This window comes from Lonchura striata, chromosome 3 (genome assembly GCF_046129695.1).
Source record: "Lonchura striata isolate bLonStr1 chromosome 3, bLonStr1.mat, whole genome shotgun sequence".
NCBI classification, from domain to species: domain Eukaryota; kingdom Metazoa; phylum Chordata; class Aves; order Passeriformes; family Estrildidae; genus Lonchura; species Lonchura striata.
This window is the reverse complement of record NC_134605.1, coordinates 34,665,323-34,737,411: the sequence shown is the minus strand read 5'-3', so window position 1 is coordinate 34,737,411 and position 72,089 is coordinate 34,665,323. Positions and strand designations below refer to the sequence as shown.

General features: G+C 38.8%; 1 long non-coding RNA gene across 1 annotated transcript; it reads right to left on the bottom strand.

Annotated features, from left to right (window-relative positions):
* Nucleotides 1–39,987: 39,987 nt before the first annotated feature.
* LOC110469412 (uncharacterized) lies at nucleotides 39,988–49,741 on the bottom strand. Its single transcript, XR_002465242.2, has 4 exons — nucleotides 49,589–49,741; nucleotides 44,358–44,468; nucleotides 42,953–43,046; nucleotides 39,988–40,216 (listed from the first exon to the last, which is right to left on the bottom strand). It is a non-coding gene; the product is annotated as an uncharacterized LOC110469412 (long non-coding RNA).
* Between the last annotated feature and the right edge of the window lie 22,348 nt (nucleotides 49,742–72,089).

Here is a 72,089-nt window from a genome sequence, read left to right as displayed (position 1 = left end):
TCTGCCAGGCCTCCCCATAGCTGTACTTGGACCACCGCCCACTATACCATAGGGGCTTCACCCTCTTGGCCTGTTTTATGGTAGCACACATCTCACAGTCATGGATAACCTGAGAAATACAGTCCATGGTTAAATCCACCCCTTGGTCTCGTGCCCACTTAAAAGTGGCATCTCTACCCTGATGGCCTGAGGCATCATGGGCCCATTGTGCTAAGAACAATTCCCCTTGTGTTGCCAATCCAAGTCTATCTTTGATACCCCTATCTTTGCAGCCTGATCTACCTGCTGGTTGTTTTGGTGCTCCTTATTGGCTCTGCTCTTGGGAACATGGGCATCTACATTGTGAACTTTCACAGGTAGCTTCTCTACCCTGGTAGCAATGTCTTTCCACTCATCAGCAGCCCAAATTGGTTTTCCTCTATGCTGCCAATTAGCTTTTTTCCACCTCTCCAGCCACCCCCACAGAGCATGAATCAGTGTAGAGGTAGAGCTTCGGCCACTTCTCCCTTTCAGCAATGTCCAGGGCCAGTTGAACAGCTTTGAGTTCAGCGAGTTGACTTGATCCACCCTCCCCTTCAGTAGCTTCTTCAACCCATCATGTGGGACTCCATACGGCTGCTTTCCATTTCCATTTCATTCCCACAATGCGGCAAGATCCATCGAAAAGAGCGTAATATGTTTCTTCTGCTGGCAGTTGGTTATATGGTGGCGCTTCTTCAGCATGTGTCACTTCTTCTTCCTCTTCATCAGTGAGACCAAAGTTTTCACCTTCAGGCCAGTTTGTAATTATCTCCAAAATCCCAGGGTGATTCAGGTTTTCCAATCTGGGCATGCTGCATGATAAGGGCAATCCATTTGCTGCATGTGGCATCGGTGGCATGGTGGGTAGAGGGAACCTTTGCTTTGAACATCCACCCCAGCACCGGTTGTCGGGGTGCCAGGAGGAGTTGTGCTTCTCTACCGATCACCTCTGAGGCGGCTTGGACTCCTTCATAGGCTGCTAAAATTTCCTTCTCTGTTGGAGTATAGTTGGCTTCAGACCCTCTATAGCTCCGACTCCAAAATCCCAGTGGTCGGTCTTGAGTCTCATCAGGCACCTTCTGCCAAAGGCTCCAGGACAAACCGTGGCTCGCGGCTGCAGAGTAGAGCACATTCTTGACCTCTGGTCCTGTCCTGACTGGGCCAAGGGCTACTGTATGGGCGATCTCCTGCTTGATCTGGGTGAAGGGCCCCAGTGGAAGGTGTTCTTCTTGCGGGTGACCAAGTAGAGAGGGCTCACGATCTGGCTATACTCGGGAATTGCCGTGGCCCCGCCCCAGACCACTGTCCTCAGCCCCGGCTAGCTCTCCTGCGGGGCGAGTAGGGCGAGTGGAAGCACCCTCCGCTGTACCCGGCTGGGCTTTGGAGAGTGCTTTGTGGGTCCTGAGGTCGCTGCTGATTCCAACGGCGAGGAAATGAGGAGAGGCACTTGTTGGGGGCAAAAATCTGATGTTTATTGAGGTCCTGAGGATCCAACAGCATCAGAGGGGGCCAGCCAACAAGAGCAACTGAGGGGTGCTGGCAACATGTTACACGGTGAGAGGGAGGGCGACCGATCAGCCAATGGGGAAACATACAGAAGTGACTCTTGTGGGGATTGACATGTGTGGGATCCAGTGAGGGGTAGACAGGGTAGGGGTCCCAGGCCCTCAGCCAATCACTTGGTGCCCTGGATGGAAGTTTGTAGAGGTAGGTGAAGGGGCACCAAGTGACAGACAAGGCACTTGGGAGGGGACAGGGGACTGACTTGGCACTTTCTAGGGAGACTGACACATAAGGGAAGGCGGGAAAACTCGGGGAGAAACCAATACAGTATGGGGGTACACTGGAACAAACCATGACTAAATAAATATTTAATAAAACATATAAAAACGCAACTTCACAGGGAATTTGCAGTCTCCAAAAACCTATGGCACCTAGGAAAGCTTTTGTTTCCTTCTTGCTGGTTGGTGGAGACATCACTATGATCTTGTTGATGATATCTGTAGGAATCTGATGCCGTCCATCTTGCCACATCACTCCCAGGAACTGGATCTCTCGAGCAGGTCCCTTGACTTTGCTCTTCTGGATGGCAAAACCAGCTTTCAGGAGAATCTGGATGATTTTCTCTCCTTTCTCAAACACCTCCGCTGCTGTCGTCCCCCACACAATGATATCATCAATATACTGTAGATGTTCTGGAGCTTCACCCTCTTCTAGTGCAGTCTGGATTAGTCCATGGCAGATAGTGGGGCTGTGTTTCCACCCCTGGAGCAGTCAGTTCCAGGTGTACTGCACGCCCCTCCAGGTGAAAGCAAACTGAGGCCTGCATTCTGCTGCCAGAGGAATGGAGAAAAATGCATTAGCAATGTCAATAGTGGTGTACCACTTCGCTGGCTTGGACTCCAGCTTGTACTGGAGTTCCAGCATATCCGGTCCAGCAGCGCTCAGCGGTGGAGTCACTTCATTCAGTGCACGGTAGTCCACTGTCAATCTCCATTCTTCTTCAGATTTATGCACAGGCCAGATGGGGCTGTTGAAAGGTGAGTGGGTTTTGCTGACCACCCCTTGGCTTTCCATCTCATGGATCATTTTGTGGATGGGGATCACGGCATCTCGATTCGTTCGGTACTGCTGGCGGTGCACTGTTGAGGTGGCAATTGGTACTCGTTGCTCTTCTACCTTCAAGAGTCCTACTGCAGATGGGTTTTCTGATAGTCCAGGTAAACTGTTCAATTGCTTGATGCCCTCTGTCTCTACAGCTGCTATCCCAAATGCCCACCTGAGTCCCTTTGGGTCTTTCAAATACCCACTTCGGAGGAAGTCTATGCCTAAAATACATGGGGCTTCTGGGCCAGTCACAATGGACTGTTTCTTCCATTCATTTCCAGTCAGGCTGATCTCAGCTTCCACTGAAGTAAAGTCCTGTGATCCCCCTGTCACATCAGCAATAGAAACATGTTCTGCTCCCACATATTTTGATGGGATTAATGTGCACTGTGCACCAGTGTCGACAAAAGCTTAATATACTTGTGGTTCTGATGTGCCAGGCCACACAGTCCAAAAAATATGGTTTTCCCTAGCCTCTACCTGGCTAGAGGCAGGGCCCCTATAAGCCTGGTTATCCTTCTTTCCTGGGGCATATGTCTTGGAGGTTCCTTCAAGGGGATCAAAAATATCATCATCATCATCATCATCATCATCATCATCATCATATATGGCAGTTTGATTATGGGTCACTGGAGCTGCTTCCCTTTTGGTGAAACTTCCTTTCGGAGTCTTGCCTCCCTTCAATTCACGCACTCATTGTGCCAGAGCACCAGTAGGTTTCCCATCCCATTTCCTCATATTTTCTCCAAAATCGCGCAGGAAGAACCACAGCTCAGCTAGTGAGATGTTAATTCTTTCCCCATCTGGGGAACGTCTGTGCTGGGTACCAGGACCTCTGATCTGTATTGCTGAGACTTGGAGAAAACCATCTTTCATCTCCTCCCTGAGTTTCTTATGAGTGTCCCCTATCTTTTTTTCTAGTTTCTCTCCTAGTTTCTGCAGACATGTTTCCACTGCTGCAATTCTGGCATGGGTTGGGCCATGTACAGCATCTGCATATGCTCAGAGCTTCTTTGCCATATCGAGCACAGTCTCCTCACGGTCATCTTGCTTCATTACTGCTACAACAGAAGCGTATTCATGTGGCCCAAGTCTTAAAAGTTTTCGCCACATCACAGATGTACACAGTATCAAGTCTGGATTTACAGTATCTACATCATCCGAGAAGACAATCTCTGCCACTGCCATTTCCCTCAAGCGTTGAATTCCTTGGTCTGTAGTCTTCCACTGGGTTTGCTGCATATAAAGATCATCTGCACGCAGGTATCTTTGTGCTACACTTTCCAGAACCCGTGCCCAGAGGCTGCGAGGGTTAGCCCCCCTCATCATTCCTTGATAAATGACAGGATCATGTGACAGGGATCCCAAATGTCTCGCTTCACTACCATCCAGAATTGTAGCCTCCCCTGCAGCATCCCAAAGACGGACCAACCAACTAGTTATAGACTCATCAGGTCGTCGAGTGTAATCCTTCCTTAGGCCACGAAGGTCCTTCAGGGAATAGGACTCAGTAGTGGCTTCTGATCCTTCCTCAGTTGCCCTAACTCCGGCTTTTGTGTCAGTAATTAGCTTTGAGGGTCCTTCTGGATCATCATCGTCAGTCCCTGGACAGTCAGTTTTGCTTTTCTTCTTTCCCTCAGCGACTGCCAGTGGTTTAGGTTCACTGTCTGGTTTAGCTACAGCCTGGGTAAGTGGGGGGTGTTGTCTGCAGCCTGAGTGACTGGGATAGCTGCTGGTTTTTCTCCCTGCCCCCCTGCCTCTGTCTGCCGGCCTACAGTATCTAGTAGTGTGTGATAAGCATAAGCCAAGGCCCAGCTTATTTCAATGATCCTTTTCTCATTAGAGTCATCATGGCACTTCTCTTTCAGGTATTTCCCCACTTCAGCTGGGTTCTGAATTTGTTCACGTGGAAAATCCCACTCTACAGGGTCAGAAAATTCCTTCAGGGTCTGGCTCATATTTTCCCATTCTCCACACCACTCAGAATTTTCCACACCTGGGTGAGGGGTTTCATCAGCTCCTCTGGAACTCTCAACCTCCACTCTAGAGAAACTGCAGGCTGTATAAAGGAATTTTACCAGGAAGTTTACCAGAATAAATACTAGAAAGATGGTCTCTTTAACATCCAGGGGAAACTGAACATTCTCAAAAAGTGACACAAGATTCAAAAGAGAAGAAGGAAAGGAGAGGCTGTAAAACCTCATGCCCTGCTCCTCCTCTAACAAACCAGGTGCAATTACTAATAAACCCCCAGAACATACTACTGGAACTAGGATGCAGGGTAGGATGAAAAAACCATAAACTATACATATCTTGAACAGACTCCAGTATCTTTACAAGCGCCTTATAAATTACTATCATCAAGCCCAGCCCAATAGCTATTTTAATCCGTGCTCTTCTACTGTAAAAACTATCTAAGGGACAAGAATCCTAGTGACCAGAAAAGTACTAGAACCTCAAAAAAGCCTAGAGACCAGAACCACATGAAGGCTTCCACCCCAAGAAACATTATGAATGTAAGCAACATGGCTACTGTTATGTGTAATAAATATAATTCGCACCATTCCTTGTATGAAATATGTAATATTGGATACTTGTTAAATAATGCCTGTCATATTAGTTCCCCCCCACACCCCTTACAGGCGAGACTGGATGTATATTGGAAACTGATTTACAAGTAAAAGGATGTGGCTCGGCCAGGAGATGGGCCATGTCTGGGCTCCAGGTGTTGATCATCGGTGCTGATCGTCCAAGATGGATATCATGGAAATCCTCAGACAGATCCATGTGAATACAGCCTTCCCGTAAACTCTCATCAAGAATTCAACTACTCCGGACATTAAAAAAAAGAAAATCTTATTAACCTATAGACTCTGAATAGAAGAAAAGACTAAGTGCTAAAATCTTGGCCTCAGGCAGAATTTTCCCTATAAAAACTGCTTGTGCCAGGATGGAGGTGTGTGGGCATAGGAGAAAACCTCTGCTAAGGCTGACTCCTTGTTGCACACCCAGGGTTGATCCCGGGCTCAGCTCTGTCCTTTCCGTGTGGCTGGCTAGATAGAATTTGACCGCAAATAAAATGATTTTTATTTTCAATCTGGCTGAATAAATTCTCATTTATAACAGCTACTGAGTGCTTTAACCCACTACAAAATAAACACAACCAACATCCAATCAGTCAAGGAATAAAGGTTTTTTCCACTTTTTTTTTCTTTTTCGCACCCCGGTAGTTGGGCGCCAATAAATGTAATTGTCCTGGTTCAGGGCAAATCTGGGGAAAGAAAGGGCTCCTTCAGGAAAGCAGATTCAATTGGCCCCTTCCCCCAACCAGTTTGGGAAAGATACCTCTTTGGAGAAAAAATGGAAAAAACCTGTTTATTAAACAAGCAAACTTAAACAATATTAAACAATAAAATTTCTTGCCACTCCAAGAGAGAGACAAACTCAGAAAAATCCCCCGGGTTGCAGCTGGGCTCACTCAGTCTCTGATCAGTCCCTCCGGCGCTGGAAATGCCACGGCCCAGGCCTGGCCCACTGGGCCACCGGTGTGAGCTGCTGCTGCTCTCCTGGTGTTCAGTCCAGAGCAGGTCCAGAGAAAGGGATAAAACCACAGTCCAGGGAACTTCTTTGCCTCAGCTAGCTAAAACTAACTAGACTAGGAAAAAAAAAAAAAACCACGGAGGGAGAGCTCTGTCTCGTTGTCTGTCCGTCTGCAGACAACTCAGTCCAGGAGCAGGAATGTGGAGGAGGGAGTGCAGTTCTTGAAAACAAACTCCGCACTTCTCCCCCCGCCCCCCCTGCCCCTTCTCTCCTGGAACAAGTCTTAAAGGTGTAGAACTTGTTATTCAACATAAACAGGGCAGACAATTGGGGATAAAGGCATCATACAGTCAACCTAGGATACTAATGCTTCTACAATGTATGCAGGGCAGGGCATTAGAAAAGCTGTAAGTGTATGCCTAGGGTCTCAAATTCCTTGCAGTATTTGCTTCACTCAGGTGTGAAATTCTCATTAAAACGAGTTCCTAGAATTGCTGTTTGCATGCAAGAGCTTGGAAGTGTGATCAAAACATTCTTGAAGGGACAGCACATGCCAGCTGAAACAGGTTCCTTAGGCACCCAGAGATGCCCTAGAGAAGAAGCAGGGGGTCCCTCTAGGCCATCTCAGCCAAGCCACCCAGCTCAGCCAGCTCACCCAGCTGTGGATGGGCCAGAGGTGGTAAAAATGGGGGTGTCATACACTGGGGCACACCAGCCAGCTGGAACCCCTCCCTGTGCTCTCTCCAGGCTGCACACCAGCCCCACTGCTGATCCCTGATGGCAAGGTGAACGAGTGAAGTTTGTGATCCTTCAAATGCATGTGGTTCCTAAAAACCCCAAATCTCAAAGTATTATTTGTGCACTGATGTCCTTTTCTTTCTCTATTGTTCCGAAGATAATCTGCCAAGGTCCATGATAGTTCTCTATCATCTTGAAATACAGACACTTTATAGATATGTGTGTATGGTGTTTTAGAATCATAATGAATTTGTTCCAAATGTCACAGTGTGTTAAATAACCACTGGGCTTTTTTTTTTTTTTTTAACACATATAGTGGAAATAATCATATTTTATTTCCCTACTTTTCTCCAGGGGAAAGGAGACACCAGGGATTTAATTATCTAGCTCTCCCTGAAATTTCTGAGCCATCTTCCCTAGGATGAAGTCTCTGGTAGTGCTGTTTGAGAAAGAGCAGCCCCTGTGTCCCAATACCCTGGATACTGCAGAGGCAGACCTAGTGCCAGGCATCTCAGACATGTCCTTGGGCTCCTCAGGCAGAGGCAGGAGTCTGGTTCACTAAGGCCAGAGGTCCTTATGGCTTGGGAGTCTAGAGGCAATTCTAACCTTTCTAACTTTGTTCTTAAGTTTTACTGCAGAACAGTAATTCCAGTATTGCACAGAGGTATTCCACAAAAACAGCCTTTTTAAAACTCTGATATTTGGGTTTATTTGATTGTTTGGGATTTGGCTTTGTTGTTTGTTTTTGTTTTTTAGGTTTTTTGTTTCTGTTTTTTTTCTTGTTTTAAATTGACTCATGTTGGCCTAATGAGTGCCCTATTGAAATTCCACATCTGGTTACTTGCAGGTAGCAGAATTTTTCAAAACAACCCAGCTATTGATCATACTACTAATTTCTCCTGAGACACAAATTTTAAAAAGGCATGTGAAAAGGAGTAAGGAACAAAGGGTATAAAGTTCAAGCCCATAAAATATCAGAGTAAAGGATAAGGGCTCTCAGAGCTGCAAAAAATATGCGAAATAAACTCAACAAATGAGAAGTGTTATTTGGATTAGGCTGAATTTTTACACCTACATTAAATGCTACATTGTATACTTCTGCATTGAGCTTAATGAGCCGTGGAGTGGTAGGAAGGCTTGCTCAGAGGTCATGAGTATAACAGGGTCAGGTAGAAAAAAAAAAAATTTCAAACTGCAATAACTACTAAAGATTTCAGAAATGTGTGGCAGTTGCCATGCTAGACAGAGAATGAAGGCAGGAAATGTAAGCTAATTGTTCCTCAAAGAAAAAGTTTCAACTTAAAAAAAGTTTCAATTTAATGTTATATATCTTCATCTTGTAATAAACCTGGTATTTTATACTTCCCTGTAGATACTCTTGGATGCTTTGGTTCTGATATCTCCAAAGTGTGTTGGCTGAGTTGCAAACTATCTTTATAAATGTAATACGGACACTTTATAGATATAGACATATCTATAAAGTATCTGTATTTTGAGATAAGAGAGAACTATCATGGACCTTGGTAGATTATCTTTGTGTGAATATATTGTCTGGGACTGTTTCATCAATCTGCAAGAAAACTGTGGAGGGAATCAGGAAGGAAATGAGCCTTTTAATAAAAAAAAAAGAAACTAATGCTTTTTGATACGGTCTAGAGGCTTAGATATGCCATCTATGAATGAAATAAGTCCATTTCTTACTTCAGCCCTTTTCCAGGTACTTTTTAGAGAGGGACCAGTTTGGATGCCAAAGCCCTTAGATGTCTCACCAGCAGCTTCCTGTGCTGTAAGGTTGAATATATGTTTGAGATGCAAAACACTTCACCAAATATCTCAGAAAGCATCAGCATTTGATAATAAATCAAGATAAGATGCTTCAATGCACATGGGTCACCCCTTGGAGAGAGTATGTGGGTATAGATAGATAGCACAGTAATGATGGCAGCTATGTTGCTCATGTGCAGCTGAGAAACACTCAGATATTCCAGTGAGGGATATGACATAAGAACAAAACCAGAATAATTCTACTAAATTTAGAAACCTGCTGTCTGACTAATAATTTTTAAACTTCAAGTATATATATATAGACATGTTGAAATGTTGCCTGCACACTATCACATACTAACTTAGAATAGTAAAAGCCTATTAGAAATATTTCATTATCAATGAAGAAAGGTTTCCTCTTTTGTTGTTGTTGCTGCTGTTTTTAAGTGCAGAGATTTTATGCTAGAATGTTTCTAATTTTATTTCCATACACTTAAACCTAAAGCTGCATTATTAGAAATTTATTTACGTATTTTCCCATCTCTCTACTATGTTTTAGCAAAACTGCAGAGTGGCATACTCAGTAACAGAGAGTGTTTGTGAATTTTAATATTCCAGTTTATAATTATATCCTCAGCTGATGCAGCTGAGCAGAGCTCCACTGATTTCAGTGCTTACACTGACTGCTAAGCCTTTAAAAGAAGCTGCACTGCAGCATTTATTCCTGGGCAGCTGACACTCTGCAGGAAGGAATACAAAATTGTTGGGGTTGTTTTATTTGTTTTCTTTCAGGACTGAATTTACTTAGAATTTTATAGACTTTTTTTCCTGTAGAGTAGTGTTTGTTGTATTTGGACAACAGATGTTCTCTTAGATGCCATGCTTCATAGTCTTGGAAAAACAAGGTAAAATTGAACTTAATCTTTTTGCTGGATTGTGGTAAAGCTTATATTCACTTCAGGAGGTAGCTTTGCTGAATGTCATCTTTCAGGTGAAAGTGAAAGAAAGTGAAAGGAAAAGGCAAACAGAGGGTGCTGTTGATATTCAATTCAATAAAAATGTCTCAGATTTCTAGACATGTGAAGAGATCTGGCCTTATATGAAAACACAGGTCTATGTCAGAAGTTCATCAACAAGGACAATTCTTTCAGGAAACTAGTAACAACATAGTGCAGGATAAGGAGTGGATCTGGAAGGTTTGAGAGAACTACACATTACAGAAGAGGTCTGGTTAATGAGGTACATCCTGCTGTCTGAATTTTTTGGAGGTGTAAAAGGCTGTAGAAGAAGCATGCCATTTTATTTTATTGGCTGTGCATTATCCCCTCACTAAAGCCATTAATTCAAAGACCTTTAAGGCCTGGAATGGTTTCTAGGTTTCCTAATCTTGATCTATGAATGACCCAGGAGACACTGAAGTTCATTTCAATATTTACAGAAATATGCCAGTATTGCATCTAGATCAAATTTTCTAGGGAGCTTTTCTACCAGATTGCCTCCTTCAATAGTTTTCTGTGAGAATATGGTAATGTAAAGACAGCAATTACTACAGTAAACCAGCTTGTTCCACAGTGTCAAGGCTGCAACCACATTTGGGGTTGCTTGAAATCTCATGGAGAAACAGTGAGGATTTTACAGTGAAAAAAGTGGTCTACTTTCCCTACTGCATTCTCACATGGCAGCTGGCACTGGCTAGAGTAATGGGATTTGAAGTGAGTATCAAAGACAAAAGTGAGAACTAGTAACTTCAGATCAATTATGCAGGCCTGATGGCGTTTCCCTTGCAAAGAATATCAACATACATGTTATCCTTGCAAGAAGTAGACTTGAATATACTGGCGAAAAAAACTTTATGTTAATTTTGTGCCATTGAGGGAACTGAGTTTTCTCCATAGGCTCTCGATGATAAGAGCTGTAGAATCTGGAGTGTTAACAGAACAAACAGCTTGACAGATTTCACCTGCACTGTCAGGAAAGAGATAATCATTATTGCACTGTAAATATTTAAAAGGTAAGATTTCTAGCAGGGGCAGCTTAGGGAAATAGCCATCAGGCCTTAAGCTGAAAGATTCCTATTTTGCTTCTATCTGTAATTTTTTCCCTGCACATTTCTCATGTGGAACAGTGTGGTGTCCAGTGTTCTGCTGAATATCCTACAAAAGGCTGGAAAGACTTAGTATTTCACACTGGATTTCTCACACACACCTGGGATGAGGAGACAAGGAAAGTTAGGAAAACACTATAAAAGTGGGGTTTTAGAGGCTGAGGAATATTATGTTCTACCTAAATAGAACAATCAGAATAACTAATTCAGCAATACTGGTCATTATTTATGAGTATAAATGGACACTGCATTCAAATTAAAGTAGCAATTTGTTCTTAGGCAACCAAGAAAGTCAACAATTACCACGTTATTAAGTCTTAGATGACATTATAGTGAGCAAATGGGTCAGAAACAGTTGAAATAATGAAGGAAATGTGAAAAAGTTTCCTAGCACTGTCTCACTAGCTGAAACAAGAAAGATTTGTCTGATTAAAAAAAGAGGAGAAAAAAGGTGCTAAACTCTTAAATATGTTATTTGATCACAGTGTTAAATGTTTCTACTTGTTTTACTTTCACATTTTGATAATTTCAATCTGTGTTTATCTGAGATGTCAGGCTTGTCCTATCCTTGTACCTACCCACTTTTGTGCATTTTCAGTCTTTACTCAAATAAATAAAATTCCTTTGCTCTCTGCTTTTCATTTCTTTCCTCTTCATTTCACTGTCCACAATTACTTCCCATCTTGAAATGCAGTAGCATGCAATTTGCATAACAAAAAGCTCAATCAAAATAATAATACATTTCAGAGTCTCAGAGATTGTGCACTCTTTCTTTATATCACTTTTAAAGAGATCACATAAGAAAATGCAATTGATAGCATATAAATTGCAAACAGGAATCTTGATTTTGTGTGTGTCTGTTAAATAGACTATAAAAAAAGAGTTAAAACTTGAAAATAAGAAAATTGATCTAGCTAGAACTTAATGTCTTCCCATACTAGGCAAGAGCATTCAAGCAGGTAGGTAATCTGCTGATGTTCAGAAGTAACAGGGAATTTTAGGCAGTGGTGCCAGTAATTTTTATTTATCATCCATATATTTATTTTATATTCATATTTGGGATGCCTCGTTTTCAATACACTGGAATTTTCTTATAGATTCCACACAGTCATTTCCCATCTGTATCGGCAATTTAGGGATGTAAGAAGTTCAATATCAGAAATTAAATCAGTATTGGAAATGCATGCAGATACTTCTCAGTAAAATTCCTCAGCAGTTAATTTCCTCAGATCCCAGAGGACTGAATGGAGAATCAAATAGTCACAATTTAATTGACAAATATATTAATAAACATACTGATAAATATATCTCCAGTTAATTGATAAATATGAATTTACTGAGAATATGAAATAGCAAATTAATGGAGAGAATGATATTGCTCTAAACCCCATAATCACATCAATTTCTAGAGCTAATAATTCTTTGAAAAGATGACATATGTGTGACCATTGTTTACAGTGGTGTGATAAAAAATTACTATCTTTTTATGCCTCTATCTGTTTGGTACATCTGCCTCGTTTTTCCCATATGGTAAATCATTTGGGATAGGGAGCTTTACTTCATTGTGTTTTGACATGGGTGAAGCTTTGTAGTCTAAAATCTCAATTCTGACATTCTACAGTAACACAAACAGTAACAGCAATGTCATAGGAATCATGATTCTCCTTGATATAGGAAATAGGACAGTGTATCTCCTTGATTAGGAAATAAGAAAGAAATCTCAAAACACATTTTGAGGATATCAACTGCTTTTTAAATCCTCATTATGGTAATATGTGATTTTTTGTTGTTGTTGTTTGTTTAACTGTGGGTGTTTCTGCTCTCCATTTGTAAGGCATCATTTTTACTGGGAGTTTATAACCATGTGAACAGATGCCATGTGATGTTTCATGTGGAGCTCGTAAAGATTAGCAAGTGTGGTCCCCCTGAGTCACTGAAGCTCACATGTATTTACCTGGACAGTACATGTACCAAACCAAATTTGATATATCAGCAGTCCCAGAAACTTTAGGCTAGACTTTATGCTTTAAACTGACATGAGAACATGAGCACTTACAGCAAAATCTTCCAAAATAATTTGCAATGCTACCTCAGCTATCAAAAAAAAAAAAAAAAAAAAAAAAAAAAAAAAAAGCCTTGAATATAAATAAATAAAGAGAACAAATGCCAAAGCTATGAAAACCACACATACCATTAAAATCAATCAGGCCATAATCAATAGTTAAGATTTGAATATTCTGAGTAAGGTGTTGAAAGTTATCCTTATATATGCAACTTAGGAAAAGCTTTGTGAGCAGAAAAATCTCACAAATATTCAGTAATAGCTTATAAAAAAGAGGAAGTCTTGGTTTTGTTGAGACAATGTTGATAAAATACTCTTATCTTGATTCATGCAAAAGATCAATTAAACTAATGCTTGCAAAGTGCTTAGGAGGTGAAAGCAGCTGCTACATGATGCTATCATGCTAATGATGCTGCCGGTGAATTCTCTTGCACAGCACTTCTTCACGGCAGAAGAAAAATAGGCAAGAAGAGAAAAGGCAACTCCCTTTGTATGAAAACTGGGAAGCAAGGTGGGGATTGACAGCCACTCTGTGATTAGGGGCTCTTTTTCCCCCATGACAAGTTTCTCAGAGCTCTGACTTCGTCCCGTGGGATCTTGTATGCATTCATGGGCAGACAGAAAGAGTTACGGCTGCAGAGACACATTCCAAATTCTAGCCAGGATCATGCCATAGCTGCCATGAAAAACTGCAGCCCTGAATTCAATTTCATAGAGTGTTTAGCTCAAATCAAAATCCAGGTGGGTAACCTAACCATGTTTAAAGGGTTAAACACTTGAAACTACCTTGTGATGTGGCATGAAGGCAGCCAGCTCACCTGCAGAGGCTGAAGGACTGGGGTGAGCTACATCCAAAGGGTAAATGTAAGAAGTTCTGCTTACTTCTGCCTTTCTGCCTGCTGCACCTCTGTGGACATTGTCCTTGCTTCTCAGTGCAAGGGAAGATTCACTCCCTCAAAGCACAAGGGAAAAGCTTAGGTCTCCTGAGCAGTAAAAAGTAACTTTAGAGCATTTTCACAACAGTATATATGTTCACAGTACTATATTTTCACAGTACAGGCAAGCTTCCTATTTGGGAATTTTTCTTTTTGGTATTTTAGTGTAAAAGAGTAAGACTAAATAAATAAACAAACAAATAAATAAAAAGAGTGCAAGAGTAAATTAATCTCTTTTTTTCCCTTTTTAAAATAATGACAGGGCATTTTACTACATTTACATAAAGTTTGCTAAAATGATATATTATGAAACAAAGTACTTTTTTGTATGTGAGAGACATACTTTTAATATATCTGTTTTCTGTTCCTAAACTATCCCAGTGATGTTCTTTATTAAAATCTTGACTTCAACTGCTGAGCTAAGAAATAGCAGCCTATCTTGCACAGATACCTGATAATGTATCAGTTCCTAGGTGGCACATAGCTACTCTTCTCCACTAATTCCCAAATAAAATGAGAAACACTGGAAGGGGAATCAATGTGCCGTGCTTGACATACTACCTACAATGCACAAAAATGATTGCTGTCAGTTTTCTTTTTCTAGTAGACTACAGGTATCTAAAAAAGCTAACAAACAAATGCATGTTGAGGAGGTTTTGTACATTTTATTTCTATAAAGAAGAAAATTCTTCTAAAAAGGAGGCGATAGAACAGATTTTGGAGGATGTGTATTTGCATGCACTATGCCCTACCTCTTACTAATGAAAAAATGACTAATTATGTTTGGTATAATTAAAATTTATGTTAATATTTTTCCTCCAATTAAAACTTTGGAAAACCAGTCTGTCATGCAGTTATTTATTAGATCACTTACAGTAGTACACTTAGATAAGATAACATTTTAATGATTTGGGATAGTGGTTTTACTGTTCTGTCCTTATGACTGTCAGCAGCTACAGCATTGTTATCACTTTAAGGGACAAGTATAATTGCATCTTTGAATTGTTTTAATTAGAAGAACTGAGAAAAAATAGATTCATTGGTACCTCTCAGGGTGTCCATTGAGTCTTGAGAAGCCATCACCTCACTCATAAAATGGAACCACCTGTAAAATGAAATTGCTGTGTACAGCGTCATGAGGAATGTCCTTTATTTTTTGTGTCACAAACACTACACAATTAGAACAAGATTTTCATAATCTACAGTAAATTGTTCTGACTAACTGGATGGCTCTACTATAATAGCTCTCTTTGGACTTGTGCAGGGCATCTGACACTGTCCCACGTGACATAGAATCACATAATTTATTAGGTTGGAAAAGACCATTAAGATCATCAAGTTCAACCATCAGCCCACCACCACTATCTTGTTCATCACTAAACCATGTTCTCAAGTGTCACATCCACAAGTGTTTTTTAACACTTCTGCAGCACTTGGCAGGCCTGAGAAGAGGGCCTGTGTGAAACTCATGAAGTTCAACAAGGCCAAGCGTAAGGTTCCTGCATTTGGGTTGAAAAAATCCCGAGCACAAACACAGGCTTGGGAGGGAAGGGGCTGTGAGCAGCCTTGTCCAGAAGAACATGAGGGTCTTGGTAGGCAACAACCTCAACGTCACTAGACAATGTGTACTCCCAGCACAGAAAGACAACCATATCCTGGGCTGCAGCAAAAGCAGCGTGGCCAACAGGTCAAAGGAGGTGATTCCACCTCTTGGCTCTGCTCTTGTCCCACCAGCAGTAACATGTTTAATTTTTGGGCCACCAATGTAGGAAGGACATGGATCTGCTAAAACAAGTGCAGAGGAGGGCCATGAAAATCATCAGAGGGCTGAAGCACCTCTATGTAAAGACAAGTGGAGAGAGTTGGGGTTGCTTAGCCTGGAAGAGAGAAGGCTTTGGGGAGACCCTATGGCAGCCTTCCAGCACCTAAAAGGAGCCTGCAAGAGAGCTGCAGAGGCAATTCTTACAAGAACAGGTAGCAATAGGACAAGGGGGAATGTCTTTGAACCAGAAGAGAGTAGGCTTATATTATATATTAAGAATAAATTATTTATTATGGAGATGGTGAGATACTGAAATTGTTTGCCCAGAGAAACTCTGGATGCCTCATTCCTGGATGTATCCAACACCAGTCTGGATGAGACTTTAATGGTCTGGTGCAAGGTATTTTTTCCCATGGCAGGGGTGTTTGGAACTAGAGGGTCTTTAAGGTTCCTTCCAAACCAAACTAATCTGTGAGTCTAAAATATTGCTGCATTTAATCAGTCTGTCTAATATCATCATCATCACATCTTAAGTACATTTTCTTGAACTAGTAGTGTAGGTTCATATATGCAAATAATTACAATTTCAACAAATGGAAATAACCATATATTGTCATTATGTTGAAAGAATGACTCAACATTCTTACTCTAATGGATATTTGAAAAAGAGGTTTAATATGGTATTATTTCTGGGATAACAGCAGAAAGTGCACATAATTTTAAACCAGGATATTTTAAGACTGTTACCTGCTCCTTAGAGAAAAAAAAAATTAATGATAACTGAAGTTAAAATAGGTGTTATGTTTTCCTGTGAGTAACTATAGTGCAATAAAATGGAATGTGTAGGAGTTAATCTTTCCAAATAAAGCTGAGGTAAAAGTATGTTAAAGAAGATTTGCTTTGGTAATTTTTACTTGAATTTGTTTTCAGAAAAATTTCTATTGACAAAGTGAGATTTTCTTTTCTGAATATGTCTGTAATAGTGTATTTCAGGCACTGCATATGAATTGCATCCTTCATTTTATATCTAGAAATTGGTTAACTAACAATATAAGCACAACAGTTTTATCTACTTAAATAGATCTTTTATTAAATAAACTTTATGGCTAGATAGGACTTTATTAGGAAGTAATGATTTTATTTAATGAAAGCACAATTTCCATTAATTCCAGCATGAACATAGTTCATTGATATTTATTCAAATTTTGCCAAGGCATGTGGTGGCTAAACCTGCCCAGATGTACTTTATTATTGGTTCCAAATATAAGGTTCTCTATTAGGAAGACATGTAGGATTGTGTTGATGTATTCTGCACAGAACAGAAGGTAATTTATGAATTAAGTGAGCATGTACTTCAGTTTGGATTTGTCTGTGGTGAAGAAACCACTGCTTCTAATCAGGGGTTCTAGCTGGAAATGTGTGACATAATAAGAGTATGCTATGATCCAAGGCACATGACAGCCCAAAATCTACAATTTGTGTTATTTTTCAAAAGAAAAATAAGGTCACAGATTTCTTTTAATAAAGTTGTGAGCACACATCCTTAGGATATGAAGACACTTGTACACCTCAAACCTCTTTCTCCAGGTCTTCTGTGCTTGCCCAGCTATGACACTGCAGAAAAGGGCAACACTCTCCTTCTATGTTGTGTCAGGGCCAAGAAAGATAAATATCAAAAAACTGAAGGGAGAGCAAAAAGATGAAGGGCAGCTCTAGAAGGCACATAGAAGCCACAGCTGGAACTCTAGTATTCTACCACCTGTGACTAGGAAAATTAAGACATCATTGTCAGCTTAATGCATAAATGCATAAATGTTATGTATTAAAGCATTGATTTCAACAGAACAATTGTTAGAACACAGAACTGTGATTATAGAAAGGACCTCAGTACTGCTTTGGTTTAATTCCTTTCTAGAGCATCTCTAAACCAGGGAAAACTCTCTACTGGTAACCTTGGAATATAAATGTACTCTGTGTTTGCAACTCTGTCAGCACTATTTGTATGTAATTGTTCTTTTTGACTAGTTTCAATTCCCTTGAGACACTATAGGAAAAGGAAAACAAAATTCAAATGACATTAGCAAAATTTGGTTTTATTTTTGAAATAGATTGTATAATACCCATAAGTTTGCTCTAGCCCAAGGTGTATCAGGCACCACTTTGAAAAGAGAGCTCTCTTTGACCTCAGGTAATAAAAAATGTATTCCATGGAAGTGCTGAGTAAGCTATTTGTCTGCAGCACTCCACCCCTTGAGAACATTAATACTGTTAATAAAGTCATAATACCTCTGTGCACACCAACACACCCACCCCCACCCCTTTTCTGCACCCTGCCCCCAGGTGATTCTCTGTTTGAATTCTTTGCCCAGTATTTGGACCTTAACACAATTATTGACTGTGCTCTTCTTGTCCCCATCACTGCAATGGATCAGAGGAAGCTTTCTTTGTCCAAAAGATCTCAGCTGGACAGCCATGTAACTCTGCTGCTGCAAGAGATGAGTGCTTGGCTCTGTGAGAAACACTCCAGGGTGTCAGAATCTGAGGTATTGATGATTCTGAGATTGTAAAAAGTCTCTGTCTTTCTGCCCCATTGCCAAAGAAGAAGCCATAATTCATCTGTGCTGGTTTTCAAGGTTGTTTATTCTGTTTATCTCTAACATGTTCTGCTGCCCTGCCGCAGGTCTGTCCTGCAGGGCAGCGTGTGGGGCTCTGCCCTCAGTGGGATGTTACAAACATTAAATACCAGAAACTACGTGTGCTATATTTACAATAATGTGCCAATATCTGTCACCTACGTTGAACACTGTGTCCCCAGCCTAAACCAACAGAAAAATGCCAACACTACAGTGAAACATGGAGGGCACAAAGAAGGAGAAAAAGGACAAGACACACCCAATTTCCTCCATCTTGGCCCCTTTGGACCCCTAATCTAGAATCCTAAAATTTTACTTTTGCAGCTGTGCCACACTTAATTATTACTTATATCAAACACTCAGAGCTTGTAATTCATGCTGTAAGATTGAAAACTCTTTTCCATGGACAGAGATCAGAGACAGTGTCTCTCAGGGCTCTGTACAGGGGGGTTCCTGACCCCCTGCCAGGGTCCCAGGCCTTCCAGGGCAGACAGAGGTAAGCCCTGGATTCCCACACCAGGGGAGAGACTTGGACTGCAAAGAGAACAGGGGAAACCCCTGATGGACACAGTGCCAGAGCACACAAGGAAACCTGCTTTAGGTCAAGAACTTCAAATGGACATAGAAACCTGTCTTTTTAATTAGAAAAGATGACCAAACCAACCAACCAAACAAAAAACCCTGCAAAACAAAACAAAGATGTTTGGGAGCCTTTGAAGACAGAGTTAAAAGGAGCATGAGAGTCAGGTGGGACAAGTCTATGAACAGTGAAATGTGAGGACAAAGAAAAATGTTTGGCATATCATAAACTGATAAATCAAATCTAAGGACTATGCATCTCCCATTGAATGCCCATTTCCTAAAAGTTTTCTGGAAAATCTGATAAATCTGCAATTCCATAGGTCACGGAAAGTAGCCTTTTCACTCTTTTAAATCTCAATATACTGGCTTACCAATCCTCCCTGGAATTGTACATGTATTTTTTACATCTAAAACTTGTAGTCCTGACTACCTAGGCATATGTAGAAAATATATAGTGAATGACAAAGCTTACACCAGAAGATAAATATATCACTCACTGTGCCTTCAAATAAATAAATAAACATAAATACCTAAAACCAGGTTTTAATAGAAATTGTACCATATTTTTTTTTAAATTATTCACAGTGTGGTTTTGTGTGTAACAGAGGGAAACATGCTGTTACAGAACTGGTAATGACTACAATTGCACCATGACAAGGTAGAGGGATTCCAGTTTAGGCTGCTATAGGTACTGAGATTAACCCATCCATGCTGCACTCCTGTTGCAGATGATAGATAGATATGATTGTTCATAAATAATACAGCTAGGATGAGAACAGATCTCCCAGCTAGCCAGATGTCACTTCTGCCCTTGGATGAATCCTGGAGTGAAATGGACTGTTCCATCCCACCCCCAAAAGATTGTATGGCTCATCCCACACCTCTGTACCTTCCCTTAAAACATTAGTGTCTGTAACCCCATTGGCCCATGCCTTATCCCGGCCCACCTGGGAGCCCCGATAAGGGAGCTCCGAGGGGCCATGCGGTCTCTTGGACCTCTCCCCCTCTCTTGGAACCTCCTCCCCGCCTGGGGCTTCCCCTCTCCTAAACCCTCCTTTTGTCTCTTCCCTCCCCCACCCTCTTAAGCCTGGCCATGTGCTACACCTGCGAGCATGAGGCACAGGCCTTCCTGGAACCCCAATAAACCTCTTTCCCCAAGAGCAACCTTCAGAGATCTCTGCCTCCCTCCACCCACACCATGCTGGAGCGTGGTCATCCCGCACTCTCCCTTCTACACTAAGTGACAGTAGTTTTATCTGATCATAAAACTCTTGCTCAGCAAGCCCACTGTAACATGCCAGAGTTTTGTTTGTTCAATCATAATTGAAGAGCAGCAAAAGAGCACATGAATTGTTTTTCAATGCCTATTTTCAATCCTGTTGCCATAAACCTTTCTGCCAGAGTTATCTTTCCACTTCTCTAGTGACTATACTTGCCCTATGCAGAGTTCCTTCAACTCAGTTTTGACTGTATTACTAGGACAACCAGTCGTGTACTGCAAGCAGCAGACATTCTTAATCATCCTTTCACCATCAGACTGACAAAGCAGTAGTTTTTAAAAGCGTTTTATTTTTAAGAACTAAGTCCCTAGGGAGCGGTACCAATTTACACCAGTCAAATATTTGGATCAAAGAGCCAAAAAAAAGAAATTCCAGCAAAGAGCACAGTGAATGACTGACCCATGTACTGAGGGAATCCCCAAAGTCTGAAAATATATCTGATCTTTAATTAGCACCATGGAGTCAGAGTGCCCCACTGTTCCTGGCTGAGGAGAAGGGAATAGAGACTACATAGTTTTCTTACTTTCTGGGGAAGCAGTGGCATCTTCTCTCTCTGTCAGTAACTGCTCCTTTAAGGCATGCACAGTAGGATTTTTCATCCTGCCGGTTGAATCCACTGCAAAATGATAAATTGTGTTCTCTGTGTTCAAGAGGAGAATTCACTGTACCTCAGCATTGTCCTTTCCTTAGACATCATGGGATTGGTATTCTTGCCCTGGGAGAGAGAGCTGAATGGACTTTGTCACATTGCTGTGGGTGGATGTGATGCTGCTTAGATCAAAGAACTGCTACTCTTAAAGCAGCTGCATTAAGAATGTACAGGCTGCCTTTGCTAGGACCGCTTCTAAATTTTCAGAATTTGCCTTTGCAACTCCAAATTTTTATCCTCATAATTTTTATTTATGCATGATAGGCCCCAGTAAGACTAGCTATATATTATTTCAGTATTGCATTCCTTAAAAAATTCCCAAAAATTCCAATAAAAACACACCTCTACTTTTAGGAAGCGTGTGCTCCCCTGGGTTGGCCTTCCTCAGGGTAGTGGTGCTCAGCACTTCTGCAAGTTGCAAGGCTTGTCTGTGCCACATTCCAAGGCAGGCAAACTCAGATCCTGCCAAAATGTGTGTGGGAAGGTGCTGCTTCTCCTCCTGCTCTGCACAACCTGGAAGCTTTTTGATCTGCAGGGGCTCCCAGCTGGGAGAAGTGAGCCTCTGTCCAGGATAAGCGGTTTCTGCTAGAGAAAACTGCTTTGACCTTTCCTCCATCCCTGCCACCCCACATACTGCTTGTAGGCTCAGTATGCTTCTCCTTGCCCATGTAATCCTTAAATCCAGCAAGAGACCTGAAACACTGACCTGATTTCTTCCCCTGCACCACTCTGGCAGCAAATGCTGAGTTCGCTGCACCAGCCTCAGTCAGGGAAGCAGGGAGGATGGACCTGCCTGGTCTGGCCTAATCTCTTCACCTACTAAGCAGCCTCCTGCCTCACATCTTAGGGTATTTTCCAAGTTTTCCAAGTCTAACGTCCCTGCCAGGCAAGAGACCCAAAGTACACTTCAAAGATGATATAGAAGTTTCAAGAAAGAAAGGGTCTGTTCTTACTTGCAACTAGATGACTCAGTTGAATCAGTTTATATTTTTCTTCCCAGTAAGCAGACAGCAAGTGGGATTTGGAAGAGCAAAATTAGGAGGTTGATGGTGTAGCTGGAGTAGCCTTGCTCTGGCCCGGGTTCATGCAAGCCAAAGACCACTGAGCTTCATATTTCTCATCTGTACAAACAAGCAGCAATGTCCTGCTTCCCTCTGTTCCTGGGCTAACCCCAGGACAAAGAGCCCAAACCAAATTCTATAGTTTGTGCAAGGTACAACAAAGTGAGGGTGAGAACAGCATCATGAGACCCCTGAAAGGGAGACTTTGCCCTGTGCTTCCCATTCCTTCTGGGCTTCCCAGGGCTGACAGCTTCTCAGAGCTCTGGGCACTGTTTCTGCAGCTGTAAATGTTGTCTTAGGCACAAAGTATTAGCAAGAGATTGAAAATATTTTGAGTTTTGATTCTCAAAATCAGCTTTGAATCTTATCACATTGAAAAGAAGCTTTACATGTTGAGTGAGAAATCTTTTTAATCTTCAGTATTTTAGCTTGTCAAATTACTGAAGAGGATCCAAGCTAATTTTTTCTTTTATTTTTACTGTTAAAAAATTTTTTTCTATCTGTAAGGACTGTTTTGGTCTGATGTTTTGAAGAATTTTGAAAGCAGATACCATGTAAAAAATTAAAATACTGACAAAAACTTTATTTTTCAGAGTCCATCTATGCTCTATTTTACATTATCCATCTCTTAACAAAATGACAGCATAGAATGAAATTTTGATCTCCCTTTTCTTAGAGAATAAAAGATTCAGCCTTTTCTATTTTTTTCCATTTCCACCTTGGATGAAGTAACTTCAAAAGGATCCAATAATTCTGTTCTAAAAAATTGAAAAAAATTATTAACAATTTTTGCATATTTTCCAGTTCTGAAAATGTTACAGGATAATTTTAGTGCATTGGAAATCTCTAATCAAAGTATTTTTTTTATCACCAGGTATAATGTTGGAGTATTCTAAAACGAAACCCTCAGTGAAAGTCTAGTTGTAGATATTTTTACAGTAAGAAAAGTAATATACATATGAAAGTAATCAACATATAACATAACATACTAATCAACCTAACTTTTTAACAATTGGTAACCACAAAATAACAGTTTTAACTCAGTTAATATAACTGAGTAAATATAACTGTTTTTAAGATATGCTTTGCTTTTAAAATAATTCTGTGTATATTCAGGTATTAAAGGTTATCTGAAATAAAGAAGTTGGTGGAAAGCTTAACCAAGGAGACAAAGATATATGACCACAATATCTCTATTCTTATTTGATTCTATAGAAGACTAGTACAATATTTATTCAAAGAAAATCTTTGATACTATTATAATTTTATTAATGCCTTCAGTTTTTGATTTCTGTGAGGAGAAAATGTGTGGTTAAACCTATTTTATTAATTCTGTTTAATCTTTCTCTTTTTCTATTGTGCTCTAATCTTATATTATTAAATATGTATTTTCCCCTTTTCCTTTCCTTCTAGAAACATATTTTCTACCCTACTTTTTTGCTCTCTGCAGTCAGTGCTGATCTATTGCAAAGTAGAAATTAATTATTTTCATATGAGCAACCATGACTTCATTTATTTATACTTTTCACTGGAGTTTTATAGCTGCCATTTCCAGGTAGTTTCTTTAACTAGCTTGAAATCCCTCTCTGCTAAGAAGACTTGAAATTCACAGTGGGTTTTTGTGTTCACCTGAGACAGTCATGGCCCTCTCAGGCTGTGTCAAAAAGCACTTCCCAGAAAGTCCTCTGCTTTGAATTCTGCTTTGACTTTTCAGGAGAAAAATTGAAACATTCAATTTGGCAAGCGAATTGACACTCTATTTCTCCTATTCACCCTCCTGAAACTCCATAACATGAAATTATATAACTGGAAGATGTGCTGATCTATTGCACTGGCCCCTAGGACTGCTATTCCATGTATTCTGTGTTAAATCATTATTTAAATCGTGAATCATGAGTTAAAGTCTCAGGGATGCTCCTGAGAGAGTATCTCCCCAGGTGCAAGTGTGTCTGCTGGTCGAGAAAGCAAACTCCAGCTCAATGCCTTTTGATTAGAAAGTCAGCTTGAGATGTAATTGGTCAGGTGGACAACCTCTGTGCAGATGTTAAATGCAGGATGATGAAACTTGAGAATCCTTTTTAACCTCATTTGGTACAAAATACCAATTAACACATCAAAGGCTCACAGGAAGCAGTATCACAAAAGCTGTGGAGATGAAAAAAAGATAGCTACTGGTGAATTTTGAATATCACATTGACAAAGCAGGACTTTTCTCTGTTCTGTCTCCGTTCCCCAGTGCTTTATCATGGTTGTGCTTTTTTCAGCTAAGACACTATTTCTCAGTCTAATATGCTTTAGTAATCTAATTTTCAAAAACTCTAGTTTTAAATAATAATTTACTGAATTTCATTTTGCAGCTTGCTGTAGTATCTTGAGCAATTGTTACACTAGTTTTGCATTTGTCAGCTACTACAAATTTCTTTAAGACAGTCTGCCTATTTTGTGCCTTAATTTTCCCTTATAAATCACCTTTATTTACGGGAGGGTGAACTTCATATTGTAATTTTTCTGGTAGACATAACTTATGCACTAGCAAAAATAAGAAGAATACAATTGAGAAAAAAATACCATAGAGAAAAAAACCCCTAAAATAGAAAATGACTTCTAAAGTGACAAAATTTTTGTAGCATCTGTGTGTTGCTTTTTGAAAATCAGGGTCCACATTTAAAAGACAAGAGAACAGTTACTGGTTGCTTTTGAAAATGTATCTATTATTTTATAATCAGTACACGTCTAAATGATATAGAAGTTTTGCTAAAGGTGCTAAGAGTTTTTAGTTGGGGTCATGGTAAGAGAAAAGAGCTAGTATTGCAAATATCTATTTTATATAATTATTTTGTCAGATTCATCCACTTTAGCTCTTTCATTTAATCTTTCCCATCTCTGCATCATTTTTCTTGAGCAAAAGAAAGAGCAAATTGCTATCCTAATTCATTCCTGTAGCCACATTCACTGCACTAATTTTGCGCTCTGTTACAAAAAATCCCCAAAGACAGAAGAGCAAATCAAAAAGTAAATTTTGTTGACTGAATTACAAAAAAGAGTGATCTTGAGAGCATGAACTTTGCTTGAGCTATAATGTGTGCAGTAGTGTATAAAAATTTAAAGTTTTCTCGGTGGATGAATGTCAACAGTGGTTTGCTCTTTTCACAAATGGTAAGTAAGTACAATGCTGAATATATAGAAAACCATTAAAAAGTACCCTTTTTTTCCCCTCAGAATGTCCATCAGGCACATCCACAGTGATGACAGTTTTCCACTTGCCGTTATTTGTATAGTATTGTGATACTTAGAGAACACCTCTCTGACTGAGTTCACTCAGTTGCATCTAAGTTGCAAGGAGTTAGGTCACCCAGGCTTTCTTTGGGAAGCCATCTTTTTGAGGTTTTCCAGCTGACTTATACTTCAAAAACACAGTGCCACGAAATAGAACAGATTGAGGAAAAAAAAATACTACCTAGGAGAATTTAATTTTGAAGGGCCAACTTGTAAAAAAACATGCCAAACTATACCAGTTTTGATGAATCTTCTGATCAAAGTTTTAGGTCTTGGCTCTTTTCCATTGAGCTACTTCCTTCCCTCTTGGACAGTCAAGTGTTGCCTACAGATATGGCATCCCAATGAGCATGGAGATGTAAGGCAGCCTGTTTGTGCTGCCTTCTTGGATTTGGGGTGCACCACGTTGCTAGGACCATCCTGTGGGAACAAGATGCTGTGAGCCAGGGCAGCAGAAGAAGAAAGGATGAGGGGGGAAAGGGGATTGTGAATTTTCAGGTGTTTTCCCAGAGGGGTGTGAGCCGAAAACTGGGTATTTCATCCATCTTGTGAGGGAATTGCAGTACTGCAACAGAAGCTGCCTCCAGTGAGATATTAAGTCAGCTTTGTCAAAGCTGGATTGAATTTATCCAGATAACCAACATATCCAGTTGGTCAAGTCTACATCTCCCAGAGCTTGGAAATGACAGCCAGAAAGGCTTGTATCCTGCTCTCTTGGGAACTCATCTTCTGTCTAAATTTGAGATTACTCTTTCCAGTAATAAAGAAAGAGATTGAGGCCTATTAAACTAGACTGTTTGTTTGTTTGTTTGTTTGTTTTTAAGTGAACAAAAGGCATTTTGAGAGTTTCCCTCTTGACTGCTTCTTTTGTGTGTGAATTCTTCACTCCCTCTCTGGACCAAAATGTGTGATTTCCAGGCTGGGACACAGTGCACGGGGTAGCAAAGGCAGAAGGCAGAAAGGGCAGAGGCCACACAGTGAGACCAGACATCACAGCACGAGGATGACAGAAGGATGTGGGGTGGTACGTTACTGGATAGATTTGAAATACCTGCCATTATCCTTCTCACATTCCGTGGTCTTTCAAAGACAAGATCACATGTTTTGTCAAGTTTGCTTACTTAATGCTTCTCACTGTGCTCCCACCTTCCTGTAAATATGTTCACAAGAGCAAGTTTCTACCCATTACAAAAGCAGGCCACAAAGAAATGCAAGATGATGCATATAAAAGCTTTACACAGAATCACACCAGAGTAAAATTCTAGGGCACATTTGGTTTTGCTACAATATTGATTCTGTGTTTATTTTCCAGTAGGAGCAGAAACCTCCCTATTTTTCATTCATTTTGGTCTGTGGCCTGGGAACATTTTATGAACATATATATGTAAATATATAATTTAAAATTAAGAACAAATAATTATGTTATTAGCAGTGACAATAAAATTCCATTCAGTTACAAATTAGAATTTGATTTACTATAGCTTCATGATTCAGAACACAAAATTTTCATATATTTTTCTTTAAAAAGAAAGAATAGCCAGTGGGAGAAAAATAGGTATTTGTAGCCAAATTTATCTATCCTCTGCACATATGATTTTTTGCAAAAGAGAAAGGCATAGCCAGATGTTTTAAAAGATTGAGGACTATTCCATGAACAGTTATCTAGAAATATATTCATGGGGGTAAAGAATTTTGAAACAATTTAAACTCTCACCATTTCACAAGGAAAAAAAAAATCAATCAGCACTAAGTGCACGTTAAATGCATTTCAAAATTTGTTTAGCTAAAAAAATACATCTGGCTCTAATTAGTGCTGTTATATAGGGAGGCTTGAATTCATTTAGTGGAAAGAGGCTGAACTTATTTTCACTCAAATCAGGGGATGCAACTTTCAGCTTCATATCCTAATGCTGAAACTGAAAACACTCTTATTAAACATTTCAGCTGGGTGTCTGGATGGCAAGTTACATCTTTCTGTGACAGAAACAGAAAATATGAAGGAAGATCTCATCGGGCAAACATTCACTTATTCACTGCAGATAAAGAACTCCGTGGAAAGCAATCAACTCTGCTTTCCTTGTGGTGCTTTAAATCCTTGATGACTGTACAAGATACATACATATTGTCCCTTGCATGTGCTGTGTTTATGCCAATGTTAAGAGAAAGTGGTGACATATGACAGAATAATGTTAGAAAGAGAAATTTTTAATTGTAACAGCGATTTTGTAACTAACTAAATGTGAGTTAATCTTTGTTTTCTTCAAGCAGAAGTTCATAGAGGAAAACTTGGATCTTTTCAGTAGATAATATCTTAAATTTTTTTTCACCTCAAACACAGCCGTGACAATTTTACTGAAAGAATATAATAACTGAAAAGATTAATACTGTTGTAGAACAAAACTATATTGCTGTAGTGAAAGTAACTTAAAAATCTTCATTAACATTTATTGAGAATCACAATGTTTTGGTGAAAAATATAGGATAAAATTAAAAATATGAACTATCTCCATTTTCCTCCTAGACTTAAAAAACAAAGACTGATAAGATGGCAACCAAAGAAATGTGAAGACACTGATTCTAATGAAAGATGTGTGATATGCATTGAAGTGAGTGGTAACATGTGGGAATCCAGGGCTTACCTCTGTCTGCCCTGGAAGGCCTGGGACCCTGGCAGGGGGTCAGGAACCCCCCTGTACAGAGCCCCAGGAGACACTGTCTCTGATCTCTGTCCATGGAAAAGAGTTCTCAATCTTACAGCATGAATTACAAGCTCTGAGTGTTTGATATAAGTAATAATTAAGTGTGGCACAGCTGCAAAAGTAAAATTTTAGGATTCTAGATTAGGGGTCCAAAGGGGCCAAGATGGAGGAAATTGGGTGTGTCTTGTCCTTTTTCTCCTTCTTTGTGCCCTCCATGTTTCACTGTAGTGTTGGCATTTTTCTATTGGTTTAGGCTGGGGACACACTGTTCAACGTAGGTGACAGATACAGGCACATTATTGTAAATATAGCACAGGTAGTTTCTGGTATATAATGTTTGTAACATCCCACTGAGGGGCAGAGCCCCACACGCTGCCCCGCAGGACAGACCTGCGGCAGGGCAGCAGAACATGTTAGAGATAAACAGAATAAACAACCTTGAAAACCAGCACAGACGAATTATGACTTCTTCTTTGGCAATGGGGCAGAAAGACAGAGACCACCTACAATCTCGGAATCATCGATACAATACCACAGATTCCGACAGTAACACAAACTAGATTGAAGCAATTCTTGTTCTACGGCAAGCAGGAGGATGTGGGATGTGAGGGAAATCTGAAGCCTCTGACTGAGCAGAGTAAAAGTCTGTAAAGTCCAACACAGCACCAAGATTCCCGTTCAGCAGCAGGTAAGGTGCCACCAAACCTTGCTTCACCAACCCATAAAGCATTTCACCATCACTGCTCATTTACAGCTAATGTTGTACAGTTAATTTGATGTATCTTGAAACTGGATCAGCAAGAAAGACACATCTTTGATAAGTGGCAACAGAGCATGTGTCTCTCTGCTTTGATGTCTCATGGTTGCCAGGACAGCTGTCTGCCCTGCTGTACAGAATCAGTGTCCAGATCCTTTAAAAAAAAATTTTGTGCTGGAGTCAGAAGAGTCCTTCAAGTTCCTGGCCAGCAATCAGGGGCTGTGCAAAGCAAGGAGTGCCTGCAGCTTTTGAGATATGAGACAAATGTTTCAAGAATAAAAGAATGGTGACATCTAAACACTACAAAGGAGTGATGCTCCAAGTGTACACAAGTAAAAAGAAGCTGTGATGAAAACTCAGCCAACTGCTTTGTAGAGCATTTCAAGACCCATAAGCAGGCTGAGGCTCCCTCAACTCCCAGAAGGATCAGAAAGTCAGAAAACGTTTCAGACATATGCATTCATATGTTACTTTGAAAAAGGCAAGCAGTATCCATAAAATTCAACCCTGTGTTGGTTATTCAACTCTGTAGGATTGCTGCTGTGCTGAAAAAAAAAAATGTCTCTGGCTTTTCTTGATCAGATCCACCTACGAACAACATAGCACAGGTGCAGACATGGTGTTTTTATCAGTGTTGCAATGACTTGCCAGAGAAAACTAGCATGAGGCAAACCCCAGTAGCTCTAAGCTAAAAACCTGCCATGTTTTCAACAAATCTTACTCTCAAGAACACTCTTACCTGAAAAAAAAGAAAATAGATTTCATTAGACTTCAGGATTTTTATTACGATAGCTCTTTTTCAGCTCTTCAAGGAGTCCTGAAAGACAGATGAGACTGAAAGTGTTCTCTGGCTGGAAAAGCCGCTGAGAGCACACTGTCAGTCCAATTATGCTGTGTGAGAAATTTTGAAGCTCGGGCAGTGGATGAAGTTAAGTGACAAAAAACCTGAAGTGACTTGTCCCATACAAAGCTCTGTGAATGGAAGGAATGATGTTCACTCACCCAGACAGGGAAAAATAGATGTGAAAAATGAGATTTCAAGGGTGGCCCTTAATGACAGTTTGTGCTGGGGAAGGTGGGTGCACAGGTAGGTAAGAAACACATGAAAATTGAAATTCAATGGGTAAATGAGTCTGAAATTAACTTCTGTGATTATTTGGCTTCTTCTGTAATTGCAAAAAAGGGTCAATACTGAAGAAAAATGTAATGAATTTCCTGCTCTCAGATTAAAAAACTCAGATTATTAACCTGTTATCAGATTAAACAGTTCCATGCAAACATGTAGCTGACATATTGGAAATGTAGTGATGTAATAACTTGTGTAGTGATTTATCCACTCTGCATGCAGAATGTAAATAACAGTAGTTTGGATTTGGCATACTGCTATGAATTCTTGCTTTGATTTCTACTGCTGTGAATACATTAAGCAAAAAAATTCTAGAGACAGCTTGTGGTGGATGTCCCTCTTGGGAATACCTTATTAAGAGTTTTTCTGCTTGATACATCTGAAAAAAAATTGTAGATTTTCTTTTTCATATGCAAATAAATATTTAATTGAGGTAACTTATTCCTAACTGATTGCATAATTGTCTTGTATCAGGTCTATAAAGTGCATATTTTCACTGGAAAACTGCACCTGTAAAATAAATTGTTCTTCCTCCAAAGGCAGAAGACATTCAAAAAGGTCACAGTGTTATTGCTGACAGGAGAGTTCATCAGTGCCTTTTAGCCACTGCAAGAAGCAATATTCTGCTCTCAGGTACAGCTCACTCAGAGATGGATTTTTTTTTTTGAGGGAGTTTTTCTTGTGTGCTTTGCTACTCAATGGAGTGGCTTCACCAGCTGCAGGCTGCTCTGCAGATGTGGGCACGCATTGCCCTGCTGAAGGATACCTGGGGAGCACTCAGTGCCCCAAAACACACAGCAGCAGGTGGGGTTATTTGGCCCATGCTTGACCTGGGGACAGCTTGGCCTCTGGACCTTCCAGGATCCACAGAGGTGGGAGGGGATTGCTCTTATTCAAGTAATGCCACGGCTTGTAAAGAAAGCTTGTAGTCATACTTTTCATAAAGGCTTTTAGTCATACTTTCTCATTCAAAGATTATTCCTTCATAGAAAGCAGAGAGGTCTCAGCACATAAATAATAAAATCTTTCATCAGCTTGTTGTGTGTTGGAGGGGTGAGTTGCTTAAAAGTTTTTTTTGGCTGTCTGCTGTAGCTAGAATAACTCTGTTTACATGTGCAAGAAATTACACATTACTTATTGGAATGTTTATCTTACTTTCCACTGGCAATATCTACTTTTCACCAGTTACCAGGCTACATCAGTAACCTCTCAAATTAAAGAAAAGGTATTATTACCCAGTCCAGTTTGCAGTAGTCATCTGTCCTTTTTCAGTGGAGTTTAAAACTCAGTATAGGGTGTTTCAGATTAGCTTTAGAGTCAAGGCAATTCAGTCATCTCTGTCTGTCCTGATCAGGCTGCTTTAGGAAGCAACTGCTCAAATGCAGAAAACTGAAAGTTAATCATCAGAGGGTGTTTGATAAAGCCATTTTCACTTCTCTACATCGTATGTGTCCCTCAGCAGCATCTTGTTGGACTGAGGCAAGACAGCATGAGCAGAATTAACTTCTTTGCTGGCACGCTGTGCTGTACACCTGGGGAGAGACAACTAAGCTAAGGCAAGTCCTCAAGTAATTCCCTCTGAAATTCTGCTCAAAGAGCTCCTTGCATCTTCTCTCACTCTTTCTTAGCCACGGGATTTAATTTTATGCTGTGGGACTTAATTTTTCTCACACAGTTTTTGAGATGGGGATACCTTCACTCAAATACTTTTTCTTGCTTTTCAGTGGATTTCAACATTTCAGTAGTCAGCTCATAATGTCTTTCATAATGGTCAAATCAGTTTTTTTCAAACTCTCCCTTGAAAGAAAAACATTTTAATCTCTTCTCATGAATGAAGCTACCTTCTGCACTACCTCCTTCCCTCCCCCTGCTGTGGATCAGTACTTTGCCAGATATATTCTTTCCAGATTGCATTTCTGATTCCTTGTGTCTGGGCCACTTATCAGATACATCTTGATACTTCTCAACAATCTGTGGGAATAACTGAGACATAAAAAATAATTTCCTAATAATTTCTGTTATAAACTAATTCTAAACCTGAAGATTATGACTTTCACAGGTCGTGTGACTAAATTAATCAGAATTCTTGTCATAATAACACAAAATTCTATGATCTATTTTAGGATGGCACTCATCTATTAAGTATTTATTAATTTATTTTAGATTAAAAAAATATATTGTATTTAAGTAAATATAGAAACCACCATGGACTCTAACAGAGAAATTTTTTCCTTTTTTTCCTTTTCCTTTTCCTTTTCCTTTTCCTTTTCCTTTTCCTTTTCCTTTTCCTTTTTTTCCTTTTCCTTTTCCTTTTCCTTTTCCTTTTCCTTTTCCTTTTCCTTTTCCTTTTCCTTTTCCTTTTCCTTTTCCTTTTCCTTTTGTTTTCTTTTCTTTTTATCTTTTTGCTCTTTTATGAAATAGATGCTTCAATGTTGCTTGTGTATTTGTGTATTGTATATTATCTGAAGTTCCTCATTCTAAATTGAAGATGTCTGACCAACAGGCTGGCCAGTCATTGGGACTGAGGGATACAAACAGACATTAGACTCAAAAAAGATATACCTCAGTACAGACAAAATATTTTCATCACAATGATTGTCCTGAAGGAGGCACAAGAAGCAAACAGTAAACAATCTCTTAATAAAACAGAACATTCATTTTAAATCAATTAGATAGTCCAATCTTTATTACTTGCAGGGACTTCATTAGGCAATTAAATAGGAAAAAGAATTCCCTCCCCCTCTTCTTCCTTTTCCTCTTAATTTTAGACTAAGCAAATTAGACATTTTATGTATAAATATGATTATCTTAACTGGAAGTCATCTTCTGCACTTTGTATATAAACAATCATTTTTTTCCAACAAGAAAGACTTTTCTTCCAGGCATTATTGATTTTATTATACACACATGCAGAGATACAGATTGTTACAGCATATTTTTGACTTATTATTTAGTTGACTTAGTGATTCTGGTAAGCCTGGTATATCTAAGACAGCAGGAGAACTGCTTGTCTGTATTTTGCCTATAGCCTGTTGTGATGAGGAAGACATTACTATATTATCTCTTGTAGGGGACTTGCATTTTACCCGCTGACAGCAAAGAAAATCTGTACAAAGGACCATGTAATTGCTTTGGTTTAAAATACATAGATCCACAAAGGAAAAACAAGGATATATAGATTCCAGGAAGTGTGTTGAAAGAGGGAAAAAAAAAAAACAAACCTAACCTTAAACCAAAGAGTAGTGCAGGTTGTAAACTCCAGGGTAAAAATTAGTTTCTTTCAGAAACCATTCACTTAAACTCATGCTTTGTTTTCTTTAATTGTAATTTACCAAAGGTTTTTGGGCTTGACATCTTGTATACCCATGACTGTCCTCCTGGGCAAGGAGAATTGCAAAAACCTCGCTGAGATCAATTCTGAGAGGCTGATCCAAGAGATCCCCTTCCCACCCTTCTCTTCAATATTATTTAAATTACATGTGATTTTATGAATAAGGATATCCTAAGCAGAATTAATTTTTTCTGCACCCTTTTCAGCAATTTTGTTACATAATCTGTGCATGACCACTCAGTGTTTTTAAAATACAGAAGGTTACTGCTGAACACCAAATATGTTGTTTACACAGAGGCATATGATTATAGTTGGTTCCCCTTTCCACCATTGTTCACAATTTTTTGTGATTCTAAGACTTCTATGAAAGCCCACTTGCCCCTGGCTGAGGTCACCTACTGGCAGATTGGCACAGTGCAGGAGGGCAAGCAGCCACCACAAATTATTGTGCTGTTACCACTATTTAGAAAAAGGCAGAGAGTATACATGCAGAGCAAATTCGAGTAAAGACAGGAACAGATATCCACCCTGGTGTTTCAAATATACCACGAATATTCTGCTGACAAAAGATAAACTCAGTTACTAAAAGGGCTTAACAACTCCTTATGGTTACTGAATTATTCAAGTATTAACTGTAGGAGTGGGGATTATAGAAAGGATGCTCCTAAGTCATAGAATCTTCAATGGTTTGTGTTGGACAGGAACTTAAAGATTATCTAGTTCCAACTCACCTGCCATGGGCAAGGATACCTTCCACTAGATCAGACAGACTAAATCCTTAATGCTTCCCACAGACTTCTGTAATACTGGAAGAAATGCCTGTGTTCGGGGCAGAGCAGAGGAATGCCTAGGTCAGTAGTTTGTTCCTGGAAGTTGAACATTTTGGATGTGGAAAACAAATGGGTTTTGTGTTATTTTATAAAATTACAGATTAGATACAGCTAGATGGGACATTACCTACAGCATGCCATATCATGGAAGATCTGGGAATCGGGTAAATTGTCTGGAGAAGAGAATTTATCTGTAAGAAATACAAGCATCATAGTGAATCTTAAATAGTATTCTGAGAATAATGCTATTATCTTGCTGAGTATCCTTCAAAAGGAGGGCCATTAAACAGAAAAAGAGAAAATGTATATCTTTTAGTATAAAGAGAGTCAAGATCAGTCTCCGAGTGGTTTCCTTTCAAGTATGTGGCAGGCATTTTTTTTCATGTGATGAAGTGATTTTTGCATTTGTTTCCAAGAAAGAGCTTATGTGCACAAGTTTTTTCATCCATATTGAAAAAAAAAACAAAACAAAAACAAAACAAAACCCCAAAAAACCCAGCCTTCAACTCTAAAGCTATCTACTTAACTTTCTCTTCAGATACTTCTGTAAGAATTAACCTTTAATAACTTAGCCTCCTCAAATTCGGCAACTTTTGGACTATCTAATAAATTACCTTTGGTCTGGGAGTGTTTAATGAGTGCTTTATGGAAGATGTATGAGGCATTGAAAAAAGGAAGTGAACTGGTAAAAGTATTGCATCCATAATGAGACAACTTAATATCTTTTGGCCATTTCCAGTCAAACAAAGAGTACTTCTGAATATAAACACAGCAGAAAAGCTGCAATTTGAAAATTATGGGACTCCCTACTCCTTAAGGGTTGGACACCACATGGATGAGTTTTATAGCTATGGGGAAGTGGAGAAGGAATGAAAGTCTTTGGGCCTTGTTATAAGCATATAAAGCATGAGTTTACAAAAAAAAGTATTTATAAAAGCAAAGTTTTCTATAATGCTTGGTCAGCGGTATATATGGAAATGAAACCTTGTTTTCAGAGGCCATTCTAATACATTTACAAATGCAGAAGTGCATGTTTTTGTGTGGTAGTTGAAGCTTTTGTAGATGTGACTATCATGATCTTTGCCTTTAGGCAAAAATTCTTAAATAGATTTGGCATTAAAAAATGACATTGTATTCCTTCCCCATGACCTGAATACTTTTAAACATTTTCATAAATAGAAATTAAATGCAGAATTATTTCAGCATTCATTAGGAGAAATTAAAAAGTATTTAGCACGTTCATGGCTGGAGTTCATTGGGTTGGTACAGCTCTGCACTACATCAGCGTTGCAGCACTGGCCATCCCTCTCACTGCAGTTATGCCAACAGCATGCTGGCACGGGAGTGCAGAGCCACAGTCTCCCTCTTCAGAATATAAAAGAGTAGAGCTTTAGGGTTGTTCTCAAATGTGTTTTAGACCCCCTAGTCTTTTTTCTAATTCAAAGCTGTCTCTCCAACATAGCTAACTGATTCAAACTGAAGTGAATGTTCTATAGGATGTACTAAGCAGGTGTGCCCATAACCTTATCTCCATGGCCTCACTTCATTATACATTTTAACCAGAGCATTTTTCTTAGTTATTCATCTTTCACAATGATGCTATTTAAAGTTTTTCTGTTTTGTCTCACTGTATAATTCCCTTAAGTACTAACTCATGGCCATTTCACTTGTTTTCTACTGTGTACAACTTTGCTATAATACATGGACAGAAATGCAAAAGTAGTTAAGTGATAAATCATGTCTGTCATGCACTAAATATCTTGCTTTGGATAACCCATGAATGCCTTTAGCAGTGTGAATTCCATGGCTTTACTCTTTAATATCCGTATATTAACACATTGGTATGCAAATCACATCTCATACTAATCACTATTTATTTAACCCCAGGAACATAAAATAAGCATTAAACTTATTCTTCTATACAAAATTTTGCCTTGCGTAGAATTTTCACTAGTCTAAACTCTTGGGTAACTCCTCAGCTTGGACTTTTAGAAAGTAGAAAGCCCTTTTATTCTATGCTGGTGAATTCAACTCAGCAGAGCTGCAGCAGAGGGGTTTTCATTAGGCTGGATTTCCCATCTCAGTTCTCAATAAGGGACCACCTCCTTTAAAGCTCCAGAGTGTCTTTCTGACTTCCATGTTACTGTGCTTTAAACAAACAAACAAACAAACAAACCAACCCAACTCCAGATGGATTAGGATAAACACACCCAGAAGGTTTCTCATTGAGAAGTGCAGAGGAGCCCTGATTTTTGCAGCTGGATATGAAAATATTTTGATGAGAGAAAATTATTGTTTCAATTGTGACTCTTCAAAACTCTAAAGAGAAGTCTTAATAAAGAGAAAATAAAATATTAAGAGATGTTATAGTTGAATAATAAATTTTCCTGAAGGCTACAGCTGGGATCTGAATGAGCTGGAAATGCAATATTTCACTTTCAGTATGAAAAATTTAACCTACAGAAAAGTCTTGATCTGCCACTTCAGATAGCAGAGGAATTTAGAATTGCTTACAGAGTTTATTTCCATCTTTATTGTCTACAGATTTTTCTTTTCCAAAGAAGTGGAAAAAAGTAAAAAAAAGTTCTTTTTTTTCAAAAGAAGTGGATTATTTTGTAATCCTTCTGTTTTGCTCAGATGGTGATAAGGATCACATTACAAAGAAATCAGGACATATAAAGGAATTATTTTTTACTTAGAGGAAAAAAATATGTTTCTCCAGATTTCACCAAGGCAAAACAAACCTAAACAAAGAAGCTTATGATTCTGAAAACAGGGTTTTCTTCCTTAAGCATAACTACTCCAGAGTGGTGCGGAGTTTTTTACACTCCTTTTTTGGGGGTTAATTTCTCTTCAGCTAGAATATGATTAATTGCTGAAAGGAAAGGAAAAAACCCTGTTTCTCTTTGATTAAAATGGTGTTGAGCATATTTACTATCTTATTCTGAAAACCAGGAAACTTAACAAAGACATTTCTGTGATTCTGTGATTTATTATCTGGATGCTTTGTTCCTAGAACAGATAGTGAAACAAGTGTTTCACCTTCCCTCCTTAGGACTTTCACTTTGTACACATTTCTATTCAATGCACAATTTTATAGGGATTTGCTAATGAAAATAAGTACAGAGGATTGTACTGTCTAATGGGCTAGAAAATACTACCTCTCAATTCTGTGAAGTGACATTTGCCATGATGCAGTGGCCTCTGCAGAGCCTGCAGTCAGATTCTGTCCTCTTTGCTGGGGATCAGTGGGGAATAATCTACCCTGGGACTGGTGAATGTCACACATGTGAGATGCCTGCTTAATAAGCTCTTTACAGCCTACTCCCTGGGGTAGTTCTCCTTGCTGGGCTCTGAATTGCCTATTCTACAGCTTAAGCTGTTGCTAAAATGAATGCAGTCTGAGGGACAGTGCAGCCGCCTCTCCACTAGGAGCAGTCTCAGGCAAAGCTTTCCAAGTGGATACTGGAGGTGCTGAATAGAATAGAACAGAATAGCTTAATTTTTTTTTTTTCAGTTGGAAGGGACCTGCAATAATCACCTAGTCTAAATGTGGCTGATAGTATCTTACCTTCTCAAAGCCAATGTCTTGGAAATGCCAAAGAAGTCACAGTGTGTGCAGAGACTCAGCACATCACCAAAGCTGTTAGATTTGAAGGGCTATCACGTTTGGTCCTTTGAAAAAAATGTTTAATAACCAGTGACAGAAAATTGGTCTTTCAAAATAGTAGGAAAGAACTTTTATGCTTTACTAGTAGTTTTTTGTCTGCTTACATCTCATTTTTACAAGGAGTGTTACTAATTAATATATTCATGTATTAACAAAATTTAAGAAAAGATGCACTTGTATATGGAAAGCACTTCTAGGCAATTTAAATTAAGCTGAATACACAGCTCAGCTGTTGAGATGACACAGTATGGGTTTAAAATTCTGATCTCTTTTTTCATTTGTCTTTCTGTCTCTACTGAAGCCTGTCCTCATTTTTAAGTTTCCATGTAGATATAAAACTTTGAGCTTCATGCTGTGGTTGCATAATTGGACAGACTTGAAGACCAACTTTCAAAGCCATTTGTTCAAACCTTCTATTTTGAACACCTAGAAATGAACAACCTAGTAATCAGATACAAGTCACAAACATTTTTTTGGTAACTGTTCTCATTTTAATGTCTTGAAGGGAGATTGTTATTTTTATGAGAAGTTATGAGTTAGTTAGTGAGTTCATCAGCATAACTTGATTTGCCATGTGGGTGTAATAAAAGCAGTACAAAGGCCAAGAAAATTTTCATTTTATGTACACATTAAAAGTTTACCTGCAGCCTTTTCCACTTTGCTAAAAGTCCAGCAAATACAGTACGTAACTTTGTGCCCTGAGCTTTTAGATGAAATTAATTTAATATTTATTAGTTGTTTTTCATGGTAGAGTTACCACTCATCACAGCTGAATGCACTCTTTAGGCCAGCTAATAATCTGATTTGATCCTTTATAATGAAAACCAGGTGAATATTTATTTTTAAGTTCTTTTTGGTAGTCAAAGAGTCTGAGGAAGGAGAGGAAAATTGCTTGGTTGAGAGTGTTTGGATGAAGGGAGTAGCTGTGTTTAACCAGGGCCAGATTTATGAAGGGGATGCCAGTATAAAGATTCCTGTTGGAAATGATCCATGTATAACACCATGGTCTGACCCCAGTTAGGTTCACAAGACATGTCTCATCTAGATGGAAATCAGAAAAAAATTAAGGTAGTACATTAAAGCCGGAATAAAGCTGATGTGTGAACACTTGTGGATCTGCTCACTAACTCCTAAATCTGCCTATTGGATTTTTTTTTTCTTAAGGCTAATCAAATATTCTCACATTTCTTCTGTTGATTTGTGTCAATAAAAATCTATGCTTTAAAAACAGAAAATGCCTCTCCTGTACTGAGAGTGTGTATTTCCAAATTTCATTATGACCTTCAATGTCTCATCATGAAATACAGGAAGGAGACATACTTGGTTTAAGTATTATTTTTTCAGGCATTCAATCTTAATCCCATCAAGGATTAAAAAAAAAAAAAAAACAGATACAAGAAAAAGATAGCCAATTATTCAGGTGTTCATAATGCATATGAAGTAATTTGCGTTCCTGCTTTTCCTTAGCTCTCTGTGATTTTGATTTTGTTTTGGCACAGTGCTTGTTGTAATAACCTATAGAATGCTAGCCTTAGAGGGTGTTCTCATCTACATTTGTGGAATTCCTATAACCCCTAGTGCTTTAAGTTTTCTTTGTACTGCTTGCCATGTACACTTATCTTCAAAGTTATAAGATGACGTATTTGTCAAACTTGACCATTTAAAACTTTTTACCTTCTGTTTCATGCTGGATTTAGAAAGTTTTTTTTTTTGTTTGTTTGTTTTTTAATTTTTTTTTTTTTTTGCTAATCTGTAACAAGTAATGTTTTCTTCAAAATACTGTATTCAAATTAGGTAAATAGATAATCAAAGGGCTGTTGTCTTTAAAGGTGTGATCCTTGAGAAATCCAAGCCAGTATTTTGCAGTCAAATTTCTTTTTTTCATGTTGGTTTTACTTTGTGGTTATAACTAGCAATATAAATTATGCAAGGGACTTCTTGTTGCATTAGTGCATCTCTTAGAAAGCCTAATTAAGGCATCACTAAGGAAGCAGAAGTCTTCCCATTTGACTTCAGAGATTGAAGCCCCAGAAATGTTGATAAACCCATGAGGAATCAGCATGTGAAGAACTGGTAAATGAGCAAGAATGAAGAAGTATAGATTTTTTAAAATTCTTTGTTTGCTTTTTTTGCTCAGGCTGCTGTTTTCTGATTCAGTTTTCTTTAAACAACATAAAACAAAAAAGGAAGGTGTATATATATATACAATATATATTGAATCTGCTGAAAAATTCAGATGCAATTGTCTACACCATGCACCTATTTTCTTATCAAAAGCATGTAGTTCTTAGAATGAGCACTGGGCAACTTTCATCGTGTGATTGTGTGTACTTGTAAATGACTTGATATGAAAGCAGAAGGCCATAAGAAGGCATGCATATATGGGAATAGTGCAAGGCCAACTGGTGCCATTTTTTTATTAAATGGAACACCACATATGAATACTCTGATTCATGTGCTTCATAGGTTTACAAACATATAAAAGCACTTAGGAGAACAGAAGAATTGTGACTCTGTCCTACATGATTAAACACAGTCAGCTATTTTCTCATACTTGATATTTGCCTTTTCAAATCAGATTTTATTATATTATTTTTCATTATATAAGATTTCACTTGTGGAGATTGACAGGAGGGTCACAGGTTTCATTGGAGCAAAATGACAGTTAAGATAAAAATTTGGATTTTATTCTTCTGAGAACCTATTGTGACTTGTAGGTGTCTCTGAAGAAGGCAATGGGTCTGTTAACTTTTCTCTTCTTGCTCTGTATGTCGTATCTCCTGCACTCACTTAATAGATAAAGAACAGAAAAAATGAAATTAGAGACAGGAAAATAAATACAGAAACATTCCCCAGTATATATAGATGGTATATATATAAATATATATACATTAGCTATATATAATCTATACACACACACATATTTAAAAGACCATTTATTAAGAGATTCCTATCATTCCCCTCTGAATAAGGTAGTCTGGCACTCTCATTGGCAAACTCACCTCTGACATCTCTGCCACTTAAAACCTCTCTTATGAAGATGCTTCATTTAGTGCTATTAAGATATCACCTGTCCAGCTTTATGTAGCAATACCTTCCTGGCTATCTTATAAAACAAATGCAGAAATGTATACAGAAAAATTAGGCAACTAAATTTCAAAACCACTTAACCAATGAGGAATACTTTTTTGCTTGGAAAAAGAGGAGAGGGAGAGGAGGATTGTCACCTTTCTCAGAGATACCTATCAGCAGAACAAATCAGGATTAACACGTTACCATCTTGACCTGGCTCTGTGTCTGCAAAGAAGCTGATGTGTGATGCCTCTGTTCTACCTCCTTCTGCATTTATTGTTAAAGATTTAATGAGTGTATTTATATTCTGTGATAAGGCCTTCCTACTCTGCAAATTCTATTTGAAAGTGAAATAGTGCCAGAGTCTTTAAGAAGTATGCTATATTTTTCAAGGTGTATCCAATGTATTTCAAGGCACCAAAATAATCTTTGATCTAGGTTTACATACAATGTTAATCCAAAAGTTATTAGTTGTGTTTGTTTTGTTGCTATACACCCTTTAGTTCCAGAGCAGTGCCACTTTTCATTTCACAAGTCTGGACACTTGCTTTTGGTGTCAAAAATGAAAATTAATTTAAGAAAATTACCAGGGAAAATAAAAAAGGATTGGCCTGCTGTTAAACTGAAACCTTTTAGAAGACACATTCAAATCAAGAGAAAGAGTCTTGCTGATTTCTCAACACAGACGGTAAGTTAAGTTTTCAAGTAATTATGGGAGTGGTAATAGTAATAAAGTAATTTAGAAAATTTTTCAATATAGGATGCTAATTGTGTCTGATACATTTTGATTTTGAAAACATGATGTTCATATGCTGCAAACAATTTAGACATTATTTTTTTGAATATATTTTCTTCTGTGATTGTTTCTAATACTTTTTTAAATGAAAACATAATGTGGAGGTAGATGTGGAAAAAGATGTGAAGGACTTAAAAATACCTTACTGTCAGATTTTAAAATATTTACCACAGGAGTGAATAAACTGCACCCCAATGTATGAGGAAGAATAGGTACCAATGAACACATTGCAGAAAATGGAAGCTTGCTATAAAATAAAACTGTGTATGCTGTGAATATATAAAGAACAGGATCTACACTTGAGCTGAACTCAAGTTAATGTGGACTCACTGTCAAAAACAAGGAGTGAAACGTTCTGCTTCTTCCTTCAAACTTGATATTTCTCTGGAAGCTCATCCTGCACTATGGCAAGATTGCTTCTTATTGACATCAGCAAAACTTCTAGAAACACATACCAAAAATTAATTAAAAATCCCACCAAACTCTAAAGTGTCTTGTATCTCATCTGCTCTATCTACTCTTAAACAGCCTTTATCATTCAGCATCAGATTCTGCCTTTTCAACTGTCTCCGAAGGAAAATAAAGAAGATTAAGGATTGCTTTAATCCTTGGTTTTGCTTCTGCTGCCTGCAGTGACTTTCCTGGGGAGGTTGGCTGAATGGATGGAGAAGTGATGTTTTCAGAGAAGGCTATAGTGAAAATAAATTAAACCCCTAACTGTGCTTTCAGTCTTTGTACTGTGCTGTTCACTTCTATCCCATGATTAACATCCTTCAGCCCTAAACACAAATCTGGAATCATAATTTCTGTCCTTAGGCAATTATACAGAATACAATTAATCTAGCAAATTCTCAAGGAAGCGCCCAGCAGGTTAGGCAGAAATGTAGCTAAGGGGAACTTCCAATGGCCACATAATCATTGAGCTTGCTAGAAATTAATAAGCTCTAAGTAGAATTTTTCCATTACCAAAAAATTCAACCAAAGTACTATTGCAATATCTGAATGTTTGACAGGTGAATCTTTCCCTAATTGTTTTATCCTGTGAAGGAAATAGATTTAAAAATGCAATGATAATTAGTGAAACAACCTAGTGTATTCCATTAGGGTTCCTCTGGCCTTTTTAAGAAGAGCAGAGGGTAGGAGGGCAGGTAAATTCAGGAAGCTCATGGAGGTTTGGGACATAAGGCCACAGAGCTAGCTTAAACTCTGTGGGTGGCAATTTCCAGAGGAGGAAAAAGATGACATGCCAGATCTTCTTCTGCAGCAAGTGTCTCACAGTGGCTGCTGAGAACTTTTTTGTGTTATTTGGTGTGTGGGAGAGCTCTCCTTGGTTTGGTGCTGTTTTAACACAGTGATTAGTGCTTAGGTCTGTATATTCACTCATATTTTTAACACTCGGGCTCCAGAGCTTTGGTCACTGTCTTCCAGAAAGGCAAAAGCATGAATGCCTGTTGTACAGAGCAAAACAGCTCAAATGCAGAATTCAACATTCAAATGAAAGTATGTTTCAAAATATAGAGAAAAATATATTTTTACATGTGCAAGTACCTAGTATGTCCTGGTGAAAAAATATCCATCTCTGCAAGTGTTAAGTCTATTCTTAGACTGGAATACCTCATAGCTTGCAAAAGAAACAAGGATTCTTCCTGCTCCATACCTGTTAGGTTTCTTGGTATCCATCTAGCAGACAAGAAGTCCACAGTTTTATTTTCCTTTCCTTTTTCCACTTCCTTTTTTCTTCTGGACAGTGTCTGTTAATCAAAATAGGCTCTGTTTTCAATAGCCAGTGAAGCTGATTACATCCAAGCCTGGCCCTGTGCAGCCTTGAGATAGTTCTAGTCCTTACAGGTGAAAGTGAGAGCAAAGGAGAAGGAGCTCCCATGTACTCCATCAGCAATACTCCATATCCATCAGCAATTCCTGCCAGGGCTGCTTCAGCTGCAGTCAGTAACCCCATCGCATAATGGCTACACAGCAATTTCTTCTGATCTAATGTACATAAAGCCCTTGAGTACAGTAGTGCTGATTCCTCCTTGTTTCAGAGAAAACTATCATTGTCTATTTGCCTCCATGATCCCTATATGATTGCTGTGCTTCATTACTGACTTTGCAGTTGAAATTGCAAAGAGAAAGCCTCTTAATAAATCTTAATTTAATGAATCATTCAAGTCATCTGGCCACTTGGCTGTTGGCTGACCATTTTGCACAGTAGTACTTTATATAATAAGGTATTTCAGTCTTTCAATCATAAAAGGTTGCTAAGCAATGTACTGTATTTCCCTCAGAGGAATAGGATACTGCTCTAAAATATTCCCTTAGTTTAAAAATTTCTTGTCCTTAACAAAGACTAGCAAACAGACAAACAAAAAAACTCTCTTCCGTCTGGTTAAAAAAAAATATATTTGATGGTCTGTGATTTATTCTTTCAGCAAATATTCTTTCAATTTCTTTCTTTATGTCCTATTTTTGATCTAATACCTATAAAATAATTATTTCCCCAGGCTGGAATGTATTTGCAGGTTAGAAAAAATCTCTAACTTCTTTTCTTTTCCTTTCTTCTCCCTCCTTTTTTCTTAAGCATGCATTGTGGGAAACAAAAAGTTTTCTGATATTATATTTTATCATGCAAAACCCAAGTGGTACGATCCAACTTTTCAAATACTTAAATAAGTAGTACTCAGTTATTTTAAAGATTATTAGAAATGCAGTATACCCTCACATATATTGGTGTTTGCATTTTGAAATCCTGAAACGCCCCTGGGCATAGCTTTGTTAAACAGTGGGGTCATTAACTGTTTAGAAAAATCAGACCCAGTGGTACATTGGAAATGCATTTTTTAATGTTATTCTGTGGAATTTTTTTCTTCATTTTCATTATGTTGTCTTTGGTCTCTCTCATCCTCTTAGATGCTATATCCACTTAGGAACCACAGTTTCTTTTGAGCAAATATTTTTGAAGATTTATAAGTAATGAGCAAGAAAATAGTAGAAACATAGGCAGTTTCTAACAAAAGCAAAAAAAGAGCGAATTTATAAAGAATTTATAAGAAAGAACTCTCTACCTTGCTTAGCTGGTCATGCCATGGATTTTGTAGAAGTGCTTTGTCTTTTGAAGAGCACTGGCATTAGGTCTCATTGCTGTCTCTACTTTTCATTTTCATCAAACCTGAGAACTGCAAGAATGACAGTAAAATAAAGCCAAGAACCCATTTGTCATTGTCTCCACTGATAACAGCACATCCCTGGCACCTCTGTGAAGCAGCAGGGCAGGATATGGTGCAGGAGCCACAAAGCTGGGAAAGCACACTCGTCAAGCTTGGCAACAGCCGCATACAGGAGGTACATCTGCAGTGTCACTGCTCTTGTGAGGCCTCTTGGGGCACTTAAAACCATTTTAAAATGTAATTTTGGAGTTAATTAAAAAAAAACACCTTTCCTGATCAAATGAGGGTGTAGTAAGTAAAGAAAGAGTGGTATTTGACATTTTTTCCACTGAACTTTTATGTATGGGAGGAGCTTTATTTTACAAGAAACCCAATTTTCTTTAAACAAAATATTTTATCCAGCTTCAATCTGATGATGCTGCTATCAGACCTAATACTATAGGCGAGACTGAAATGCAACACATGTATCTAGGTCATGAGAATTAATATTTGGGGTCAATTCTAAAGCTTCAGGTAGTCCAAGACTTAGTGTTCCAAGAGAGAAGGAACATGCTGTCTATTAAAGTGTTGAATCCCAGATATGGTACACAGGTTGTAACTGAAATGTAAAATTTAGACTCAGCTTGCCCTGTGATTACTTATCAGCTGTCTTTATCCAGATAGCTGTTTCTGTACTCATCCCAATTTCTGCTCCAGAAGATTCAACCATGGTATTTCATTTATCCAAGGGCCTTTTCCTCCCCAGTTTTTAAACTGCTGTGTAGCTTGAAATGGAGGAGAAAATGAGCTTTATTCTTTGCAAAAAATAGATATAACTGCAACCCATGCACTCTGTGATTTTCTTTCCATCTCCTTTGTGGTCAGGAAGAGGTGAGGCCATGAAGCTGTGGAGCAGTTAATGTGCACAATCTCTGCATATCTCAGAAGCCTCATTATACCCCTCATTGTATCTCCAGGCAATGCACCAGCCTTGCTATTGATTGTATCCAGAAAACATTACCTTAAGGTAACAAAAGAAAAATGGAAAGACAGCCAGCAAAACAAATACTTTCCTGATTCACTTTTTTTTCCAAAGTTGAGAATCACTTTCTCTTCTGTTTCATCAGTAAAAATTTACTCCCGACTGAATCCTTATCCCCCCAAAAAAGGGAGTTGCTTTGTTTTATTTATGTGACTGAGAAAAGAAGCTGGACCTCTCTGACTGAAGGATACTTTATATTTCAGTGGAGTTGTTGATTCCCTTGGGGATAGGGCAGTTGATTGTCTGAATTAAATTTACAGATGCAAAAAGAATTTTAAAACTGATTATGACCTAGGCCTGTAATAGATTTTGATCTCTGTTTTTTTTCCTTGACTATTTGCACAATTCTGAAATAATTAAAAGTACTCAGATACAGTTCACAATATTTTCTATTTTCAAACATGTAGTGAAATAAATTCATCTTGTTTTTCCTTTCATGCATTTTGAAATGCATTCATTTTTTATTAATTAGAATGCATGGTTTACCTTTCTTGTCTGAAAGGTTTTCTGAAGTTCTAGAGATTTAAATAGATAATTAGAATTAAAATTAATGTTTTACAAGATTTCTACAACTTGGTTTCCCAAGGATCATACCTGGTCATTTTTTCTATGTGTGTGGATTTGAGATTGAGATGGAGAGAAAAAACAAAGAAAAAAAAATAAACAATTTTTGAAGCTTCTATATTTGATTTAGTAGTGAGATGCTAAAACTGCTCATGAGTTTATGGAAAGGTCTGTCTAAGGAAAGTCACAAAGTAGAAGCAACATTTGTAGGAAGTCTATTCTATTACCCTAAACCTTTGTGCAGTAACAATATCAACAACCATCAGGAAAGCTCAATGGTGTCTGTAATTTTTTCTATTCATGGCACTTTGAATTTCTCTCTTAGACTTGCTTGCAGAATGTGTCAGCTTGTAGATCTTTTCAGTATAAAACTCATGCCCTAAAATGTCAGATTGTGCCAGTTATCCTCACAGTTCAATGTGATCCATTTTTAAAATTACCGACGAGACTTTACAGCAGTACTGTGAGTAGGTTAAGATGAAGCTAGAAAGCCCTGCTCCACTGAACTCTATGGCAAAATTCCATCTTGCATTAATCGTGTCATAATTTTGTCCCCTGAGAGTGAGGAGTAGAATTTCAGTGAACATTTGCAGATTAGCCTATAATCCCCTCTGAGGGAATGGAACTGATTGCTGTTACAGTGCATGTTTTTAAATTAAGCTACTTGTGCTGAAGAGAAGGTAAGGCATAGGACCATCCCAGTGTGCAGCAAAAAAGCCAGATTTTGTTCCTAGTTTTAATAAGAAGTCAGAATGAATCTGGAGGAACTGCTCTTCAGCATAACTGGGACCAGCCACTGGATCACTCTGATCACTCTTACATTAATGTCACACTTAATGAGCAGGATGATTGTGCTGCGTTGTGGAACACAGAAGAACCTGCCAGCCTCTTTCGGGGGGAAGCAAAACAGAACATGCGAAAATGACAGAGTAATTAACAGCACTTTAATTACAAGTGTAGGATATTTTCAACAGCTGATTACAAATCCTGTTGTGAGTTATGTGCAAGTGCAAGCATTTTTTGAGCAGCCTAGTAATGTGGAGAAGGAATGAAATGCATTAATAATGTGATTAGTTAATTGTCTTTGAATTGGATTGATTACTCATTAAAAATTAAAAGCTCCTTTTCAGGTAGAAGGGAGAAATACTCACTAGTAAGTTGCACTGTACTCAGCAGGTCACGTGTTAACAAAATTAACAGAGGTCAAGAGAAAAAGCTGTGGATGGTTTCAGCCTCATCAGCCAGAGGATGGGTGGAGGCGATTAAGACAAGTCATAGAAAGAGAAATACACTATTTTAATAACCCCCAGTAAAAGAGAATACATATGGCCAGGACGGAATATAATGAATAAATTAAGCTTTATGTCTCTTAAAATCTCTGATTTACACATGTGTATAAAATATACAGATATGTTGAGCATCTCATTAGAAACTTTCCTACATTGCAGCTTAAGGGATGCTCTACCATCCTAACCAACATCTTGCTGCTACATGCAACTAAAATAAACAATTACTTTCACAATCTGCTCAAATGTTATCTTAAAACTTAAAATTGCAGAGCTATTGTCTTGTCCCCCGTGCACATGGAAAAGCTGGGTTTTGGCAGCTGGGTTCAGGCAGGACTGTTCCAATATTCAGAAAGTTCCCAGACTCATTGTATTCATGGGCCTTTGGTGGCCACTTGTAGAACAGTAGTTTTAAGTTTAAATTTTGCCTGTCCCCTTGATTTTTCCTACAATCTTCTCTCATCCTTCATTTTAGTAACAAAATAACCCAATTATCTCAACTTAGGCTTTACACATACCTTTATCCACTTCTCTCCTTACAACATCCATTGTTTTTCTGTTTCTTGTACTGCTCAGCTTTCTAAGGCTTTTACCTCTGTCAGTCCCATTGTGATTAGAGACAGGAAATCCGTTCATATCTGAAGGAACCTGGAGTTCCTGGGCTACTCAAAAAACACAGGCTAAAGCAAACCACACATGCAAGCAACAAGCTTCTAAGCAAGACAAGCTTCTAAGCAAAAGAAAACAAAACCATTTACTTTTCCCAAGGAGTAAGGGCTGTTCTTTTCTAAGAAAAATGTCCTATGCATACTTTTCTGTTCAATGTTTCCAAGGACTCAGTGATAACATGTCCCTGAGAATTAGGTATGAATTGCACTAAAGTATTTCAGAAATATTTTGGAAAGTCTGCCTTGGTAAACAGGTTTTACACTTCTGCAATAATTATTCATGGTTCTTTAAAGAATTATTGATGTGATTTTTGTGCTTTGCTATTAATCAGGAGAGTTCACATAACAGGTGCTACAAGGTAATTTAAAATTCCCGATTTCTATAATTAGAAATAATCAGATCTTTGACTCTATTCAAAATCTACTTTTCAAAATTACAGACAGAGAAACAGGGTCTAACCAAAACCAATAGAATCATTTGGACAAAGGTTCTGATACTAGGACTTGAAATTCAAATATTTGTCAGTTATTTCTCTGCCAATAAAGGTATTTTATTGTTCTATTGACTCCATCTCTGTTTGTGCTTTTTTCAATTAAACCACTGTAGGAAAATAAAGAAAAGATAATTAAAAATTTAAAGTTCATTTCTCAAGCCCTAGTTTAGGTATGTTGTGCCTTATGTAATATTTAATTGCCTCCCTGATTGATTGTTAAAAGTGAAGTTATTAACTTTGAATATTAAACCTATTACAGCAGTATACAAATTTGAGAAAGTAAATAAGGCCAGGACATGATATACACCTATAAATTTTTGTCTAACCATGTTCTTACATTGACAAGAGTGTGTTGCTTATTTTTCAAGCTCTACTTACTTATATAATTTAATTTGAAAAGTGAATGTTTACACTAGATTTGTTCAGGTATATATTGCCACAGAAAGATGGTGGTTCCCATGGTAGTGTAATAATTAAATTCAGCCACTTTAAATCTGTAGGATAAATTCTGAAGAAATTAATCACAAAACTCAGGGGACTGACTATTACAGTATATACAGGAACCAGTTGAAAACAGTTACTTTAGTTAAAAATGTGGTACTTAAAACTCTAAACTCCTCCTTCTATCTGTGCATCTCCTCTGATACCAGCTAATATAACTTGAAGTGTTTTGAACCGCAAAGTACCAGACTGAGCCCCTAATACTGAATAGGAATAGTCTATTAGATGCCTTTTCTTAGGATTTTTCTAAAGACAAAAGACAAAAAAGACTACTTTAATGATAACTCTGTGTCTTAACTACCTTATAATTCTGTTGTAGCAATTTAATACTTATTGCTTCTATCTCCAGTTGGAAAATGTGCTGCCTGGGGCCCATGGTTCATCCTAAGCAGTACCAGCCTTGCTTGCTGCCATTTCCCAATGTGCTCTGAATGACTTCATTAGCACTCAGAGCCCATCACCTTTTCTTATTAGCTGAGCCAGCTGATGACTCTGTTGGCTGAACAGTTTTAACTCCATCTGGTAAAACAGAGTTGACAACTTCTTTTTGAGTCAGTTGCTATGTATATTGAGGACTCAATTTCATTCTACTTACCTTCACTGGATGAAGAGGTATACAGGAGGATAGAATTTGGCCTTGAAAAGAGGTCCTTGGGGGGAAAAGCCGATGACTTGTTTAGCCTCATACTGGGGGATGGTAAGGTGCTGCTACAAAGTGCTTCTGCTCCTGTGACTCCTCAGCAGACCAGCTCATTTGCAACCAAGGAGAGTATAACCCCTGGCACTGTTGTGAGGCTCAGATTAAATATTGAGTAAACACAGTTTCAGGTTTCTCTCTTCAAGGCAGCTGCAGAGGTGTAAATGCCAATAAGACTTCAAAACTCAGGAGGAGACTCATAAAGAGGTACTGTCAAAAAGATATTGGCTCTAGTATTGGCAGAGTTGTCAAGATAATGTTCATCACCTGTTCTTTGCCTGTCATTGTTCAACAGCAGAGTTATTTCAAGTGCTTTGTTACCTCCACTGCTGCTCTGAGATCAGTATTTACATCTGAAGTAAAGAGCACTTTGTGAGCCTCCATGGATTTTAGCTGGGCATCATTAAAAACCAAACGTGGCTGGTAGCATGAATTGTCAGTATGAGCTCCTTGAGTCTACATGCTCCTATGCAAAATCTCTAACTCTGCTTCAAGAGGGTGAGGCAGCTGGAAGAGGTGCATGCATGCATGCAAGACCTTTTTTTCAAGAGGCTCCTTTTTGCTTTGTATTTCCACAGCAAATGCTCTTGTGCACATGGCAGATGAAGTAACATGTAGAATTAAAAATCATGGTTATTGTTATAATTTTGATATAAGGATAATTCTGTCCTCTTTGCTTATATTGTAAACCTACACAAATAATTGTTTGATTTCCCTAAAAGTGTTAAAAGTGCATTTTGGTAGGAAAAGGAAGCTAGAATTCATACCAGTTCATCTGGATTTTTTCCTTTTATTCCCCAGAGAGATTTGGGAAGAAAGCAGAAGTTTTTATGAGTTCCTGAAATTACAATTTTCACAACACAGAAATATTTCCAGAAAACATGCCACCTGAAAGCCCTGAATTTATAAAACTGATATGTGTTTGTAGGGAGCGCTGTGCTCCAGGACGGTTTAGGTGAATGGAGATGAGAGATCTCTGAAGGCTGCTCTTGGGATATAAGGTTTATTAGGGATGGAGAAAGGTCCTGCTTGGAGCTGCCAGATGCAGCACGTGGTGAGGCTTGAGGGGATGGGGGAGGGGAGAGACAAGAGGATGCTCTAGGAAAGGGTGGAGGTCCTATGAGGGGGAAGATCCAAGAGAGGGTGTGGTGTGGCCCCTCGGAGACCCCTTATCAGGGGGCTTCAAGGTGGGCTGGAACAAGGCTTGGGCCAATGGGGTTACAGAGACCCGATGCTTCAGGGTAGGGTTACAGGTGAAGGGTGAACCATACATTTTAGGGGGTGAGATGGAACAGTCCACTTGACCCCTGGACCCATCCATAGGCAAGGGCATTGTCCGGCTAGCAGAGAGGACTGTTCTCATCCTGGCTGCATTATTTATGAATAATTATATTCATCCATCCTTCCCAACATGTCTTCTTCATTACTACCTAGATTCTGAAGGATAGGATATACTGCATAAAGGCAGCAGAAAACTATGTGATGGAGATTAAAATTATGTAGTTTGGCAAATGAACCAGGGATTATGGATTAAGCTATGCAGATACTGTGTGCTTTTTCAGATTGTCTTCTTCTATATGCTCTGTATTGCTCCAAGTTTTGGCAGTTGGCAATTTATACTGAATATGAAATTGTTTCAGGGCTTTTGTACAGGCTGAATCAAAGCTATATGTTTAAATGCACTAGTGGATGACTGAATTTCCTGATCAGCTGCATCTAGCCAGTGTGATATTAAACATCATTAAAGTAATACTATTGTTCTTTCCTTGAAATAAAAAAAATAATAATAATTCTGGAATTTCTTTAATGAGATTTTTATCGGGCAGTATAAGTTCTTGTCCTGGGCTAGCTGCTCAAAACTTTAGGAAAAACATAGGTTCTTGAATATTTGCCTGAAACACAAATAAAAGCTTGAAACACTACCCATGGCCAAAGGAAATGAATAGTAAATTATTTAGTTTGACCTTTTTTCTTTTTTCACGAGTTTCATATTTTGAGCTGTTTAGCACCTTCTGGTTTTAGGGAACAGTGCTATGTTTTGTGCAGACTGCAGGAGATACTGATTTAAATAAGTAACACATCCAGTGTAATATATTGAACTGGAATTCTCCCCCTTCATATACAAGTGCAGCAAAAACACTGAGAAATGAGCCCTCAGTAAAGTCTGGTGTTCTTCCTAATGTATATACAAAAGTGAGGGAAACAGTGAAAATATATTGCATTAAAAATCTACCTCCACAGTTTCTCTCCTGAGCTGCACTAGCAAGTAAGGCATCTTTTATTTTTCCACAAAAAAAAAAAAAAAAAAAAAAAAAAAAATAATCCATTTTTTAGATTGGATCCAAAAAATGATAGGGTTTAAAACAGTTCATTAACATCAGTTTAAAAAGATTAATTAATTCTAAATTTTCATCCAATTTTTAATGTCAACCAATGTTGCAGATGTGGCATTCCTGGTCTCAGTGGGCTAGTCTGGACTGCCAGAGCTGATCTGTTCAGCTCCCAATGAATTTAGCAGATAAAGCAGGGTTGCCCTGAAACGTAATCCAAGAAGTTTGTTCTGAGCAGACTGCCCTCTAGTATCAGTCTTCTGCTTGTGAGCACATGAGAGAGTATGAAATCACCACCGGGTCAGTTTGTGCATGAACAGACACAGCATTGGTCCCAGCATGAGACCCTCTCCTGTGGAGACAGGCTGAGAGAATTGGGGTTGTTCTGAGAGTAAAAGGGTTTAAAATCATGGGGATTTAAGGTTAAAAGGAAAATTAAGCTTAGTAGGCCCTGAAAAGATAAATAAATACCCCAAGTACAAGAAGACTTTGTACTTTGCTAGAACTGCACCTATGTAGCTAGTACATGATAAATGATATAATTGTTAGATGTGATGATTGTTTAGTAATTAAATATAATTACTGTTTAATTGTAAGAATAATCATGAGAAACTGTGGTCAGGGCCCTAAGAAAGATCACAAGAAACTCATGGTTGAATAAAGTCAATGTATACAATAGAACAATATAAATTTAATAATTAATATGTATAATATAAAATACATTCAGCTCGAAAGCCATGTTGGAGTCAGATTTGGGTCTGTACCACTCATTCCCAGAGCTCTCAATAAAAGCACCTGCATATAATCATATCCCGTGATTATGTGTGTTCCTGAACACTAACAGTTCAGTCTTGAGAAGAAAAGGTGCCAAGGTGACCTCACTGCTGCCTTCCAGTACCTAAAGGGGGCCTACAAGAGAGCTGGTGGGGGACTTTGGACAAGGGTGTGTGGTGACAGGACAAGGGGAAATGGATTAAAGTTGAAGAAAGATAAATTTAGGTTGGATGTTAGGAAGAATTTTTTATAAGGATGAGGAGATGCTGGAACAGGTTGTCTAGGTAAACTGTGGATAGCCAAACCATGGAAGTATCCAAGACAAAGCTGGATGGGGCTCAGAGCAGCCTGGTCTACTGGAAGGTGTCCCTGTCCACAGAAGAGGGGTTAGAGCTAGATGCTCATTAAGGTCTCTTTTGACCCAAATCATTCTATGATGACTCTGAGATTTAGACAGAGGGTTACCTGAACTCCAGAACATACCAAATCTTAGCTTGAATTTAGGGCCTATGTGTCACAGGCAGACTACAACTGGCTCTACCTGAATAGCTACATGTGGGTTTCTAGAAAAGTTAATGCCATATTTCAGGCATTAAGATTTATGCAACATTAGAAGACCCCATTCCTGCATTAATCTCTTGGACATAACAAAATGTATCACTTTTGAATTTTGTCAGTCACTTTTTTAAAAATTTTTGGTCCAAATGCATTTGAAATGAAAAATAATTAGAGCTCTTGACTACTTCCTGAGCTTTTCTATTCAAGTGTCAAAAATCTTTGATTAAATAAAACCAACTCAATATGATTTTGATAAAAGTACCTCCACAACCGCATGTTAGCCCTTTAATGATGGTATATAAGTCCGTTCATATAATGTTTATGTTTGTAACATTTTCAAAAGCCCTAGCAAGACCACTTACAGTACTGTTATGTTTGTATCACTGACAGCACATGAGTGTCCTGATTTGATTGAGATATGATTTCTACCAGATGTGATTTCATACGAAGTGTTTGCACAGAATCACATCTGTCAGTATATTCTACAGCTACACAATTTCTAACTATCTATGTCAACAAAACCCACTTCATAATATAACTTTCAGGCATTTTTCAAGCTTAAGAATAATTATCTTCTAGCATAAGCACTTAAGTGAATAATTTGTATGCAGTTAAAAACAGATTCTGGAGGCAAAAGTGATTTACTACTAAAGTAGAAGTTCAGAAACATAGTGAAGAAAGATAGTGTTTATCTGTAACTGCAATCCCACTATGATACAAAAGTACTCTTCTGGGACAGCTTACAATTTAAACCCACAAATTTCTTGGCTTTTATCTTCATAAATATCCTCTTTCTTTTTTAATATCTTTTGAAGACTAAATGAAAAAGGAAAAAAAAGGCATGTGTTATATTGACATGATGATCTCTGATAATTTAAATGTGACATTTTGGTTTCTCCTGGTTTAGTGTAAAACCCATCCTGGCATGATTAGGACTGAAACTGAAATTTCTAAGTGGGAAAATATATTCTTTATCAAACTGAACTTGCCAGTTATATTCTAAATATTTGGTTTACTTTGAAGCATATACTAGTGTTAAAGATACACAAGAAAGACTTTGACCTGTTGGAACAAGTCCAGAGAAGAACCACTAAGCTGGACAGACAACTGGAGCCCCTTTTGTATGAGGCAGACTGAGAAAGCAAGGGCTTTTCAGCCTGAAGAAGAGAAGGTCTGGGGAGGTCTTATTGCAGCCTTCCAATACCTAAAGTGGACCTACGTCAGAGCTGGAAAGGGACTTTGTAGAACATCATGGAGTGGCATGAGAAAGGGCAATGGCTTTAAGCTGAAGGAGGGTAGATTTAGATTAGGTATTAGGAAGAAATTCTTTGCTGTGGGCATGGCAAGATGCTGGAACAGGTTGCCCAGGCAAGTTATGAACTCATTGTCCCTGAAAGTGCTCAAGGGCAGGCTGGATGGGGCTCTGAATAACCTCATATATTGAAAGGTGCTCATGCTCATGGCAGGGGAGCTGGAAATAAATAATCTTTAAGGATCCTTCAAACTCTAAATATTCTATGATTCTGTGATTCCATACTATAATATTCCATATACTTCCACTGAATAATTTTATTAAAAACAATACCATACTTCAAACCAGTGGGAGAACAAATGGTTAGAGATGTAAAGATGGCCATGCTCTTGGCTGACATGAATCAGAGTGCAAACAGTGATAACAGTGTAACTTGGTTGATTTTTTTGCAATTAGATATCTCAGAGAATAATAACACGGAGTAGCTTGTGACATACATAATGAAGCACATGATTGTGCATGTCTGTTTAAACAAATTTACCTTAATATTCTATTTTCTTCCAGCTTTGGTCTGTTTCCAGTTTGTGGGGAGTTTTATTCAGGTTTTGAGGTTTTTTTTTTTGAGGGGGGTGTGTAACTTTTTTTTTCTTGTTGCCTATGCCCCAGCATAGGCATTTGCAAAAGTGCATCTTTTTCTGGTTTTGTATCTCCTTAAAACATGGTATGATAATACTTGGTCTCTCCTCCACTGAAGTCACAGAGTACCAGAAAAAACACTTTTGCTATTAATTTTGCAGTGTTGATGTCTGCCAAGATATATGATTCCTGTCTAACTGTTCCCTTTCAGCAATACGGTAGACCAAAAATGGCACTTTATAAAAGGAACTCTAGAGAGGCCTCAGTTTTACCATATGCATGATGACGTTGTCTAAACACAGCAATGAATTTAAAAAATGTAATGGGCTTTCACAAAACCCCACAGGATTAGATTTTCATCTGAGACTTCAGTGAAAACAAATTTGAAGTCTAATTACCTGAGTTTCTAGGTTGATGTAGGTGATGCTAAAATAATAGTGCAATTCTGTCTGACAAAAATATCACAAAATAATGATAGCTGAGACTGCTGAGTTTACATTTGCCCCTTTAGTATCAACAAAGCATGAAAGCTGTTGTGTCAATAATGTTAGATGATTATGTTACCTGCTTCTGAAATTATTAATCTTTGTTGCAGTGTGCCTAGTTCAGTCAACACAAACTTTTCATTGAAAGAATTTTTGTTGCCAAATAAAATCTGGTAATGCACATTAACAAATCATTTTTCCATTAAAGATAATGCAATTAAAGTTGATTTCTAAGTAAATTATCTTTCTTTTCAAATATCATCAAGAAAAGCCCTGCAGGTTCAGACTTTAATTATTTAAATGCTTATAAACAATACAGCTTATGAGGTCTGGATGAGTAAATAAACTGAGGGAATGATGAGCTCAGGCATTTCAGAACTCTTAAGCATTTAGAATAATTACTAGTTAAACCTGGAAAGCACTTATAAAAAGGTAAGAAATGCCAGAGGGAGGTGTCAGAAACAAGGAATCATCATCTATGCTTACTACTTATATATTTCCTTAGTTCAAAACTATGAGGAAAGGTAATTAAAGTCATGTTTGAGATTGTTGATTCTGTAAGGTAAGGAGAAATTCTGTAAGATAATTGGGAACAAGTTTATGCTGATGTAAACACAGACAAGTGTCATAATAGCTGTGAGGTTTTTAGACAGTTTTAGTGTATCAAAACTGGCTTCATCAGTGGTATACAACTCATGTGCCTGAAAGCACACATTCTAAAATAAAGTTAACAAAAGTAACTCCTCTGAAGAATGGAGACCTTAATCTGAAATCTGTCCTCAATGATAAAGTTATTCCTAAATCTGGATTCAAGTATATTATTGTGTATTCCTTGCCTCCTCCCTACTTGCTGTTCAGTCTAGATGTTTTTCTGTCCCTATTTCTTCGTTCTCCACAACAGACAATCTCGAGCCTACCTTAGGGCTGCTTGAGTTTGAAACAGATGACTTAGATCTTCAACAAGCCTCCACACATCTCTCAAACTGATTCCTGAGCAGATAGTCTCCAAAGTTAAAAAGGCTTCTGGTTTTGTCAGCAGTCCATCATATTTTCACAGTGATAGGACTTATTACTGCTGTTTAAAGAGCTAAAGAAAGGAATTTTAACTTTACTTTCCCAGGCACAGTCAGTGGAAAAACACCATAGAGATATATATGTAGGGGAACTCAGATAATTTGGCAAGAGGCAATTCCCTGAATTTTACTCTTATCACCTAAGAATCAATTGGATCTAAAACATAGCTATAAAAAAATTACACATTTTGTCTTGGTGCTTTACTGTGAGCATGACATGGGGCTTGGTGTCAGAAAAGGCATCCCAGGTCTGGAGAAGCACCTTGGCCAAATATGAGCAAGCTACTGGCTGACAGCCGAGATCTGTAGAGGGAGGCAGGCTGGACTGCAGAACGCCTCTGTGGGGACAAAGAGTTTTGTATCCAATGGAAGATTCCCAACCCCTGAGCAGGAGAATGTCTATCACTGCACATCTTGACATATTCCTCAGATCTGTTTGCACCTGGGATGTGGCCTATCACTAGGTGTTGTTTTTGGTTCATGTCCTTTATTTTAACCCAGGATTAAGAGAGACAATTGGATGATGAAAATTATGCAGAAAAAAACCCAAACAAAATAAAATCAGGGCTAGCTGATCAAACTGTTGTCTGAAGCTACAAAGCTGTGTGCAGATAAACTTCACAGCCTGGGACAGAAGTAGGTTCAAACCAGCACAGCATGTGAGCACCCTGAATTTCTCCTTCTGTGCTGAGGCAGCTTTGGTACCTACCGGGTTTGTTACAGCTTTCTCTGGCAGTGCTGTGTTCCTGCTTTGATTGTACTATGCTATAGATCATGAAGCAGTATTATAAATAATGCATCATAATTAAGTCACATGAAGGAAGGTACCGAATCAGTATCCTTGAATGCAATCTAAGGGATAAATTAATGGGGACTGTGTAGGAAATTATGAAAACCAAATTTTACTAGTGAAGGTAGACAGAGTAAATTGCCCAAGTGATTATCCTAGCTCTATTCTCTAATATCCATAGATATTAAGTGCTGGCAGAAAGAAAATAAACTCTGATCCAAAGCATGAAAACACAGTTCATTATGTTTAATGTTCAAAAAGCAATTGACTGAATTCTGCTATCAGTTAAAAAGGCAGGGTATGGAGGGGAGAGGGAACTCCTGCCATCCATGACTTTGCTCATGTGGAAAAACCTCTGCAAGAAGTTTGCAGGGGTTTATTTCCCAAAATTGTCGTAGTCTTTCTCCATTTCTTCTTTGCAGCTGTGTCCAGTAAATGTACCAAAATAACTGCTTTGATATGTATCTTGTGTGACTATTGCAAGCAAACACACAAAGTACATATGGAGTTTTAATGAGGTTCTCTTCAGGATCTTCACCTAGATAGAAATGATCTCAAGGGTTAATCTGGCATTACCTTTTCAGGAATTTATAATGATGGTTCTACTTCCTAAGACAGGAATAACAGCTGTGAAAGCATATTACAGAAATATGTGTTTAGAAATTAAAACTTTAAAAAATGAAGAAAACATACATTATATCCCCCAAATCTTCTTCTCATGATTTAATTCTGTGTTGAAAGCTATATTTAGTTCTAAGAAATATCTTGTATTGCACCTGTAATGGATTCTGCTTAAGAGATTAGACTCCACTCCTGAAAAGTTGTCCTACCTACTGTTTGGTGTGCCCTACCTCCTAGTCCAAGTGCACCAAGGTACACGAGAAGATATCTTTGCTTACTCTCTAGTGAAATTACATATTAATTTAAAAGATCTAACCACAGAAAAATAGTGTTCAATTACCATTCAAATTTAATGTACTTGCATAAGCATTTCCTGGCAGTGTCAGGCTGAGGATACAGAAGCACAGAGCAAACTATTCAAATATGAAAGCTCATTATTGCTTTTTTTCTCTCTTGAAAAAAAATGAAAAATTAACCTCTAGGTTGGAGGCTTGCTGTTACTTTATATTAATTTTTTCATTACTCTACATTAAAATATATATAAGGACACATCTATATGTGTATAATGCATTGTGTTCATGTATTTAAAGAGCATCAGGTGCAGAGCTGGGGTTTATAGAAGACTTAAGTAACTCAAAATTCTCCCTACCTGTGGGATCTGTAATTTTCTCTTCTTCCCCCCCCATTCCCCCTCCCCCTCCCACAGTCCTTTGTCCCATTCCTGCCTTCTCTCCTTCCCCCTCGCCACACGGCCTGTCCCTGCCCCCCCCTGCCTTTCCCATCTTTGTCCCCAGGGTTTCCCTGCCCTTCTCCCCTGCCTCCCGTCCCATTGGCCGCAGCTCAGGTTCCCCCCGTCCCCGGCACGGGGTTATAACTGACCTCTGGGTCGGTGCCCATGGTCTTGGGAACACGCTCCCACAATAAACACGTGTCTGCACCCAAGCCCCGTGTCACCCTCTCGTCTGTTCCTGCACTAGAACTGAGCCTCACAGAGCCGAAGGGGAAAAGCGGTGGCCGCCTCTCCCCCGCTCCCGCTGTGTCCCACCGGTGCTCGCCCGGAGCCGGTCTTGCATGGCAACAAATGGTAGCAGAAGATGGCTATTCCCATCAATTTGTGAAAGGGGGGAGAGAGAAAGGAACTCTGCTGAAGTAAGAGCTCTGCAGACGTTAAGAGGAGTTGATGCGCCGGGTGGAAAACAAACCTGAAGCTCCGGGACCCTCATCCATCCTCGCCGGTGTGCTCCCTAACCTGCCTGGGAGCAGCTGCGCTGCGGGGGCAGCAGACTGCAGGGGCCGGGAGCTGGGTAGACTTACCCGAGGAACAAAGAGGAGAGTGTGGCGGTGGTTCGATGGACTGAGCTCGAAGAGTGGCCCGTCAGGGGACGGCATCTGAATGGAGACCAGAGGCTGACGGTGGCCGAAACCAAAGCTTCAGGAACGAGCTCAGGACTAATGGGAACACCCAGGCCTCTGGGAGAGCCAAACTGCAAAAGAATATGTCCTCAGTTTAGTGCGATTTTCCACCACCGAGGAGAGAGATAGAGATTTCACCAACTGAGCCCAGAGGGTAAGTTGGGTCAGAGCAGGGTGGTACCCTGGCGGGTGGCTTTTCTTTTCTGAGTTTTAACCACTGTCCTCGTCCAGACGGGGGCTGTAGCCTTGCACGTCCCTGGTGGCCGGGAGGCTTTTTCTTTTCCGAGGAGGACGCAATGTCGCTCGGTCTTTTTGGGGTAACTCAAAAAGCTTTCTTGGAAAGCTGCCTTTTCTACCCTCTCCTCCCTATTCTGGGCTATGGGGGCAGGGGGGGTCGAAAGGACACCAATGGGACATAATTGTAAATGGCAACACGTCAGCTATGGGAGAATTGTTAACATCCTAAGAGAGGCCCTTCACATCCATGCATTTCGTCAGCTTCCAGCCACGTCGGGCCCCTCTCCTGTAGTTTTTCCCCTCGGCTTCTGTGAAGCTTCCCCTTCCCTTTTCCCCACAGACTTCCCCAAACCTCCTCGCTTGGGGATGGCAGCGGCCGAGCCACCCCAAGTGCCTTGCCAGACACTGTTATGCTTCCTTAGGGGTGGCATTGGCTGTGCCTCCCCAGGCGAGATGCAGTGCACCCGGCACCCCCTCCCAAGATGGCGCTGGCCACGCTACAGAGACCCCATTTTCCCGCCTTGATCCTTCTCTTCCGTCCACGTTTTCCTGCCGGCCCCACCCTTCCCCCAATGGCCCTGCACCATCCTGCAGTGAGACAGCCCCTACTGGGGGGCAGGTGAGGTTGGATTAATCCCTCAGTCCTTCTTCTGTCTCCCCCTCTGATGGGAGGGATTGCTGGAGGGGCCCCTCCATTAGAGGATTTCCCTTTGTAAGAGAGCTTTCCACTTTGCTGGGGGTGGGGGTGGGTGGGTGGGGACCTTTGAAGAGAGTGGAGCTGGAAACCTGGACCAGAGCTCCACTGTTTTTTTTCCCCTGAAACAGTGGTGCCCAGGTTCACCCTCTATCCCATCTCCTAAATGTACCTTGCCCAAAATTCCCTTATTATTTCAATACAAGTTTTCCCCATTGCTTGTAATAATTTGGAAATAACTTCTTGGATTGAGTTATATCTTATAGAAGGAAAGATCATCCTCTCTAATTACTGCCCACAATGCTATGCCAACTTTGCAATCAAATTGGAGAAACCACATTGCTGTTTGCTGCCTGCCTCTGCTCTGCTAGAATTAGAAAACCACAAGCATCACGTCATGAATCCTGCTTTCATCCTTGATACAGAATGTGTTTATGATAATTTTGTACCCTTTATCTTAAATTGCAATGTGGAAAATATTTTTGCCACATTCATTGTAATTATGATTGGTGTATCACTTTCTGATGTCTCTTTGTAACATTGTTAATTTGTTTTTACCTCAGAACTCCCTTTCCTTTATGTTAATGCAAAAGAATGAGCTGCGGGATCTGTAATTTTCTCTTCTTCTCCCCCCATTCCCCTTCCCCCTCCCCCTCCCACGGTCCTTTGTCCCATTCCTGCGTTCCCACCAGTCTTGCACGGCAACATCTTCCATTGCTTTTTAAAAGCACTTTGAGATCTCAGTAATCTAGGTCTTCTGAAATATTTGCTCTTCAGTCCCTTGTTAGTCCAGCAGCATGAAGTTCAGGGTGGTGGTTGGTGTTACGAGTTCATCCCAGAACTGTGCTTTGACAAGCTGCTGCCTGAAGTGAAAACAGAATTGCCTTGACTTCTCTTCAGAGTCACTCCTTGGTGTTGCATCCCTTCCTCTTTTTTAGGGTCCAGAAACTTGATTTGCACAAAGAACTGGATATGTACAAAGATAACTGTACCATATTTTGTGTTCTCTGCTGAATATGAAGAGATGTGGCTGAGAAATTAGAAACCTAAACAACTACTCTGGAAATAGTAGGCCTTTATTGTAAGCCTACATCAAACACAGTCTTTCCAAGCAATTTCCTACTATTACCTGTGTTCTTAGGTTATGTGGTTTCTTGTAGTTTAGTTGTTTTTTGGCATTTTGTTTTTGTTTTTTGTTTTTTTTTCTTAACATTCTGAGTGTCTCTTAAGACTATTTTGAAAGAAATCAGCTTTTTTTCCCCCTTCAATTAAATATTTTTATGTGACACTGAAACTAATACTTTTCAATAGATGCTTCCTTCAGTTCCTGAGATTCCAGCAGAATTTCTGGCGTGAGAGGAGACAGGAGAAGTGCATTCTTAACTATAACTTGGAAATAACAAAATATAGGAGATCAATATTCATATTTTCTGTCCTAGAAGTCATTGACTGCTCTCCATCTGCAATATATTGGTCTTGGAGTTGGTTTGGTATTGGTTCCATGACTTTTAAGGTCTCCATTTTACCCCTGCCTTTCTTAAAAGTGTCTTGTAGTAACACAAAGAAGACCAACATCATGGTTTGACACTGGCACAATTCCAGTGCCCCCATGAAAATGTGATCCCTCCCTTGAGTACTGTGAAGGGGAATCTAGAACAGAGCAGAGCAGGCCCAAGCTTAATAACAGAAAAAAAACTTTATTAAACTACTACTACAAAAGAAAAAAAGAAAGGAAAAAAAACCACACAAAGATCAAAATGAAAACCTTGCAAAGCATTCCTCCTCCCACCACCCAACTCCAACAACCACAGTGAGACCCAATCTGGACCCCAATCAGGTTTCCACCCTCCAGACAATCGATACTCAGCCCATCGAGGGAACAGAGTCTCTCCTGTGCCACAGACCCCCCAAGAAACACAGCTCCACATCCTGTGTTTCCATGTCACACATGGCACTACCCAGAGAAAAAGTTTGCCATGGTGACCCTTCTCCTTTCCATGCACAGTGCTCTCACAACCAGTGCATTGAAAGACAGACTGCTTTTAGGATTTTTCCTTTCAAGGATGTCCTGCCAAGAGGGGAAAAAACAACAGTTCAGTTTTTCATTTTTTTGCGACCACAGTCCCCCCCCCTCATTTTCCCCTGAGATCGAGGGTCCAAGAACAGAGATCTTCTTCTCTTCTCCTTCTTTGAGGACAATGGGGCACCACAACAAACCCCCTACTTTTCTCTGTTCACTCCACTTCTGTCTTTTCCCAGCTGAAGCAGGTCTCTTGGCTCACTGGCATTCTCCTAAAATACAGTCTCGCTTGGAGGAGAAAATTTGATTCAGTCTATGGCTACCAAGGAAAAAGTCCAGCCAAAAAGCCACTCTGTCATCCCTTCCCATCTAGAATTTCTCCTTCTAACATCCCAGGGTCCAAGCTGTCTCTCTTCCTGTCTTTCAAATCGAGGAGGAGTGAAATTTCACAAAGCTTTCATTTCTCAGGAAGGGTTAAAAGTCCTGACTCCCAGGATGGCTTGATGCCCAGACTCTGGCTCCCACGTGGCTGGGCACCTTGCGGCCCCCCTGCTCTTCTCCTTCCCCACGGTGAACTGCTGATAAAAACTGCTGCTGCTGTCTCTCTCTCTCTCTCTCTCTCTCTCTCTCTCTCTCGACTCTGGGGGGGAACGGAGACATCACAGATTTCTCCACCCTTCCATCTGCAGGGGCCATCCCGGTTCCAGCCCCTCCACCCTTGGGTCAGTCAGGCCATGGACCTTCCCCTCCCCACCCAGCCACGGCCGGGCAGGGGAGAGGCTGCACTGCGCGCTGAACCAAAGAGAGCAAGTTCTCCTGGGAATTCTGCTTTTAACCCCTCTGTGTTCTCAGAGGCATGTCCACCTTCAATTGGTCAATATCCAAATTGACCTCTTCCTTCCAAGAAAATTCTTTTTCTGTGTCAAACCACTCCTGATATTCAGCAGAGGGTATTCCAGCTAGGAGCTGAGTTCTAGAAACCCCCCATATTCCTCACTGCTGCATTTTCCCTCACTGCTGGAATTTTTATAAGAATTCTGCCTGCTAAAGAAGCCCTGTGTACAGCTCTCTTAGTTGTAGTTGCACCAACAGATAGGAGGGATTTTTCCTTGAAGATCTGATTGCTTTAAAGGCACTGTGTACATAATATTAATGAATATTAATGAATAAATGCTATATAATCAGATATTTTTTCAGGAAAAAAGAAGCCTGACTTCTCTTTCAATAGGAAAACAAGCCTATGTATAAAGCATTATTACTGAAAAATACGCTGGACCTTTAACTTGTTGTGATAAATATTCAGGATCACAGGGTTGAAAGACAGTTCCATTTTGCTTTATCACAGAAATCTCCAGGGGCACAAATATCAGAAGGGATCCAAGACAGATAAAATTAGAAATACAGATACAGAATTCTAGATTTCCTCTGTGAGTTCACTCACTCATGTATACTTCAATTTAAAAAATAATTCATTTCTATAGTCTTGATTCCTGTTCCTTCTTAGCAAACAAAACCCATTAAAAATAAAAAAAAACCAAACAAACAAACCAAAATAAAACAAAACAAAAACATCAAAAACCTCTCAAAACACTTTTTGGCAATTTTTATTCCTTATTCAGAGAATTCAGCCAAAGGTTATCTTCACCTGCCTTATAAATTGCTCAGGAAAAAACAGTGACTTCGGTGAATGCATCAGAGAAATGCAAGCTGTGATATTTCTCCCTCAGCCCAGGAGGAGAGGAGCCCTTTCACATCCCACAGGAGAATCTCAAAATTTACTAGACTCTCCCAGAACACATGCAATTCTCAAGACAGGGTGTGGAAATATGGCAAAATGTAAAGAACAGTGGGAAAGATTTGATAAGCTTAAGAGAGACTGGCATGATAAAGTGGGATAGCAGAGAAGTTCTTATTCCTAGTCTTAAAAACAAACAAACAAAAAAAGCATAATACTGTAAGTGTAGCAATCATAGTGTTGCTGTATCCAAGAAACTGTAAAATAAATCATTCAGATGAAATATATAGCTATAAAGTAAGGCATAGCAAAGGCATGGCATGAAAAGGTCATGGTTCTTGTCTGAAGGGAAGACTCAGTAGAAAGAATGTTATGCAGGCTGGAAATTATAAGGAAATTTATCTAGGCTGAGATTCATAAGGGTGGCACAAATGCCTCCCCTTCTTAGCTGAAGGATTTCTATAATGAGCACAGGATCTTCAGGGCACATAGGGTTCAGTTTCCTCGCTGGACTTGTGATGGACAGACTTCAGAAATTTTGTGTCAGTCTAGCATCTCATCAAAACAGCAAAAACCACCCTGATAATTTGTCTCCTGTGTAGTGATCATGTGTAGTATATTACATTTCCTTTGGGGAGATGCCGTTTTTTCATTTTAGGGCATCTCATATTTTTCCAATGAATAACAAAATTATATGTGTAAATGCTGAAACAGTGGAGCCTTGACATCAAGTTCAACGAGTTTATCTATTTTTGTCTGAGGCAATTGCTGTCAGTTCCTATTGCAGCTCTCCAGGTTGAAAATGTATCTTTCTTCATGGTGAGATCCTCTTGGTGCTTTTCTTGTGTGTCAGTTCAGAGCTGTTCTTTTGATTGAGGTGAAACAACTATGACACTCCTGTACTGGAAGAAAATTCAGATTCTATCCCCAGCAATTTGCACAAATTTTTATTTGTCTGTCTGTGCAAGAACAAAAGCCTTATATTTTAGATTTGGGTTTTTTTTTTGTTTGTTTGGTTGGTTTTTTTCAATTGGATAAAGGACTGAAAAATTTTATTCTCACAAGAGTGAATGTACTTTAGTATTCACAATTCAAAAAAGCCCTAACCAGTTTCCCATTCATTCACTGCATGTTTGGAAAGTTTAATGCACTCCTTTAAGCAGTGAATTCCTCTTTACATGTCTAATCTGACATAAAGAGATTTCAGCTGGTAATCCTGAGACTGAAGATCTAAATTTTTTAGGATGTTAGTCACTTAAAGGTAGGAGATAATTCTAAACTTCCTCCTTTCCTAAGCTGCAGAACTGAGATAATTAGTGGGGTTTTTTATTGTTCCATAGATTTCTGAAGAAGAATCATTCCTGTCTGACAAAAGAAATTATTTTTGAAAAAAAAAAATAACTAGAAGAGGTTTGTGCCACTTTAAAATCCAGGGTAAATAAAGAAGTTTCAAGATCTTCTGGAAGAATTCTGGGCAAAGTCAGAGGAATATGTCTGATATCAAAGACTGAAGTTAAAAACCTTTGGTTAATGTTCAGCTGCCATTCTTTACTGAATTAATTAAATAAAGATAGTCTCATGTAGGCAAAGGTTGGTTTTCATATGCTTGAAATGTGAAAACGAGGCTTCGAAAAACTGCACCATGAGGGACTGAAAACTTGTGTAGTGTCCTCATGGATTTTTTAAAGGGATTTATTTTCCTATATTTTACAGCCAATTTTTTTTAACTAGTTGGTGACTTAAACCTAGCTCTCTGTGTCAGACCTCAAACTTGCACTGATTTCAGACCTCTCATATTCATAACTTGATAAAAGTTATTTGCTGCAGATAAACATTGGCATACTTCTCTGCATCAAAACTCAACTCTAGAACTTTTGAACTTCACTCAGTACTACTACAAATCTAATCCATTCATGAATATTCATCCAAGGTAACAGTAATTGTGATGCTCAACATAATTGAAGGCTCTTCAGCAACACCTGTGAAACCTGTCTGACTTTTAAACTAAGCACAGCTATCTTATTTTATGTTTATGTTTTATTATATCACAAATACCACCCTGGGAACATGGTCAAAGAGATTATTTTGAGAGTTGCCCTCTAAAGAAATGAGGAAAACATAAAAGCATTCTGCAGGGAAAAGTAAATTAGAAGGATTGGTTTCATTATAAGGCACATAAGCTTTTGTGATCCATCTGTTGGCAGTAGTTCTCCTTACTAAACAGACCTGGATAGTAAAGAAAAAAAGAAAAAAAAACATGCAAATTTTAAAAAAACCTATGGGAGTTAAAAGTTAGGCAGAAATCACTGTTCCAAGCTCTTAGAATTGTCCCAGGAAGAGTGAAAATAGGATCTGTCCTGTTCAGAGCATGTGGCATTGTCTCAAGCTACAGATGTCCTGAAGTTTGTGGCAAATATCTGATGACAGGCTGCTGAAGGACATGAGACATTCATGCAGACCTTCTCCATCTTCATGCTTCAACATTGCCAGGGGTGCTTTGTCCACATCTGGGACAAAGTCCTTCAGAAGGAACCTGTACTGATAATTACTCTGGCAAAGGGGCTCAGACAGGTTCCCTTGCTTTTCTCTGACCCTTGAGGTAGCCTTAGCCTTTTGGTGAAATTGTGGTGCTTTTAGTGAAGCTTATCCTCTCTTTTCCTGCTGTTGGCTGCTCTCAAAGGTAGCAACTCTAATTCTTGCAATGGGTGGGCCAGTGGCTGGCTTTAGGCTGTGCTTCTTCTCTGCCAGGACTATTGTATCCACCTTTCCCTTAGAAGAAAGTGCTGCCTTGGCTCAGTTTTTCCTGGTTTTGGAATACTTTTTCCTTTCTGGATGCTACAAGCTCCCTTCTGATCACCAGCAACATTACTATTTCTATAGGCCTGAAATTGTTGTGCAAAATCTCCATGCCCATTACCAGCCAACCCTTTTCTCATGGTTTTAAGCCCCATGGAAGCTGCCTCCAATTGTCTGGTTAGCTACAGCTTTAGCAGATAATGAGGCCATTTAGCAATCTTTCCAAATTGCTACCCTGTGGGACTTTTTTTCTTGGCTTCACTCTTTGTTAGCCTTATTTTCTCTGTCTGTAAGCCACAAACCTGAAATTTAATGAATTGGTATAATATTGTGTACAGAAATCTTTTCGAGAACTGCACTAGTTCAAGGCAAGAGGTACATTCTTCAGGACTAGAGTGAAATATGTAGATTCATAGAAAATTCCCATCCAGTGATAGTAAAGTTTTTGGCTGGAACACCTGAAAATCGACTTGTTCCTTCAATTTACCATATATGAAATGGTGCTTTGGAAAATTGTTTAGAGGGCATGATAATTAGAGTGATACCAACTGTAATGTCTGAGGAATATTTGAAGAACAGAGGTAAACAACATTATCTGGAATACAGATGACTAGTCTAAAGGCATTTCAGGTGGTTTTCCACAGGGTGCGGGGTAGAAGTAGACTGAAAAAGCCCAGAAATGTTCTGAAAGTGCTGAAAGTGATCAGAAGAGCATTAGTTTGGCATTTCTGCATGCTCTGCGGGTATCCAGATGCCAGGTTTAGTTCAATGCTTTAGAACTTTAATTAAGCTTAACAAAATTAATCTTGAAACTCTGTGAAAACACTTTTTCTTCACCATCCTTGTGTTAGGCTCGGTATAGAGTTTTCAAGGTCTCCTAGATACAGAGTCAGAAAATTAGCTTTAAAGAGGGTAAAGCCAGTAGTCCTATTCGCATTCATTTGTGGTTAGTCTGACCTCATGTCCCTATCTTAAACATCTCCCAGACCCAAATGTCAGCACAGGCAGAGGCAGGGGCCACAGAGAAGCCCTTGCTGCAAAAAAAATCTAGTATACCATGGCTCATTATAGAGGAAAGGGAAGAAGCCTTTCTTCAGCTTTGCAGAATACACACAAATATTCTGGCTCAAGATTGTGTTTAATCTACTAGTTCTCTAGTTCTGCTTCTGCAGAACAAACAGTTGGCTGGGGACTCTTCTCAAGCTAAAAAACCTAAAAAACCAACGCAGGACATTATGCTGGGCTAAAGGAACAAGTAAAATGTAAAATAGCCACTCCTAAATTCCTAATTAGAAACACTAGGATAATGCTTTCTATCCTTCCCTTACAATCTTTTCTAAAATGGACATCATGAAGGTAACTTTGTTAATATTTTACACTTCAGTAATATTTCAAGCAATGTCACAGGAGAATAAAGCAAAAATGCACTTCTGAGCTACTTTAGTGACATCTCTCTAACATGCAAGACACAGATTCATCTTTTAAATGATTAGATAACTGGATTCTTTTTCCCCTTTGGTGTCTAACATCTTCTTGCTCTCCTTTTGAGTCCTAGATGCATAATGTATAGATTCTTTATTTAGTTCAGTGGTAAATTCTGAATTGCTTCCTAGTCTTCCATCAAACATGAGTCATGGGCCAAGTCTGCCTCAGATAATCTCTGCAGAGACTGAAATATATAGTCCAGCTTGAATCCAGTGAGAAATATTTCTCTTCAGTTCAATAAAACTCTTATGTTTTTTTTTATTTTCTTTTTTTTTTCTTATTCCCCTCCACAAACCTCTAAAACTCAAAGAAAAATTAATGTATCCCTGACAACCCTATGTTAAAACTTTCATTCTTGTGTAGCTTTTTCCAATATCTTCAGAAGGAGGAAATTCTTCCAAAGCACAAGTAGTGTTTTGAGTTGCAATAGGTGTAATATTAACACTGTTATGGTATTATTTCAGCAGTCATGCTCATAACAGGACTCTATAGATCAAAGCATTTTTTCCTTGTCTATTTTTATTCTCTCTGAAACAGCAAACAGATGTTAAAACAAATAGAAAACATTTGTTCAATTGTTATTTTGCCTTTCAAATAGAGCAATTGAATAGACTATTTAATTAAACATTGCTATAGACTATTAAAACACTGCCTATTTAATGCTGCACAATACAGAAATGGCAAATAACCATTGTTTTTACATATATGTCCATGCATACCTTCTTGCAATGTAATCAGGTATATTTCTGACAGCTGCAGCTCATAATAATACACAAATTTAGTTCAGTGCCATATCTTTTAAGATTTTGTCCCTTTCCAGTGTAGAATGTTTTTGGTTTTTTTTTTTATCCAGTCTACATCATGAAAGCTGGCTAAGCTGACCTGATTGTTTGGCCAATCATTTAATTTTCTGCAATTCTTCTCTTCTATTATACCTGATTGAAACAATTTTAACATCTCTGAATACTTCCTAAATACTGTGTATCTGAATGTTGGATTCATTCTCATCTGTTCCTTGAACGTACAGGAACAGAATAGTTAGATTTTATAAGAGGATCCTGACAATTATATTTGTTACTAAATACATCCAGGCAAATTCTCTTCAATTTCAAGATATTTGCTTGGAGTAAGACTCAGGCTATCCATACCAGTGTTACCAATGCACAAATACTGCTAGTCCAAACATGAATGTTTGCTTTTGAGTATTACATTTTCCAGGTCAGTATGGGTTAGCTAGGAGTTATGCAGAGCTAAACATGTTTCTTCTGCATTTGTGCTGTGGGCTAAAGCAAAGGCTGAACATCTCAGATTCCTAAGAGTTAAAACATTCGCAATTAAACCTAAACTGAGTAGACCTATCTCTTGCAAAATACACTATCTGCATCTCAGTCTAAATCCAGCACTTTAGATAGACCAATGTTGGAAATTATGTATAAGCTGACATAGTCTATTCTAATCAAATAAAGTCATAGGTCATAGCTTCCTCCAGCAAAAAAAAAAAAAAAAACTTTTTCAAAAAAATGGAATTTTTGTGCTGAAAAACCCCTATATTTCAATGTCTTTTCTGTAATCTACAGTATTTATGCTAGTGCTTTATATAAATGAAAATAAATGCATAAAACTATATCAGGCATGTGTGTAAGTCAGTGCAGACAGGCAATCTCTTCACAGAGAGTGAATTTATTGCCATTATTGTGCTAACCATGGGATCCTAAAGACGCACCATGGCAGAGTTGAAAATACAGTCACCATAAACTCAATTCCTGCTAGAGGATCACCAGCCTGTTGACTACATCTGATTATCAAGGGTTATTCCCAGCAACAAGGTCACTTGAGCATATTTACAATCCTACTTACAAGTCTGCAGCTTTTAACCTATCCCTCCCTGAAGGGCAATAACATAAGAAACACACTTGTAAAAATCAATTAAATCCTGCTTGGTTTAGAAAGCTTTGATCTGGTTAGAAGTATCAGTTCTATCTCAAAGTCCTACTGTAAAATGTTTCCAGTGTTTTAATTTGACCAAATGCACCATACTATTTCCTTCTCTGAACATCAAGTTTTCAAGCCATATTCATGCTACTTGCTTTAGACATCACCACTACATTTTCTTTGAAGCCATATTTGGAGGAGCAACTCAAACTGTGTTCAGATATCACTGTCTTAAATTGTTTAGAGGTTGAATGGTAGCTGAAGCAGAAATCTAGGAAGAGAGTAGCAAACCAGCTGTCTTGAGGACCAAGTCTTTTAATGCGAGACTTTTAAGGCTATTGTTTTGTAATTAATTTTGTCCATTCATTCTCCATCCACTGAATGCTCTACATAGTGGGTGGGGATGGAGGTTAAGATTCCAGCACATCACATTACAGGCTGAATAATGACTTTATGACATCACCACAGATTCACAGAGCATCATTAGAGAAAGAAAAATATCATAGTTTGGTTTGGGTTTAAATGTTAATTTCTTCATTTATTTTTATTTTATTTTGGCAAAATTCCAGTATCTTTTTTCATCAGTAATGAAATTTATTTAGTCATATCCTTCACTTGTCATTACATTAAACATGGAAATGTAAAAGAAACAACAGGTTCATTGGGCATTGACATTCACTCAGGAGAAGCTGATAAGTATAGGGTTTCTTTACTGTTGTTCATTGTTTGTGTTTTTCTTTGGATAAACTACTTTCACTTTGGGAAAAACAAGTGTGTTTTCATCTAACTCACACATGTGGAACAGAGTCTCATTTTACATAATTTCATATTGGTGCAATATTGGCATTTATTTTGCCATCATTTCATATTGGTGCAAACTTTCATTTTGCATAATGGTATGCAAAAAAATGATATCAAAATCCCATCATCTGTGATGTTATTTAACCAGTTTGTCTTTAATTTAAGAGCATTCCAAGCTGAAATTCACTCTGGAATAGAACTGTCTTGAATTCTGTAGTCAGTTCTAGTTACTACTTTAACTAAATCAATTTAAACACAAGATATGCCTGAGCAGGAACTGAACAAAAGCTGACTGATGAATTTAAGTATTTGCTCTGTGATATGTAGAAGTACTTCCAATTTCTTTGCACAAAGAGGGTAGATTTAGGTATGCAATTAAATCACCTATAAGGAGGAATTCTCAGTGATGAGACATCCATATTCTTGTAATATAATGCAGAGAACAAACTGCCTTGCTGCAGAGAAAAATGTTCCCTGCATATTTTTTTTCCAATAATGGAGCCATCCACAGTGCCACTAGGCATTCCTTATGTTAGAATCAGCAACTGCATATTTGACCTGGTCAAGATGTAGAATCAGAATCATTTAGGTGAAAAAAGACTCTTAAGTCCCATTGTAAAGCTGCCACTGTTATCATCACAAAGTTATTCTAGTAGTGCCATACCTTTCTCAGAAACATGTGATTTAGACATAGTAGTTTTTTGAAGTATTTGATTTCATATGTGTTAGTCTATCAATTCCCCCCACCCCCAAATTAAACAAAATAT